At 37.7% G+C, this 72,089-nt stretch overlaps 2 protein-coding genes across 2 annotated transcripts; both read right to left on the bottom strand.

Moving 5' to 3' along the window:
• Positions 1-1,033: 1,033 nt before the first annotated feature.
• Positions 1,034-26,268, bottom strand: LOC121370336. The gene is made up of 10 exons (XM_041495486.1): positions 26,114-26,268; positions 21,268-21,434; positions 16,174-16,291; positions 15,166-15,266; positions 14,355-14,496; positions 11,605-11,699; positions 9,168-9,273; positions 4,889-4,973; positions 4,191-4,383; positions 1,034-1,419 (listed from the first exon to the last, which is right to left on the bottom strand). The coding sequence occupies exons 2-10, from the start codon at positions 21,403-21,405 to the stop codon at positions 1,294-1,296; spliced, it is 1,104 nt and encodes a 367-aa protein (XP_041351420.1). The 5' UTR covers positions 21,406-21,434; positions 26,114-26,268; the 3' UTR covers positions 1,034-1,293.
• A 7,795-nt stretch (positions 26,269-34,063) lies between these two features.
• LOC121369781 lies at positions 34,064-47,245 on the bottom strand. Its single transcript, XM_041494839.1, is given in 9 exon segments — positions 34,064-34,594; positions 35,518-35,710; positions 36,026-36,110; positions 37,320-37,425; positions 38,303-38,397; positions 39,195-39,336; positions 40,245-40,345; positions 43,182-43,299; positions 47,096-47,245. Coding segments are annotated over 9 exon segments (1,116 nt in total). The 3' UTR covers positions 34,064-34,468.
• Positions 47,246-72,089: the final 24,844 nt, after the last annotated feature.

Genomic DNA, 72,089 nt, shown 5'->3' on the forward strand with positions numbered 1-72,089 from the left:
ACATATAACCAAGTGACTTTCGTGAAGTGCAAAATGTTAGTATTCATGTTGGAGCAATACGATTTATAAACCGAAAAATATTGTTTGTTCTTAAGGTTGCAGAGAAGTAAATTGACCAATGAGCGTCGTGTTGTCCACGAAGATAGTGCTTTTAAAATACACCCCATATTTGAATAAAATAATTTATGAGTTTGAAAATAGGTAAGAAACTGGATCTTTGACAGGAATTGCACCTACATTTATGGTACACAGTTTCCATGAGTGATTTGTACATACCGAGTATGAATACATAGTCGGGGTGGAGAGATTTCCTAGCAGCCGTGAAATGGCAAAATGGGGGGTGCCTCCAAAAATAAAAGATTATTTCCAGATTTAGGTTCACATCACTCAGTTCAGACATACTTGCTGCACAAAACAAGGACTGGCCATCATCACTGTGTGTGATTCACCTTGGAAAATTATCTTTTTCTAAAAAAAATAAAATTTATGTTAATATGGTGGACAGTATGTTATGATTTACTTCGCTGCTACCATAACTGTTACTTCTCAGACGCAGGTGCGTTTTAAAAATATGAGAAATGCATTTTGTGATATTAAAAACACCAGGATGACCAAAAACACTTCGAATGTATGGAAATTGATAATCTAAACAATAAAATTTAAGTAAAGTATGATTTAAGTTATCAAAAAACGGTTATAATAGTCAAAAATATGCGTTAATGTTTAAAAACTAGGGTATGTCCCTTTAATAACGAAAAGCATATTGACAGCTTGGAATTAGGCACGTATCCATTCAGTATGCTGGGGGTGGGGGGTGGGGGGTGCACACACTCTACCTGAATTTCAAAATGAACAAAACAATATAGCAGTGTTTCACAGATAAACAGAATGCATATATTTCGTTTTTCTTCGTCGACTGGGTGTTCCTAGGTAGGGCAAGATCACCTGTATATTTTGTAATGCATGTTAGTGTAACTTGGAATTCTTTAGAAGTTGCACTTCCTTCCTAGAACAATTCATGACCCGACCTTGATTTAAAGTATTTAATTTTATTGACTTTATTTATATCTGTGGCATTATTTCCCTCAATTTTATTGAGTTCGTCAACAATGAAGTCACAAATTGTACATATGAAAGTTCATTATATCGAGAATGGAATAGAAATTGTTTTTGCACATAATTATAACTGCTGTATTTATGCAATATAGTATCATTGGTCAATGCACTTTCCAAGATGTTGCTTTTCATTGGGTTCACTAACAGCTACATGTTTGATAGTAGACAACAGTTGATTTATGCTTTGTGCAAAGTCATTCCGGCTGTTTTAAACAGCTTGTCCGTGTGTCTGTTCTGATGAACGAGCTCCCATTTCTTCATCCATGGTCCCTGGATGGTGGTGTCGAATTCATCTTCATCGACCTGTAAAAGGCAGGTGGAAATATATAACTCTACAGATGACAGTATATCTTGCTTTGCGCTTCAGGGTCTTTCAGAAAGTACGTAACACTCTTAAGGGGAGGGGGGGGGGGGGGACGTAGCTCAGTGGTACAGCGCTAGCCTGATGCGCGATCGATCAAGGATCAATTCCCGTCGGTGGGCCCATTTGGCTATTTCTTGTTCAATCCAGTGCTCCACAATTGGTGTAACAAAGGCCGTGGTATGTACTACCCTGTCTGTGGGATGGTGCATATAAAAGATCCCTTGCTGCTAATCGAAAAGAGTAGCCCATGAAGTGGCGATAGCGGGTTTGCTCTCTCAATATGTGTGCGTGGTCCTTAACCATATGTCCGACGCCATATAACCGTAAATAAAATGTGTTGAGTGCATCGTTCAATAAAACATTTCCTTTCCTTCCTCTTAAGGGGCTGGCGATCAGAGGTGCATTGCAAATCGTTATTGGAGGGTATACGTTGTTTGTTAAGAGTTACGTAATGTTTTTGTTTTTTTAAAACGTGACATCTTTATATATAAATTAAACACTCGCAGTTATGGACAATGATTTTTTTATTTTATATAAAGTATTTAATATCATAGAGACTAAATGATTTTTTTAAAATACCAACACAAAACCAAACACTCTTGGTAAAAGTACGTCATGGTGACAGTCAAAGGAGTGGGGTTAACAAAAGCATATTAATGCTAGGTCAGACTACCAACTGCCACAACAAAGTTGGCCACCTTTCTGCTCTCACGAATTCTACGACTGTCCAGTTGCTAGTCTGAGCGCATTTACAACTCGATTTTCGTCTAATACGACATCTACGACTAATTAGTTGTTAAACTGTTCGCACCCGCCATAAGTCGGGATTTGGGGAAACTACAACGCAACCATCGTGACAATTGACAGTCTGACTTTAGCATTACGTAATTTGAAAAAAGGAGTGGCCTCAGCGTTATGAAACATTGTATTTAAGAGATTTGGGTTAGGAAAATAGCACGAGTTCACATTAATGACAGTAATTTGTATTTAACATTTTACAGTAGTTAAAGGCGTTCAATCACGGATTTAGTGGGCCTTATTTCTCTAAATATGGATTATAAATGGAAATTACATTCATTTGGAATACCAAACCCAGATATTGTATGATCCAAAACATTTTAATTAAACTATGATCGAGGGAATTCCATGACACGCTTCATTTTTAAAATTTGGAAGTCTTCTTGTGAAAAGTCATAAAAATACGACAAAACAGACTCGTAATGATGAGGCTGTATATACGACAACCGTATAATATATTTTAGAATTTTATATAAACAGCCGCCGTGTATCTTGCATTTTTATAGACCCCCCCCCCCCCCCCTCCGATTAAACACCGCCCCCGCCCCACAAAAAAGTAGTAGTAGGCTAATAATAATAATAACAATAATAATAATACACTATTATTATTATTATTATTACATGCATTATAATGTTGGTAAAATCTCGTTGCGGTGGGGTGGGTGGGGGCGGTTGTTACAGAAACATTACATAAATTTAGAGGGGGACCCGGGAGTGGGCTCAGCGTTACTGGTATAAAAAATATGTATTTTGAGTTTTATTGCTCCTTGCAATTTTGCACATTTGAAATATGACTAAATACAGCAAAATTATCTTTTAGTCATATTTATTTGCAGTAAAATTAAATTTTTAAATTTTTTACGTAAGGAGCCTCAAAATTGCAATCAGAGAAAAATCATTAAGTTCGAGCCCTGTTGTTAGTTTGTGTACTGTCCGAAGTTAGTTTCTTTTTCAGATAATTTACCTCAACAGTTGATAATTTTTCATTTTTATTTTTATTTATTTATTTATTTATTTATTCATTTTTTTTTTTTTTTTTTCTTAGTACTGTAGGGGCAATATTACCTATTACGCTATTCGAAGATTCATATACCCCCCCCACCCACCCACCCACCCCCCACCCCTAACCGTATCCCCTGTTTGTACACTACTTAGTATGTATTCCTTCTATTCCAGATGGTTCGGTAATATGGATCAATCAAATATTTATTTATCGCCTATATACATTTTTGCTGTGAATATAGCCAGCCCTCGTAGGCTATATACACGGCCGTTGTATATATATAGTCACATCGTATATAAAGACCGTCTAGTTCAGAGTATTCTTTCAAAATGTAACAAGTTCTATCAAGGCAGCTGTTATGACATATTTTGCATAAAATGAATTTGACAAGGTGGAAAATGAAGGTGTTTGTGATTTTTAATAACTTATTTTCATTGTTATTATTTTCTATTTACCCTACGTCGCAGAGGACAGTAAAGCGTTCTCGTTACACGAGCTTGGTCAATCGTTTTGACACTGCGGTTATTCGGGGGATGCCCGTCACATGACTAAAAATAATACGTCACACCTCTGCTCTCCAAATAGCCGTTATTTTTCTCTGAATTATGGACCGTTGACATAATTCAATTATTTTTTTATAAAATATCAATAATAATGGGAATATACTGGTTATGTAGATGGTTTAATAAAGTATTTTTAGGTACAAATCAAATGTATATATTGTCATATAATACTTTGTTGGGTCAATATGACAGAGTGCCTAAGTTAAGTCTTATTAACTCCACTTTGTATTTATGTGTCAGCTACTTGCCGGTTAACACGTTAATTTATTAGAATATTACTGGTACTTCTAGATTATTATATTTACATAGAAACTGAGAACAATTCTGTAAATTATATACGGCCTACCTGCTCGTTTTCAGCTTTTGCTGCTTTGGCTCTGTCAACAGTGTCGAACGGCTCCCAGTCTATTTTGTGGTTTGGATCTTTTGTTGTCCTCATAAGGATGCCATCTTTGAGACCATAAAATCCGTAAGGTTTAGAAGGATCTTGCCACCGTAAGTCGATACTCCAGCGTATCTCATTGGATACATTGCTTAGACTGTAAACAGTTAATAAAGGAGAACATTTTCAATAATAAATAAATTGTTCACATAGGCGTATGCCGTATGGGCACCCATTTTTTGCAGAAGGGCAGACTGGTTTTTGCCCGAATGAAACATTTATTCTTATTAGCATTACTGTCAAACAGCCATATAGAGTTGCAAATTAATCACTATGCAGTTTTTAATATGGATTATTATTATGGGTAGAATGATAGAAATACATGCTGAAAGGTTTCAGACCTGGGGCCTAATTCACAAAGCTCTCTTAGGCTCTGCTAGACAACAAAGCATCCTCTTTGCAAGTCTTTTAGCACTGTACTGCGAGATCGCAAAGTTGCGAGAGTTTAGTGAATTAAGTCCAAGCTCATTTTGCCCGAATATCGCTATCGTAGTTTTTTCCCGAATTCGAGGATTTTTTCCAACTATTTGGAAAAACTAAATATTCATGTAACCAAACATTAAAAAGCACACACATGAGAAAACAAGAAATGCCAAATTTACCTCCGATGCGGGATCATGTTGTTAATAAGCAACATCCCTCCGTATGGAACTTCGCACAGTTTTATATCCGTTTTCAAGTTCGAGCCTGCAATATCGGAATCAGAGAAAACATAATATTCCAGTTTTCAACGTTCTTATCACAAAATTATAGTTTTAAGCATACATTATCATTGCACAATTATTCATATCTAATTCAAAGAAAAATATGAATGTACCAATGAACTAAACTTATATACTATGTAATGTAAATACATAGAAGATTATAGCTATGATGTTCATATAGTGGTACTTTGGAATAATGTCACCTGCACAAAGGTCCATTTGTTCAACAAACATAAGCTGAATACATGTTGATAAAGAGTGTGTATGTGAGTAAGGGTGGGGTATGGTAATAAAGGAAAATAATAAATATGAGAATAAATTATATTAATCAAAACTATAATAGTGGGATATAAGTTAATTTGTAGACATATATGAGATAATGTTCACCAAAAATAATTGTTAGAAAATACAAATATTGTTATTCTTCCTAAAATCTATATACAAACTAATTGCAGTTAAATAATATTTAGTTTGCTATATAAATTGTTGAACAACGGATCCTTCAAATGTCACCTTTTGTTGTCTGTAAATGGGCTATGGCCTAAAAAACGGAATAACGAATTGAATTAAAGACAAAAGATTGAACAATTTTGTAGAAACAGTCGCACGCTATATAAGAAAGATCTGTTCAATGCAGACCATCTGAGACTGCGTTCCAATAACAATTAAGTATTGACAGTAGATTTTTTAAAACTACAACTACTTGACGTCTAAGTTATTCTAAGGTTATTTAGATAGTTGGGTCAGAGTTGGTTTGTTTCAAACTACAACTACTTGACGTCTAAGTTATTCTAAGGTTATTTAGCTAGTTGGGTCAGAGTTGGTTTCTTTCAAACTACAACTACTTGACGCCTAAGTTATTCTAAGGTTATTTAGCTAGTTGGGTCAGAGTTGGTTTGTTTCAAACTACAACTACTTGACGTCTAAGTTATTCTAAGGTTATTTAGATAGTTGGGTCAGAGTTGGTTTGTTTCAAACTACAACTACTTGACGTCTAAGTTATTCTAAGGTTATTTAGATAGTTGGGTCAGAGTTGGTTTGTTTCAAACTACAACTACTTGACGCCTAAGTTATTCTAAGGTTATTTAGATAGTTGGGTCAGAGTTGGTTTGTTTCAAACTACAACTACTTGACGCCTAAGTTATTCTAAGGTTATTTAGGTAGTTGGGTCAGAGTTGGTTTGTTTAACCACACCATTATAGTACATTAATTTATCAATCATCGGCTATTTTTGTATTGTTTATTAGCCAAAAACCTCTGTTTATAGGCGTACACAATGTTTATACAGTTGAAACATGGTGGCAATAATTATAACGGTACATAATATAATAATTTAGCAGGAAAAAAAAACAGAGAACAAAAACCTTAATATGGATGGACAGAGTTGGTATTTGTTATTACTGAATATTGTAAAATACACTAAAGTAACAAAAATTGAATATTGTTTCTGGATGGACAAATTATTAGTAATGCAGACAAAAATTTAAATTAAAATAGATTTGTTGATTATACTTAATATATATCATAATATAAAATATTATAGGTATGCATTATTAAACACCAAAATTTCGAGCTTCACAAGCATTAAATAAAAATTTCCCCAAATTTCTAAATTCTTTAACATTTTGGACAGAAGGATGTTTTCAATAATAGGGTTTAATAAATTTACGTCTTAACTCTGAGTATAAACTGCAAATAAGAAGAAAATGAAATTCGTCCTCTTCATCTAATGTGTTACAACAGAGACAGATTCTATTACATCGTGGAATATTGGAATAACACCCAGATTCAAATTTTAATGAATGAGCAGACATTCTAAACTTACGGTACATATCATTCTTAATAAATGTGGTGCTATATTTTTTGTTAAATAAAACTGCAGGCAAAAGTTATCTGTCAAGTGCTTATAAATAAAGCATCTAGAAGAACCTTCAAAAAAAGATAACATGTCCTGACGAAAAAGATCTTGCAATCTCATGTTTATTATATATATATTGTTGATACTATATATACGACAATCCAAGAGAATCAAGAAGCTTTTTAACATTAGTAGCCCAGTTAGTACACGTTTCACATGTATTATACAAGTATTTGTAAACATTCGATAATATACAATTATCACTTTTCAGTAGCGTTAGCCAATATTTTAGAATGATCATATACCTTTTGTATTGTAATGGCATTCGACCTAACTCATTGTAAACAGAAATTCATTGCCTTTTTGTGAACTCCTAATAGTATTTTACAAAATTTTATATGTACTTTTTCGATGTCATGTCCTTTATGAAATCCCCACGTTTCACATCCGTAGTTTAAAATAGGTTGGATATATAGGTTGAATAATGACAACTCGGTTTCCTTGTTCAGATAAAAGTTTGATACTGATCTTTTAAGACCAAAGACTGATTTTTGTGCTTAAATTACAACTGTCTTTTGTGCAATATGAAATTTACCATTGTATCGAAAGGTTACACCAAGATAGTTAAAATCATCCACTATATCAATTAGTGCTCCTTTATAAAACTACTGTTCCGTCGCTTTTATTTTACCTCCATTTCGAAAAATCACTATTTTAGTTTTGCTCACATTTACTTGTAACTTCCAGTCCAAATAATATCTTGCTAAACTGTCCAGCATATGCTGTAAACCCTCAGCTGTTTCGGAAAATATCACTGTATCATCCGCATACATTATCAAAAACAAATTTAATAGTTCTAAATCGATTGATGAGCAGTCATCATTAATGAAATGAGAGTCAAGGTCATTAACATACATAGAAAATAGGAGGGGCGAAAGGCCCTCCCGCTGAAAGAGACCTCTGGAAACGTCAAAACTTTCTGTTGCACTAGACGAGCCTTTCACGTGGGCCTTGAAATCAGTATATAGACATTGTTAAAAGTTTTCCTGTGACACCGGCTTTAATTAACTTTCTCCATAATTTAACTCTGTCTATATTATCAAAAGCTTTGGCATAATCTATAAAACAGCAATACAATCGTTTATTGTTAGAAAATCGCATCTCTTATGCCATAGCCAGGTTTGAATCCGACTTGTACGTCTGTTACTATTGTGTTGTCTGTCCTCCACATTAAAAGTCTCCGATGTGAACAATTTTGCTAGATTACTAAGAAGAGAAATTCCCCTGTAGTTATTTGTATTCATTGGGTTTCCTTTTTTGAATATGGGTGTTATAACAGCATATTTCGATATAGAGGGATAAACTCCAGAATCTAAAATAATATTAAAAAGTTTGGTTATGATCGGACACAACTCATTCTTAAATGTTTTAAAAAAAAAACTCGTTCAAAATATTATCCATTCCAGGGCTTTTTTCATTTTTAGTCAAGTCGATGCACTTCATGACTTCAGCTTCAGTGATTACACAATCTAGCTCCTCGAATATCGTATCGCGTCGAGTTGTCTCCCCTGTATTGCACGAATCATTAACATCTGCTTCTTGTGAAAATAAATTTCAAAAATTTAATGGTTGGTCAGTTCCTCAATGTCAATATTTACAGTCGTTTGGTTTTTTCCTGTTGAAACATCTGTAAAACATTTTTGGGTTATTTTTCCTCAAATAACTTAGTTTATTACCTTCTAAATTTTTATAGAGATATTTATTCTTATTACATTTACGTTCGAAATCGGACTTCGCAACACATAATACTTGTCCACACGAATCTGTTTTGAATATTGGATGTCAAACATTTGGTAATTCTTGACTCGTAGTCATCAGAGGAAACTCGCTACATTTTTCCATTAGCAGCAAACGATCTTTTATATGTACTTTTCCACAGACAGGAAAGCGCATACTTTGACCAGTTGTAGAGCACTGGTTGGAACGAGAAAAAACCCAATCAGTTGAATGGATCCAACGAGATGGTTCGATCCTGCGACGCAAGCACCTGAGGCGAGAGCTTAAGCGACTGGGCTAGATCCCGCCCCTTTCCTATAGAATATAGTTTACAGTACTTATGCGACCTTTAAAGATGGAATCGTGGTGAAGTGGTTGATTTGTGGACGGGGAGATGGAAGAGGGGGAAAGTAATCCGCGGACTGTCGATTCTGGAATTAATCGCAATTCAGCTCTCTGCTTTGAAGCTACATCCCGCCCCATTTAATAATTTACGTGATGTGGAACGAGAGAAAAGTTTATACATGTATTAAGAATATTTACCCAATGTCTTTTCAATTTCTGCTCCGTCCAGCATGACATACCACGTGTTGCCATAACAACCAGTGTGTTTTGCAATCTTGCCTGGTCTGTGACCTTTTGCAACCACCTACATCAAAAACAAATATTATGGTTCTCTTATAAAATGATATAGCATGTCTGGACAAAATCCTGTCATGGACGGAGGAACCGGTGAAAGTCGACACTTGTGCCCATGACAGGCGTGTGCTACAACAGCTTGTTCTGAATGTGCACGTTAAAACCTATGATCTGACCTGACCTGACCTGGACAAAACCTAGTTTCTTGTTTAAAATAGCAATGTCTTTTTATGTAGAATTATCTTTAAATTCTCGGGGCATTCCATAAGCCAACATTTTGAAGTGCGAACGTGCACTCAGACGAACGTGCGTTTTTAGAATTATGAAAAATTAGGGTATTACAAAAACCTGGATGACGAGAACCACTTTAAGCGTACAAAAATTAATATTCGAAATAAAAGGTTAGCTCCCTACCTTTTATTCTTTAGAACGACCATCAAAATTGCGCCAAACTTCCTTCATTAAAATGCGCACCCATTTCCCTTTGGTTTAATCGTACGGGATATTCCAAATTACATAGCACCATACCAACCCCCGCCTGTTACCGGCTACGGTTGGACTGCTGGTGCTCCCTTGCACCTGCCAGTGCAGGCGGTCCCTCCTTCACCCACCCCAACCCTTTCCTGTCCAGGACGGAAGAACCGGCTGAGGCCGGTACTTGTGCCCAGGACAGGCGTGTACTACAACAGCTTGCTCTGAATGTACATGTTAAACAATTTCCCATTCCCATTCCCATAATAAAAGGTAAGTACTTCTAATTTAAATTATCAAAAACGGCTTTAATAGTAAAACATACGCTGTAAGGTTTAAAAACTAGGGTCTGTCACTTTAAAGCCGCACACCCTAGTTCCATCCAGCGAAAATAAATTATAATTTGGTTAATCTACAAACCTGTAACACACTTAGATCACGTTTTTATCAAATGGAGTGAAAAAGCAGGTTTTATATCGATAAATACCATGGGAATCCCCATGTCCCAATTGCTTGAAATAATTTTGAAAGTTAGTATTCTGATGTCACCGGTAGAAGCACAACAATGCCTACGTCACGACAAATTTCACAGACATGGGGTGCGTTCGTTTCACCTCTCCTGGACATGTTCCAACTGTTCTGTCCTGGTTGTATCCCCTCTCCAGATATCGTAAGACTTAGCAAAATTATTGGTTTTAAGGGTTTGTAACGTTTTGTATTGAGACACTTACTTGTCTGAACTTTATTGTTACTGAAAATGTTCACGAACTGTGAAGAAAAATCTCACAAATGAACAACAACAAATCGGATGTTGATTGCGCGAACCGTGCACGAGAAAACAAACCGAACCAAAATCATAACGGTCACGTGATATACCAACGTCTGTGACATTAAAAATAGATTGGACCTCGCTTGCTTAACGGTTTTTTCTCGACAACACGTTTTGTGAAAAAATGCAAAAAATGCATTTCGTGGTTTTACAAACATCAGGATTACCAAAAAGCACTTCAGGTGAATGGAAATGTGTATTCTAAATAATAAAATGTAAGTAAAGTGCAATTTTATTTGTGAAAAATGGGGTTTAATAGCGAAAAACAACGCCGTAATGGTTAACAAATAAACGTAACTAGGGTGTGTCCCTTTAACACATAGCTTAAAATATTACATACAAAACATTTGATCTAGATGTAGTGGGGGAACCCCACCCCCAACCCCCACCCCCCAAAAAAACCCCGCACCCCCCAAAAAAACTACAACAACAACAACAAAAAACAAAAAAACAATACTACTAATAAAATAATAATAATCCGATCTACCACGTGCTCTACCAGAAGCAGACCATTTTTTAAGCCTTATGTCCGTGGTAATTTTCAGTGTTCAGAATTAAACAGAACCTAAGGATTCATTAAAATTGTATTTCTAAAACTTAAAAGGTACTTAAAAATTAAAACCCCTGAATTATCCCAATTCTGGAGAGCGCTAAATGATCATGTCAAGTCAAGATAAAGTTTTGAACTTGTATAGAGATTGGGGCAACCAAGAACTCACTGGGCGTACACATTATTACCACTCTAAGCAAACAATCGTCATGGCGCGTTCAGAAGGGCGAGCGCTTGCAGTCATAATTATAGTACATCACATCCATTTAACAATATGGACAAAAGCAAGGCTAGCCCGCCCTCTTGATCATGTTTCAGATGGACTTTACACCAATTAGAGGACCATATATCTTGACTATATAAAAGGTATATAAAAACTAAAAGTGTGTAATTATAAATACGTGTATGTCTGCAATACCAACTTATACCCGTTGTAAGTATAAAATAACTAAGTTTATAAGTACGTGTTACGTAAGGAAGACGAAAATTACCTCCATGCATCCATTTTTCTCATTGGCGTCGAGGAACGGGATCCACGCTGTAGGCTGCAGTACTTTGTACGAGTCGTTATCCAGATACCCACAATCTGGAGCAATAACGAAATACGATAGAAACATTCAGCCATTTGCACACTGACCTGACTGTAAACTAAATCTAAATATTAACAGTTCTAGCGTTAATACTTTAATTAGGAACATTCGGCCATTTACCATATGACCTGACTGTAAACTAAATCTGAATATTATCAGTTCTAGCGTTAATACTTTAATTGCAAACATTCGGTCATTTATACATAAACAGTTAACATGTGGCTACATATTAACTGTATTTGGTACCAGCTTTATAAAATCTGTAACAATCACATTGTGTGTTCTCTGCTCGTGGTGACAAACTAAGAATTGTGTCTAGAGCATTGACTAAATCATTTCACTTCGATTTCAGTTTAAGGTGTTACAACAATCAATCTTTCAAAACAAGTGACATGTGTTATATACGATATTAAAGGAGTGCTCGCCCAATAACCTGTTAAATGGCCGAACCAAACATGTTTTTGAAAATAAATGCATTGAAAATTGTTCCGAAGAGTACTTTATTCCACTAGCGTAGCGAGGGGGGGGGGGGGGGGGGGGGGTGCACGAGGGCAATGCACCCCCCAATCGAACCTTTTTTTCTACTGTATTAAATTGTATAAAATCACACATGAATGTCTGGATAGCTCAAAACGCATCGTGGTTACTCTGCAAATTTGCGGGCGATTCAGTGCCATAGGTTCGATTCCCAGCAATGGCATGGGACAATTTGTGAGTCCAGATAGGGTTTAATTATCCCCTGCGCCAGAGCGTTAATATCTTTGTGTGTAACAGTCAACCTAGACATACATCCAATATATAGATATTCGTATATTAATACATACATACATACATACATAGTATGGGTTGCCGCCCCCCCCCCCCCCCCCCCCCCCCCCCCCAAAGTGCTTTATTCAAACAGCTACAAAGTCGCCACATCTCGCTGTTTATCAATATTTTGGTAAATAAATGAATTATGGCTACGTATGTATAAATCAGAAGAAAAAAAATAATTCGTTCAGTTTTTCATGACGATAACTGCTTAAAATGTTGGCAAAACTGGCTAAAGATGTTCGAAGCTATCTTAGCGCTACGAAATCGTAAAACCACTGTAGGCCCTGCGTATTATATCGACCGTTACTTGATAACAGTTATGTCATTCAGATTGAAAAAACCAAACCCTGCGTACGTTCGTTAGCTAGAGAGGAACGCACATGTATATGCAATGTATGTTTCAAGTCATGTAATCCATGTGATTTTGACTTTAATAGGTAAACTGCCGTGTGACGTTACATTTAAACGAATGCAAGTGTGAAATGACCAGTGCAAATTTAGAAATGTATTTCAGGTGCTACCGTAATGTACGGATGTCCAACAGAAACTATGGTGTATTTAATGCGGACTGTATAATAATGTCTTGTAATACTTCCACAAAAAGACTAGGAAAGAAAGAAAGAAATGTTTTATTTAATGACGAACTCAACACATTTTATTCACGGTTATATGGCGTCAAACATATGGTTAAGGACCACACAGATATTGAGAGAGGAAACCCGCTGTCGCCACTTCATGGGCTACTCTTTTCGATTAGCAGCAAGGGATCTTTTATATGCACCATCCCACAAACATGGTAGTACATACCACGGCCTTTGATATACCCAACGAGAAATAGCCCAATGGGTCCACCGACGGGGATCGATCCCAGACCAACCGCGCATTGAGCGAACGCTTTGCCACTGAGCTACGTCCCGCCCAAATTTAAATGAATGCAAGTGTGAAATGCCAATTAAGAAATAAATGTATTTCAGATACTACTGTAATGTACGGGAGTCCAACAGAAACTATAATGGTACTATATTCATTGCGAACAGTATACTAATTTCTTGCAATACGTCCACTTAAAGACCTAGGGTCTCGTTCTTAGCATTAAGATCACCTTTAGTGAATAACTACCTTATGCACTTCAGGCAACCTTAACATTAAGATCACCTTTAGTGAATAACTACCTTATGCACTTCAGGCAATCTTAGCACTAAGATCACCTTTAGTGAATAACTACCTTATGCACTTCATGCGATCTTAGCGCTAAGATCGCTTCATGGAACGGGGCTATGGGTTACTGTTTACCCCACCAAGCCTCGGTGGTGTCGTAGTTAAGCCATCGGACATACGGTTGGTAGGTACTGGGTTCACAGTCCGATATCGGCTCCCATCCAGAGCCAGTTTTAACGACTCAATGGGTAGGTGTAAGACCACTACACCCTCTTTTCTGTCACTAACCACTAACAACTAACCCACTGTCCTGGACAGACAACCCAACTAGCTGGGTTGTGTGCCCAGAACAACGTTCTTGAACCTTAATTGAATACATGTATAAGCACGAACATGGGCGTACATAGGATTTTGAAAAGGGGGGTTCCAATACATAGGATTTTGAAAAGGGGACTTCCAAAATAGATTGCAGAGATATTGGGCATATATTTCTATGTTGAGTAAATATAATAATGTCAGATATCAATGTCAGATATATTAAATTATAAAAAAATCGATTTCGGGGGGGGGGGGGGGGGGGGGGGGGGGGGGGGGGTTCGGTCGAACCCATCGACCCCCCCCCCCCCCCCCCCCCCCCATGTACGCCCATGACGAACATAAGTTGAGTGAATATTGTTTACCTTGGTGCCATGGGACTGTAGTCGCTTCATTCTGCGGTGTTTTGGTGCGCAGGTTCCAAACAGGATGTCCGGCAATTTCCGGACCAATCAATTGCTCCACAGCATTGAGAAGCCGTTCATTGGACCAAAGGTCACGGAAAGCCTACGAGAAGCAGACGACATGTTTGATCTTAAAACTTGGTTTGTACACGGTACAGCGTTTTGCAGCAGAAAATAAAAGATAGTTATCAGACACTAAAATAATAAAGTGCATGTGGTATCCAAGACCTAATGGAACAGTAGGTAACCTGATTAGAGTTTTAATTGTAATTTTAAACCTAGTGAATAGATTTTTCTAGAATTCATGGGACCAGTTTTCTTTTTGAAATTTTCTTCAGAAATTGCCTACGATCATTAATTTTTTTTCTAGAATAGTCCTAAGCAGAGATGAGAAATCTTGTTTCTTCTTTTTGTTTTGTCAAACGCAATATGGAATTGTTTGCATATTATTAAATTAGTCATATAAAACGGGCGAATAGGGAATTTAGGATGTTTCAGGTCAAAGAAAAATAAAGGGTATAGTTTACGAAAGGCTAATTGGCTGCTTTTTGAATATGGCTAAAAATTTGATACGCGAGTGTCAGACAGTTGGTGATTAGTTTCTCAACTTAAGGGGTGGAGGATGAGCGCAAATTCCCCCGTCCCGTCCGAAAACTGCTATCTTATACGATATGCATAAAATAACTCATAAGAACCAGAAATCTAAAAGATCGGCAACAGCAATTAGTAAATGATGTTAGATGGTAGAAGAATGAGTGGAACATGAATGTACCTGTGGAAGTCTACCAGTCTTGTGAAGTATAACATTGGCCCCTGGAAACTCCTCCTCTATTTTAGTAAGCCTGCTGAATAAGCTCTCTTCTTTGTAGAGATCTACACAGAGAACATACATACATTACGTCTTGTAAATACAATACTTTTTAAATATTTCTGATAGTCTTTTAATAGTTTCAAAGCCTTTCATAGCTCCATGGGAGTGGTTTGTCTACGTTTGTTGTTGTATTGTTGTATTATTACCAGTGGCGGATCCACAAAATCCATTGGGGGAATGACATGAGGCGGAATGCCAAGGGAACTTTGGGGGAGGTTTGGACGGGGATCGTAAAAAATTTTTTAATTAATATATTATAAAATTATAACTGTCGCAAAATTTAGGGGGGGGGGGGGAGAGACGGCGCCTGCCCCGCCTCTGATCCGCCTCTGATTACTTTTAATTTCTTGTTTTTATTTTAATCTGTATACCAAATAAGACGTAAATAAAAACTGTGTCTGTCTTGTCTGTCTTGTTTTTATTTTAATCTGTACACAAGCTGTGACATAAATAAAGAATTTGTCTGTATTGTCTGTCTACCACAGACGCTGCCGTAGACTGGAACTTAATTTTCTTGATTTTGTTCCACAATGTCCATGAACAAATACGTTTTCCTGCCATTGCATTTCCGACCAATTAGTATAGTTATCAGTTTAAAACTTACGTTTAAACATTATGCAACGATAGTGGGCAGAGATCTCTCTCTGTGTCGCTCTGTCTCTGTCTGTCTGTCTCTCTCTCTCTCTCTCTCTCTCTCTCTCTCTCTCTCTCTCTCTCTCTCTCTCTCTCTCTCTCTCACACACACACATGCAAAATACCAAAATACCCTTTTCACTATAAAAGTATAATTGTTTTCTCTAGCTACAGAAGACCTTTTTAGGAGATGCTGAACATAACACCCTACGTTGGAAATGTAACTTCTAATTTCAAGTATAATGAACATGAAAACATCATAGTATGGTATTTTACTTTTTATTTTTCCCGCCTTGTAAAGTTGCTGAGCCAAGTCGTCAACCAACCCCTCAATAGCAACCCGACAAGCGTCCAGTTCTTCCTTCTTGAAGAAGTTTTCAACAATAGCGTATCCCTGAAAACAAGTATTTTTAAAAATCTGAGTAAATCAATTAATCTAGAATAAAGAGAAAAAGGACTTTATGCTTAGTCGATAACACATCAGAACATGGTCTTAACGTTATTTATCTGATCGAACACTACGTATAGTGTCCCCCAAGGTTTCCTTGTTTGTCCTTTCCTATTTTAAATATATACTCTTCAAAAAAAGAAACGCAAAAGGGTACAAATGGGTTATAACTTATAATGGGTTTCCTACCGGTTCATGCTTTGTGAATATAAGGTCATTGCATGTCCCAAACACATTCCCACGGTAACATTCGATAAAACGCAGCTACTGTACAATAAAGTTCCAAAATGTGAATATTCGCAAAAACGCAGCCACGTGCAAACCATGTCACTACTGCACGTGCGTTGTCTGCACGTGCAACATGAACACCGACAGTATAAAAGTGCAGGGTGTTCGCTTGCCTGGCCTCTGTATCTGGCCGACAGTTGACAATCCAGGACATGCCACGTCTCAGTGAACCGCAGAGAAACAATGCCATCGGCCGACTAGACGCAGGCGAATCCAGAACGGCCGTTGCCAGGGCATTCCATGTGTCCCCAAGCACCATCTCCAGACTGTGGGACCGTTACCAGCAACATGGATCAACACGTGACCTCCCTAGATCCGGTCGACCACGGGTCACTACCCCCGGGCAGGACCGCTACATCCGGGTACGCCACCTTCGGGAACGATTGACTACTGCCACCTCCACAGCCGCAGCAATACCAGGTTTGCGCAGGATATCCGACCAGACCGTACGGAACCGCCTACGTGAGGTAGGAATTCGTGCCAGACGTCCAGTTCGAGGTGTCATCTTAACACCACAACACCGTCGACTCCGACTGCAGTGGTGCCAGATTCATCGACAATGGCCTCAACTGCGATGGAGACAGGTGTGGTTCAGTGACGAGTCCCGATTTCTGCTCCGACGTCATGATGGAAGATGTCGCGTGTATAGGCGTCGTGGTGAACGTTATGCGGCAAACTGCGTGCAGGAAGTGGACAGATTCGGCGGGGGTAGTGTCATGGTGTGGGCAGCCATCTCACACACTGGCAGAACTGACCTGGTCCACGTGCAGGGCAACCTGAATGCACAGGGCTACATTGACCAGATCCTCCGGCCACACATCGTTCCAGTTATGGCCAACGCCAACGCAGTGTTCCAAAATGACAACGCCAGGCCTCACACAGCACGTCTCACAATGGCTTTCCTACAGAACAATAACATTAATGTCCTTCCTTGGCCATCGATATCACCGGATTTGAACCCAATTGAGCATCTATGGGACGAGTTGGACCGACGCCTCCGACAGCGACAACCACAGCCCCAGACCCTGCCCGAGCTGGCAGCAGCCTTGCAGGCCGAGTGGGCCACCATCCCCCGGGACGTCATCCGTACTCTGGTTGCTTCAATGGGCAGGCGGTGCCAGGCAGTTGTCAACACACGCGGAGGCCACACCCGGTATTGACTCCAGATGACCTTGACCTTGGTGGTGTGTCCTATCACTTACTCACAATGGACTAGAGTGAATTGTGAACAATCCTGCAACATGTGGTAATTATCGGACTCACCATTCAATAATTAAATCAATTCTCCAAATGTTACGACAATGTGGTTTTGCGTTTCTTCTTTTGAAGAGTATATATCAATGTTACTGATACGTCGTTATCAATATTATAAACTCTGATTTGATTTATGGCATATGAACAGATGGGTTATAAGTTGGATTGTGTAGTTATAAAAGAAATTGTAAAACTAACATCACAAACAATTCAAACGTAACAAGAAAAATATGCAGAGGATGAAGTTCATAATAAACTGGGCTTTACATGCCAGACATTTACATAAAACGTATTGCTGTTAACGCAAGTAAAATGATAAATTGACTTATATTTGTATAACACCCAATGGCTGGAATAGCATTAAACATTCATTCCTAGTTGTTTAGAAGGTCATTAGCATTTTTTTTTTACATATCTTTTATTCTTCTGATTTTCGTCTAAGCTGGTATATCCTTTAACAAGAACATTCTCTTGAAAACAATTCATTGGATGCTCTTCGAACAATATTCGTGGAACATCGTTTACTATACAGGGGAAATGGTTTTAAACATTTATTAGGAAGTACAAAAGGCCACAAAATGTGTGTGATTTATAGACTTCGAACTAATCTATTGTTGACTTTCTCGACCTTAAAATTACGTCGTTCTACTACCGAGATAAATTTATATCATACTCTATATAAATCTATAGCACATATCATAAGCATACCTATGACTCTGGAATAAAACTATTTGGTAATGCTTACATGTAATCTTAGAGAAAAACCGCTACATTTTTCTATTAGCAGGACAGCACATACCACGACCGTTGATGTTCTAGTTGTGGGGAACTGGGGGGGGGGGGGTGAACCTGTCAGAGAATAGGTCCACTGAGGGGGTTTGATCCTGCGACACAAGAACCTCAGCCGATCGCTCTACCGACTGAACTAGACCCCACCTCTGTTATAAAACGGATTCAAAATCCAAATTAAAATATGCTGACCGGTTTCCCTCTAATTAAAAAATGTTCAGTTTACAGATTAGACCCGTGTGTAAGATTAGATCAATGATTTGCGTATTTTCCTTCATCCGTAGTTGAATCTTCTAGAATAAAGTTAAAGTTTCTTTTGTTTAACGATACCACTAGAGCACATTGCTTTATTAATCATTGGTTATTGGATGTCAAACATTTTTTGTAATTTCTACATAACGTCAGAGAGAAAACCTGCTTCATATTTTCATTAGTAGCAAGGGATCTTTATATGCACCATCCAACAGACAGGATAGCACATACCACGGCCTTTGGTATACTAGTTGTGGTGCACTGGCTGGAACGAAAAATACCCCCAATGGGTCCGCCGACAGGGATCGACCCTAGACCAACCGCGCAACAGGCGAGCGTTTTACCACTGGGCTACGTCCCGCCCCCCTTCTGGAATAAAGCCAGGTTGGAAATTTTAAAAATAACATTCTAATTAATTTCCAATGCTAAATGATGTGAAAGCAATAGTGCGGCGGCTGTATTGAAATACTTGCTAAACCCCATTGAACGGAACAGTACCGGGTATTTTTAACAGGTTAGTCAAGGTAGTCAACCCATATTTCAACTCGGCGAGTTCAAACCAGTGTCAATAGATAGGCACACACAAAGCTTCAAACAACTACGTGTTAGCTGCACATTAATGTATTTAACTACAAGGTCTCAACGGCCTTTCTCGGTTGTTATAATATATACATTTAACAGGTTTGGTGGGTTACTCGGGTGGTGTTACATAAAGCTACAGAAGTCACTCGAGATTAGAGGTCACCTTCGGAACGCCCCTCGTCGGCTAACATAATGAAAGAAAGAAAGAAAGAAATATTTTATATAACGACACACTCAACACATTTTATTTACGGTTATATGGCGTCAAACATATGGTTAAGGACCACACAGACCATGGCCTTTGTTGAACCAGTTATGGATCACTGGTCGGTGCAAGTGGTTTACACCTACCCATTGAGCCTTGTGGAGCACTCACTCAGGGTTTGGAGTCGGTATCTGTATTAAAAAATCCCATGCCTCGACTGGGATCCGAACCCAGTACCTACCAGCCTGTAGACCGATGGCCTAACCACGACGCCATCGAGGCCGGTAGTTTTTTCTTTAAGACTATATATCAGAATGGGGGCGGGATTTAGCTCAGTCGGTTGAATGCTCGCTTGAGGTCCTTGCGTTGCAGGATCGAACCACTTCGGTGGATCCATTCAACTGATTGTTTTCTTTAAAGACACCTCTAGAGCACATTGATTAATTAATCATCGGCAATTGGATGTCAAACATTTGGTAATTCTGACTTCAGAGAAAACCCGCTACATTTTCCCTAAATCAGCAAGGGGTCTTTTATATGCACTTTCCCACAGACCACGGCCTTTGACCACTTGTGGTGAACTGGTTGGAACGAGAAAAAACAATCAGCTGAATGGATCCACCGAAGTGGTTCGATCCTGCGACGCAAGCACCTCAAGCGAGTACTCAACCGACTGAGGTAAATTCCGCCCCCGCCTAATGTTAGCTGAACAGACACAGAAAATGTAGTCAGCTGTATTAACGAAGACCTGGGTCAGGTTAAAGGTAGCAGTATACCAAATAGCATCTGACCGGGTCAAAGTTCGAAGGTCATCCAACTTTTAATAGCTCAATTAAAATTACCAGTCCTGTCATTGGTGATAAATAAATGTGCCAGGAATTGTTGTCATAAAATGTATATAGTTACATCTGGCCAGTAAGTTCGTGTAATTTAACATTTCTTACATATTTAACAGACAAGTAAATATTTTGTAAATATCTATTTAATGAGAGCCAAAACAAGTAAATGCTAAATTAGGTAGAGTATCATTAAATAGGTATTTACAAAATATTTACTTGTCAGTTTAATATGAATGAAATAATTGACGAAAATAATTTTTATTCTATTTCCGGCTCTACTTTTTTTCTTCTTTTTTTTTAGTATCGACGTGCCAGCTACTATATAGTATGCTTGAAACGTTCACACGGCGTGATATATAGCCACCAAGAGAAGATACGCGACCTTTGTAACACTCTCGTTATCTAGATGATCGGCCTCGGTGGTGTCGTGGTTAAGCCATCGGACATAAGGCTGGTGGGTACAGGGTTCGTAGCCCGGTACCGGCTCCCACCCAGAGCTAGTTTTAACGACTCAGTGGGTAAGACCACTACACCCTCTTCTCGCTTACTACCCACTAACAACTAACGCACTGTCCTGGACGGACATCCCAGATAGCTGAGGTATGTGCCCAGGACAGCGTGTTTGAACCTTAATTGGATATAAGCACTAAAATAAGCTGAAATGAAATAATGTATCTAGATGGCATAACCAGTTAAATCTTACATCACCATACCTCTTCAAAGAATTGCTTGACCACACTCTCGGGTAACTGGCCGGGTTTCTTTTCTTTCGGTTGAGGAGGCATAACTGTGAAGATCTCGGGGTGCGCTTCATCCGAATCTCCGGAGTAACGGACAAGTGTCGCAGCCATCTTGTTTTACAGGAAATTATGTGTATGTTCTGAAAGTGAAATGCGATGTACATAAAATATAAATGTACAGTATTCGAACCACTCTTTATCAGCTGATAGTTTCGGAAACATACCTGTTGTTAGTATTTGTTGCGGGTGGCACGTAGCCCAGTGGTGAAATGTCCGCTTGATACGCGGTCGGCCTGGGATCGATCACCGTCGGTGGGCTCATTGGGCCCATTGGGCTATTTTTCGTTCCAGCTAGTGCACCACGACTGGTATATCATGTCTGTGGGATAGTGCATATAAAAGATTTCTTGCTACTAATGGAAAAATGTAGCGGGTTTCCTTTCTAAGACTATATGTATTAATTACCAAATGTTTGACATCCAATAGCCGATGATTAATAAATCAATGTACTCTAGTGGTGTCATTAAACAAAACACTTTTTTTTAGTATTTGATTTGCATTAAAGCTGCAGTCTCGGGTTTATTTTTATTATTTAACCATTCAGAACAGACCATCAACATTAACATCAACACCAACATTTAACATCAACACTAACATCAACATCGATTTCGTTTGGCTATACTCTTTATACATGTACGCCACACGAAATTTTAAAATGATTATTGTCCATTCTATTACCTAGTAGCGGGCTGTTATTCCATGGGTTTGTATTGCAAGGTAACACCAAACTTAGACAGGCCTCTGAGAACTGAAAATCTGCTTGACCCATTTATCGGTTACGCAGAAATAAATCCAGGTAACCTATTTCCTGTTTGCGTAACCCAATATATCCAAGTAAATGGAGTTCCAAATTTTGCGCGAACAAAAAATAGGTTTTGCGAATTAGATTTGCGCGATCAACGCGCGAACAAAACGATAGCTCTTTAAATTTTAATTTTAGTTATTTTAAACAATATTGGCAATATTTGGGCCAAGACAAAATTACATTATAACTGGGCTGCCGACAACACCTTTTATGGCAAGTCCCAATAGCTACATAGAGAATAATCATGAGTGGCCGTTAGATATCATTTATCTCACAACGAGGTTTTTTAAAATGTATCTAACGAGCGAAAGCGAGTTTGATACGTTTTTAAACGACGAGTTGTGAGATAAATGGTATCTATCGGACACGAATGTATTATTCTATTCTTACATATCCTCAAAAATCAGGTTTTAAGCAAATTTTTAAACCTTTATCGACTAAAATATATTTACAACCCTTTGCACTTGTAGCCGACTTACGCGTCACAGACACGTGATTGCCCGGTTAACTATACTTCACAGTGTAATCGATTTCCACCGTGCTGTTTTTTATTGGACGTATGACATTGGTGACCTGGTCATCACCTAGAATCAGCCAGTCGTATGTCTTGAAATTGTTAACACACATACATGTGTTAACATCTATGTGTTATAAAAAAAATAACACATTGTTTTTTCACCAACGGGTGTGTAAGAAAATACATTTCATTTCAAGTTATTTTCGTGCTTATATCCAATTAAGGTTTAAGCACGCTGTCCTGAGCACACACTTGAGCTATCTGGGCTGTCTGTCCAGGACAGAGGGTTAGTTGTTAGTGGCAAGTGAAAGAGACGAGGGTGAAGTGGTCTTACACCTACCCGCTCTGGGTAGGAGCCGGTACCGGGCTGTGAACCCAGTACCTACCAGGCTTATGTCCGATGGCTTAACTACGACACCACCGAGGCCGGTAGCTACAATACAAATGGGGTCCCAACAGCATCATTATTTCTGGCGAGATACTAACAATCAACTTCAACACAACACTTATATCATAATTTAAAGCAGCTGTTTGACTTTGACTTTGGCAAGACAGGCCACCTATTTTTTATTAAATGGTTTACGGATTTTTTTTCCACAAAATATATATAGGTGGTCGAAATAAAAATAAAAATAAAAGTTTTGGATCCATTTTTTTATTATTTTTTTCTGACCAATTTTTTTCTGTCGGAGGAAAAAAAGAGAAATTTTTCAAATCCAGATTATTCATCATGAACACACACAAACACATATATGTTGCAAATGGATTTTGTGGTTGCATGTACTTTCTCATTCACTACCATTCTGCTTCCCGGGTTGTTTAATACACCACTCTTGCATGTAGCATTGGTTTGAATATATTTTGTCCTTTTAAATACACAGGTATGATACTACAAGTCATGGAAAAAACCTAAAGTACTTCATAATAATTTGAGAATATTATATTATAAAAGAAATTTACAAAAGTTCATGCAAGATTTTGGATGGAAATTTGTTTTTATTAATAGTTTCAAATCTTGTCACACAAGTATCATGCCCGATATATTTAAGATACAACAAAATGTCTTTATATCAGCGTAGTCTTAATAGGTATGAAGTGCACTCATTTAATAGTTCGCATGTTCTTTTCTTTCAGTTTCTTTGTATCAAAGAATGCCTTTTAACAGGGCTGAGAACAGTCAAGTACAGGAAGGGAAAGATATTATCCATTTTGATAACATAAATACACATGCCCCAAAACTCATCAGATATTTGCTTTTCATACAAAATCCAGAACATTTTAGACCAAATAAAAAATGGGAAATTAAACAGGAGGAAAATTAAATATTCTTCCTGTTTATTAGTATATTATTAAAACATTGATAATATTAAATACCATCAATGTTTAATAACAGTACTAGGACATAATTTGAACTTAAAATTAAGTTCTGCTTTTATGTAAGAGGCATCATGGATGGATTGGACTAGGTTTAATAGTGTTAACAGGTATTGGAATAGAAAACTGTTTCACTTTTTTCAATAGTATTGCAGATATGAAAGAAGCAAGTGTCTTTTCAGTGAACAGAACATACTGTACATCTACTAAGAAAAGCTGAAATTATTATATTTTAACTACAAAACTTCTTAAATTTGTGTGAAAACTAAATATTGCTGAATGTATATCTGAATAAACATTGACAATGTTTATATTAAAGAGACCATGATATCACTGTGTTATTGTTTTTATCTCTTTTTTTCGACCACCACTCATACTAGTGATAAAAAAATAGAAACTTAAACCATAGAAACTTGTGTAACATTTCACACCAGTGTCAGACTTCTCAAAATCTACTCGGAGAATATATTGCCCGACTTCTCAAAATCTTTGAAATAAATGCTCAGATAATATATATTAAATTGTATTTCCTTTGAACAGTCACAGAATTAAGAGTTCCTGGTCTTCTGGGTCAAAATAGGCAGTTTTTTCATGCTATTAAGTAAGACATATTTGTACTGGAGAAACTTGTGTAACATTTCAAATGAGTGTCTGACTTCTCAAACTCCACTCATATAATATATTGTCCAACTTCTTAAAATCTTTGAAATAATGCTCGAAGAATATATATTAAATTGTATTTCTTTCAGTCACAGAATTAAGAGTTCCTGGTCTTCTGGGTCAAAATAGCCATTATTTCCATGCTATTAAAGACATACTTGTAACAGTTGCCTGGTATGCTAGACTTGCATATAACAAGTACTGAGAAGAAAGACACAAGGAAGTATTAACACACGTAACTTTCTTTTGGCTCTCTTCCCAACTTTTATTGCATTTCTGCATACAATTTGCTTACCTGCCACCAGGCAATTGTTGCAAATAGGTCTCACAATACTGTATTATACATAGATGCTTATTGATTTATACTTTTGATATGTATTTATGATGTTGAATTAGTTAATACAGACATACTACGATAAACTGTTCAATTCTGCTACTTGAAATTCTGATTTCCACATATAGCCGCTTTCCGCAAGTATCAATAACAACAACAACAAGATGGTGGCCATGCACCTGTGCACCCGCACAGTACACGGCAAAGTCAAAACGCAACGTACTTCTGAATAAATAATTTAACAAAGACAGAATATGATTTGACAAGTATAATTTTGGGAAAAATACCCTTGAATTACTTCTTTTTTTTGGTCAGAACAGCGGTAAAAAAAATAAAAATGTAGGTTTGCATTTCTATTTTTCCAGCGGGACTTTTTAATGAACTTCGGCGGATCCGTAAACCTATTAATCAAAAACGACTGGCCTTATCTTCAATCAGGTTTTTCTTTTGCCCTTGTCCCTGAGAAAACAGGAAACGTTTTATTTAACGACGCACTCAACACATTTTATTTACGGTTATGGCGTCGATGGGAAAACAGAGGCCAAAAGGTTTTAACTGTTACTATTTGTTTTGTTCGTGTGTTTTATAAAACCTTGTCATTAAATGTTTCTTTAATAATCATCAGCTATTGGATGTCAAACTATATGGCCATGGTATGTGCTGTCCTGTCTGTGGGAGAGTGCCTATAAAAGATTCATTGTTACCAATGGAAAAATGTAGCAGGTTTCTTTTCCAAGACTATATGTCAAAATTACCAAATGTTTGACATCCAATAGCCGATGACTCATAAATCAATGTGCTCTAGTGATTCCGTTATACGAAACGAACTTTATAGTAAAAGGTGTATGTGTGTGTATATATATATATATATGGTGAGCTGAGCTTCTAACTTTTTTTTTTAATCTAAAGAAGCGATATGGTGCCTTTAACAAAGACTACATTACCCAGAACTTAATTATAGCTGGAACAGACGTCCGAGTAGAATAATCAATTCTTTTTAAAATACGCTAGAATCAAAAAGATTGAACGACAACAGGAGATGACTACTAGTAACAGTGTAGATACTTACACACGATATGTGTTCCGTCCTACTACGCCTACTAGGGGGTGTTTTCTGGTCAAACGATTACGATAATGGATCCTTTGTAAAGATTGACCTACTTGCGATATAATGTCTGCCAAGTCGCACAATAATGTCGGTATGCTAGCTAACATGTCATAGTAACCTACGTTAAAGGGACATTCCTGAGTTTGATGCATTGTAAGATGTTTCTGACTAATAAAATATTTCTACGATTAAACTTACATATTAAATATATTTTCTGGTTTAGAATATCAGTGTCTGTATATTCAATGTGTTTCTGGTCGTCTTAATATTTGTATTTTTTAGGAAATAAAATGAAAATTAACCTAGTGCAAATATTATAACGATCAGAAACACGTTTAATATACAGCCACTAATATTTTAAACAAGAAAATATATTTAATATGTCAGTTTAATCGTAGAAATACGTTATTAGTCGATAATATCTTAAAACATTGCAGCAAACTCAGGAATGTCCCTTTAAGGCAGTTGATGCAGTGTCAGTCTGTGCTACTTGCTGGATAGATCCTGTTCATGTTTATTCATTATTGTTCATGTCTGTATAATTCATATATGGTCATATGTATATATATAGACACACACACACACACACACACACACACACACACACACACACACACACACACATTGTCAATATTATTGAATTGCATGTCAGGCGTTCAGGATGAAAGCGAATTGTTCTCTTCTCAGACCGGCCTCGGTGGCGTCGTGATTAGGCCATTGGTCTAGGCTGGTAGGTACGGGGTTCGGATCCCAGTCGAGGCATGGGATTTTTAATCCAGATACCGACTCCAAACCCTGAGTGAGTACTCCGCAAGGCTCAATGGGTAGGTGTAAACCACTTACACTGACCAGTGATCCATAACTGGTTCAACAAAGGTCGTGGTTTATGCTATCCTGCCTGTGGGAAGCACAAGTAAAAGATCCCTTGCTGCCTGTCGTAAAAAGAGTAGCCTATGTGGCGACAGCGGGTTTCCTCTAAAAAAACAGTGTCAGAATGACCATATGTTTGACGTCCAGTAGCCGATAATAAGATAAAAAAATCAATGTGCTCTAGTGGCGCCGTTAAATAAAACAAACTTTACTTTTGTTCTCTTCTCAAGGCTACTGCCGACGTGACGCGTGTCACATGAGCTATCTACAGGTCGAAAGAGCTACTCGATTCAGCTATATGTCCTTGAAACCAACTGACCTAAACTGTAGCTTGTCAATCAAATAGCTTTATCATCAAGAGGTAAAACGTACACTATGATTAAAGAAAACCTTAGATTAGAAAAATATCTTATTATATTATCACAAACATTCTGGGCTATATTACTCAAATTTAGAACATCTAACCACTACTTACCAATCGAAATAGGTCGCTGGAACAACACCCATTAGAAGATCGAACGTGCACATTATGTAACAATAATGACATTGGAGACGAATTTCACTGTTTATTCACATGCACTTATTTCACTAACTCCCGTAAACATTTGCTTAAGTTGTATTATTATAATAAACCAAGTACGTTGAAATTTAAACAACTAATGACGAATAGCAAAATAAGTGTTCTCAAGAAATTATGTAAATTAATAAAAGACATTTTTGATAAATGCAGTAAACCCTAAAAGAACACTGGCCTAAACTTATTTACAATGTCTACCACTACCCAAGTATACATATATATATATATATATATATATATATATATATGTGTGTGTGTGTGTGTGTGTGTGTGTGTGTGTGTGTGTGTGTGTGTGTGTGCCCGTCTGATTAGCACATTTTGGTGGTAATTACAATAATGTGACATTACATTACTTTATTTTAATTGTATTTTATTATTGCCTTTATTATTATATTGTATTTGTATTATACTATTGTCTCTATTACTGTATTGCATTTGTATCAATACCATTGTACTATTGTCTCCTGTAAACCCTATCTTGTCACTACAGTTTATATATCATGTTCCTCATATGCCGTTGTGTAACTGCCCGAGCGTAATAAAGTTCGGTTCTGTAGAATATGACCACGACTCAACGCTTAGAGTTAACCACGGCTTGACGGTTAACCATGGCGCTACTGTTAACCAATTCAATTGATTTATTTTCCAAAGCAATTGCCTGTAGGCATAAAGATAATTTTACATAATAAATGTACATAAATCGAAAAAAATATTTTCACAATTCTACGGTTAATCACGGCTTTACGGTTACTCATAGTTCGACGGTTAACCATGGCACTACGGTTAACCAATTCAATTCAATTGATTTATTTCCCAAAGCAATTGCCTATAGGCATAAACATAATTTACATAATAAATTTACATAATTACAAAACAAAATCACAGTTCTACTGTTAATCACGGCTTTACGTTTGAACCATAGTTCGACGGTTAACCACGGCGCTTCGGTTAACCACAATTATACGGTTAATCACGGCTTTACGGTTAACCATAGTTCGACGGTTAACCATGGCGCTACGGTTAACCACAATTCTACGGTTAATCACGGTTTTACGTTTAACCATAGGTCGACGGTTAACCACGGCGCTTCAGTTAATCACAATTCTACGGTTAATCACAGCTTTACGGTTAACCAAAGTTCGACGGTTAAATACGGCGCTTCGGTTAACCACAATTCTACGGTTAAAGGGACATTCCTGAGTTTGCTGCACTTTTGAAGATGTTATCGACTAACAGATACTTTTTAACGATTGTAATTACATATCAAATATATTTTTCTGCATAAACTATTAGTGGCTGTATATTAAACGTGTTTCTGATCGTTCTAATATTTGTACTAGCTTACATTTCATCTTTTTGTCTAAAATATTATTTTTTTCGTACGTACGAAATTATTTGAAGACAAAATCCAGTTTAGGCTTCTTACAAATATTAAGACGACCAAAAACGCATTGAATAAACAGACACTGATATTCTAAACAAGAAAATATATTTAATATGCCAGTTTAATCGTAGAAATATTTTATGAGTCGAAAACATCTTACAATGCAGCAAACTCAGGAATGTCCCTTTAATCACGGCTTTACGGTTAACCATAGTTCGACGGTTAACCACGGCGCTTCGGTTAACCACAATTCTACGGTTAATCACGGCTTTATGTTTAACCATAGTTCGACGGTTAACCACGGCGCTTCGGTTAGCCACACTTCTACGGTTAATCACGGCTTTACGTTTAACCATAGTTCGACGGTTAACCACGGCGCTTCGGTTAACCACAATTCTACGATTAATCACGGCTTTACGGTTAACCATAGTTCGACGGTTAACCACGGCGCTTCGGTTAACCACAATTCTACGATTAATCACGGCTTTACGGTTAACCATAGTTCGACGGTTAACCACGGCGCTTCGGTTAACCACAATTCTACGGTTAATCACGGCTTTACGTTTAACCATAGTTCGACGGTTAACCACGGCGCTTCGGTTAACCACAATTCTACGGTTAATCACGGCTTTACGGTTAACCATATTTCGATGATCATTCATTGTTCGACGGTTAACCAACCACGGTTCTGCGGTTAATCGCGGACCTACAGTTAGGCACGTATTTGTTATTCTTTGGCTAGCTATGGAGCCACATTTAACCATGACTCTACGATTAATCACAGATTTGTGATTTTACGGTTAGTGACGGATATATCTGTAACTCCACCGCGACACACGGAACTACGGCTATCCACGGTTTTACAGCTGTTGAGAATCAACGGCTAACTACGGACCTGCTACTCTGTGCTAACCATGGAACTACGCCACCAACGGATCTACGGCTGTCTACTGCTGTAGGCCTACAGCTGTTCCGACGCTACAGCTATCCACTGTGAATGAATGAATAAATGTTTAACGACACCCCAGCACGAAAAATACATCGGCTATTGGGTGTCAAACTATGCAAAGGCAAACAAATAAGGTGGTGATCAACACCAATATAAAAAGTCAAGATTTAAATAGAAACAGTGTAAAGAACTGTGCAAAAATACATATATCACAGATAGATACTGACTTTTACTCTAAATTTCAATTTGTACTGTATTGGCCATTCTCAAAGAGAATGATACACCCCTGCACCACGGTGAGGTTACAGTACGCGCAGGGGCTATCCACTGTGGTGCAGCTTTTGCGATTCTAGGTTATCTACGGACCTACTACACTAACCGTGGAAATAACTATGGCTATCCACGGACCTACGACCATAGCGAACGTTCTTCGTGGTTTACTTGTCTTCTAGACGGTCTGTGGTGATTGTTCGGAATTATTTCTTGATGTCAAGAAGATGAATGTTAGAGATAAGAAGCTGTCACCGTCTGAGAGTTCAAAATTCCACCTTTTGTCCCGTGGAAGGACAAAATTAAATAATTTTAAAGGGACAATCCTGAGTTTGTAGCCAAATAAAAATGTTTTTGGCAAACACAATATTTGTTAATTATTAAAAAAATGTCTTATCTTCACATCGTAATGTTTTGGGGGCGAGAAGTAGCCCAGTGGTAAAGCGTTCGATTAATGCGCGGTCAATCTAGGATCTATCCCCGTCGGTGGACCCATTGGGCTATTTTTCGTTCCAGCCAGTGCTCCACAACTGGTGTAACAAAGGCCGTGGTATGTACTATCCTGTCTGTGGGATGGTGCATATAAAAGATATCTTGCTGCTAATCGAAAAGAGTAGCCAATGAAGTGGAGACAGCGGGTTTCCTCTCTCAATATATGTGTGGTCCTTAACCATATATCTGACGCCATATAACCGTAAATAAAATGTGTTGAGTGCGTCGTTAAATAAAACATTTCCTTCCTTCATAATGTTTTGTTGTATCTTAGTATCGATTTTTGTCTAAAATAATTTTGTAAGTACGAATTTATTATTTGTTCCAATGGCCAAACGAAATTTTAAATAATTCGGCCAAAGGTTATTCAGAGTTTGCTGCATTGTAAGATGTTTCAGACTAATAAAATATTTCTACGATTAAACTTACATTTTAAATATATTTTCTTGTTTAGAATATCAGTGTTTGTATATTCAATGCGCTTTCTGGTCGTCTTAATGTTTGTAAGAAGCCCAAACTGGATTTTGTCTTCAAATAATTTCATACGTACAAAAAAAAAATCGCTTTTAGGGAAAAAAATTAAATTTAACCTAGTACAAATATTAGAACGATCAGAAACACTTTTAATATACAGCCACTAATATTTTATGCAGAAAAATATATTTGATATGTAATTATAGTCGTCAAAAAGTCTCTGTTAGTCGTTAACATCTTAAAAATTGCAGCAAACTCAGGAATGTCCTTTAAAACATGTTTATGTACGATAGTGTTTTAAGAACAGGAAAAGGCAAGATGAGTTTTTACTTTGTTGGAGGAACAAACGGAAGTCTTTCTAGAGCTAACGAATCAGAATAATTCCTTTAAGTTTGGTGTTTTAAAACACTAAACCGCTGACGAAAGTCGATATAATTAATCATACACAGCGTGATACAATCAACCAATCATTTATTTCCACATATGAATCGTACAAACATGAACAATAATATCACACAGCAAGAAAAGAAAACGAAACATGTTACATGTTAACATAATTATAATTGATATACTGGTAAAAAAATTTAACAAGTAACAATGTCATGAGGTAGGATAAAATAAAGTTTGTTTTGTTTAACGACACCACTAGAGCACATTGATTTATTAATCATCAACTATTGGATGTCAAACATATTATCGTTTTGACAGTCATAGAGAGGAAACATTTTTTTCATTAGTAGCAAGGGATCTTTTATATGCACCATCCCACAGACAGGATTGCACATACCACAGCCTTTGATATATCAGTCGTGGTGCACTGACTGGAACGAGACTTATCTCAATGAGCCCACTGACGGGGATCGATCCTAGACCGACCGCGCATCAGGCGTGCACTTTATCACTGGGCTACGTCCCGCTCCTCGTGAGGTAGGAGGTCTAGAAACTGAAAGTAGAAGATGCCTTTGTTCATCTCGTAGCAATGCTGTCCTATGATAATGGCAGAGAAGTAAAATGACTAGAAATAATAGTTTTTCGGAATATTTTGCAGAGCCACCAACACGTGACATGTGACATCGGTGACATTCTTGCTAGGGCCGAAAACTCAGGATTGTCCCTTTAAATTTCATTGGCTGTTAGAATGTTCACTCAAATCCCTGTGTATGTTTTAGGGGGAGTGGTGGTGGTGGTGGTGGTGGTGGGGGGGGGGGGGTTATTTAGTGAGAGAAAACGCTTTTCTTCAGTTTCGGAGTACAAATACTAGTAATCAAGATGTTTAAACGTCTGTAGTCTGTTGGTCTGTCTCTCTGTCTATCTGTCTGGAAATCGTTTCCGGCTATAAGCATTGTTGTTAGTCACACGTTTGAATCACGTGATGTTAATTTAACTAATGCAAATTTTACAACGAAAGTATAACTACATCTTGAAATCAGGCGAAGATCCAATGGACGGGGACGTAACCTAGTGGTAAAGTGCTCGCCTGATGCGCGGTCAGTCTAGGATCAATCCCTGTCGGTAGGCCCATCGGGCTATTTCTCGTTCCAGCCAGTGCACCACGACTGTTATATCAAAGGCCGTGGTATTTTCTATCCTGGGTGTGGGATGATGCATATAAAAGATCCCTTGCTACTAATGGACAAAATATGGCGGGTTTCCCTTCTAAGACTATATGTAAGAAGTACCAAATGGTTGACATCCAGTAACCAATGATCAATAAATCAATGTGCTCTAGTGGTGTCGTTAAACAAAACAAACTTTAACTTTAACAATGGGCGGGGTGCTGGGGGTGCTCACCTCTACCTGAACTTCGAAAGAAAGAAATGTTTTATTTAACGACACACTCAACACATTTTATTTACGGTTATATAGCGTCAGACATATGGTTAAGAACCACGCAGATATTGAGAGAGGAAACCCGCTGTCGCCACTTCATGGGCTACTCTTTTCGATTAGCAGCAAGGGTTCTTTTATATACACCATCTCACAGACAGGGTAGTACATACCACGGCCTTTGATATGTCAGTCGTGGTGCACTGGCTGGAACGAGAAATAGCCCAATGGGCCCACCAACGGGGATCGATCCCAGACTGACCGCGCATCGAGCGAGCGCTTTACCACTGGGCTACGTCTCGCCCCTACCTGAACTTCGAGGCGTTCCGAAAGTGCAACGTTTAACAATAATGTAATATATTCATTTCCTTTTTATTCGTTGGGTATTTCTGGGTAAGGCAAGACTGCCTATATATTTTTTTCATTTGTTATTTACTTTCATTTAAAATATACACAAGAGAATGTGCCCTTCTGCGTCGGAAGATGTCAGCAGCAAGGGGGGGGGGGGGGGGGACTGAAAGAAATCATCCATCGGCAATGCGGTTTCAGTTTTGAGGTGTGCTATAATAATTTCGAAAATTCCAACTCTCTGAAACTTGAACTATTTCGTCGTCGCCTTCAAGTTCGAGTTATCGAAGTTTCACTGTGTATATATATATATATATATATATATATATATATATATATATATATATATATATATATATATATATATATATAATAACTAGCCATCCTTGAATTGATATAAATCGATGCAAAAAGTATCCGAATCAACCAACATATATATGTAAGTTTTCATGTTATGTTGACCCCCAGTAAAACATTGGGGGGTCCGAGGGGACATGTTGGGCACACTATCAAAAATCGGTTAGGACTATCGAATTCCGTGGAAAATATCCATTTGAAACTATCTTCAAACATAAAGTGAACACTTTCCAAAACGAAACCAAATCAGAGGCGGACTACTGGGCAAGTGGAAAACACTACGTGGATTTCGCAGAGGGGCGTCATATTTAATAGCGACCTACGCGTTTCCAGTAGTTTGTTGGCAAGGTTGTCCACCTAGGTTGTGATCCTAGATATATATAGATATGATTTTAGGTGGCAAACCTTTTACAGCACGCTGGGTTCATTTTTCGAAAAACAAAGGGTTTTCCCCCATGGGTATGATTACTGTAAGTACCCTTTTTGGAAGTTGCACCTCCTTTCTAAAGAAAATCTCCATCCGACCCTGATGCAAAATATTAATTTTTGTAATACTACGATTAAAACGGATTTGTACCTTTAATTTTACTTATGTCTATGATATTATTTTGAGCTGTAAATTGCACATTTGAAATATCGTACATACTATTTATAACAGTTTTATTTATAGATAATAAAGTAGGCCCTATCACACTGATTAATTCACTGACAAAGTTGTTGCTTGATTTTTTGACAGCGTCATCTATGTGGTAGCAGCAAATGTCAGATTTATTCTTTGTGTGAAGTCGTTCCAGCTGTTTTATACAGCTTGTCCGTGTGTCTGTTCTGATGTACGAGCTCCCATTTCTTCATCCATGGTCCCTGGATGGTGGTGTCGAATTCATCTTCATGGATCTGTAAAAGTCAGATGTAAACTCTACAGAAATCATCCAGGTGTAAGGATTCCATTACGCTTCGGGACCGTTCAACAATTACGTAACGCTCTATTTGGGATGGAGATCATGAGATACATGGTTATTTACGGAAAGGAAAGGACGGAAGGAAATGTTTTTATTTTATAACGCACTCAACAGATTTTATTTACGGTTATATGGCGTCGGACATATGGTTGAGGACCATACAGATACTGAGAGAGGAAACCCGCTGTCGCCACTTCATGGGCTACTCTTTTCGATTAGCAGTAAGGGGTCTTTTATATGCACCATCCCATAGACAGGATAGCACATACCACGGCCTTTGATGTACCAGTCGTGGTGCACTGCCTGGAACGAGAAATAGCCCATTGGGCCCACCGACGGGGATCGATCCCAGACCGACCGCGCATCAAGCGAACGCTTTACCACTGGGCTACGTCCCGTCCCTCGGTTATTTCCGGAGGACGGGATGCAGTGTTTGTCAAGAAATAACGTTTTCAAAACAATGTGTCATTTTTATTTATAAATTAAACACATGAAGGCATGAACAATTTTCTATCACAAATGCTTTTTAAAAATATTTATAGTAGGCCCCTACATATTAATACAAAACGAACGAAATAACATTACGTCACAGTTACATTGAAGGGGGGGGGGGGATAGGTGTTGACAAGAGCGTTACGTAATACAAGTAATTGTTGAACGTACCTTTAATTAATAGCCAAATGGCAGATTTTGTTTTTCATTATTGTAACTTTTAACAACAGTTATGATTTGTTGATGTTAGCTATATTTATATGGCAATTGTTTGACCGAATAGCTAGTTAATGTATTTGAATATTACTATTAAAATATCAAGTGCCTAGAAAATGAGAAGAGTTCTATAAATTATATACGACCTACCTGCTCATTTTCGGATTTTGCTATTTGGTGTCTGTCAACAGAGTCGAACGAATCCCAGTCTATTTTGTGGTTTGGATCTTTTGTTGTCCTCATAAGGATGCCATCTTTGAGACCATAAAATCCGTAAGGTTTAGAAGGATCTTGCCACCGTAAGTCGATACTCCAGCGTATCTCATTGGATACATTGTTTAGACTGTAAAATGTTTATACAGAAAAATGTTTTTAATAATAAATCTGGGGCTTTCTATGGCTATATCTACAAAGTGAAGAAGATGCAATAGAGAAATGCATTCTATAACCAAAATTCCAAAAGCAATTAGATAACTAAAAAATAGGTTTTCTTCCTATCTTGAAAATATTTAATAAATTGCACCATCATACTGGTAGAGACAGCTTTCAATGATAACAAAATATTCTCAACTATTAAGACACAACAACTAATCTTAACACTGTTTTTGGAAGAACCATATAATAGAACGAATGCTAAAAAAAATAATCCCGAATTTACCTCCGATGCGGAATCATGTTGTTAATAAGTAACATTCTACCATAAGTAACTTCACACAATTTGACGTCCGTTTTTAAGTTAGAACCTGCAACAGTTGGAAGCAGAGAAAACATGGCATTCGAGTTTGCACTGTTTGATAGTTTTGAACGAACGTCATTATTATGTAGATATTATTCATATGCCGTAAATAAAATAAAGAAAATATATTTTAACGACACTTCGACATATTTTATAAACTATAGCTATTTGGTGTCTAACATAATATGGGATCGATCTCTCTATAGACAGATAGATAGATAGATAAATAGATTAGATAGACAGATAGATATATCGATAGATAGATAGATAGATAGATAGATAGATAGAAATATAGGATAGATATATATGATAGGATAGGATAAATTAGATAGGATAGATAGATAGACAGATAGACAGATAGATATATAGATAGATAGATAGATAGATAGATAGATAGATAGATAGAGAGACAGACAGACAGATACATAGATAGATAGATAGATAGATAGATAGATAGATAGATAGATAGATAGATAGATAGATAGATAGATAGATAGACAGATTAGATAGGATAGCTTAAATAGGATAGCTTAGATAGGATAAATAGATAGAAAGACAGACAGAAATATAGGATAGATATATAGGATAAGATAGGATAGGATAGATTAGATAGGATAAATAGATAGATAGATAGACAGACAGACTGACAAGACAGAGATACAGATATACAGATATATAGATACTAGTAGATAGATAGATAGATAGATAGATAGATAGATAGATAGATAGATAGAGAGGTAGGTAGATAGATAGATATACAGACAGACTGACAAGACAGAGATACAGATAGACAGATATATAGATACTAGTAGATAGATAGATAGATAGATAGAGAGGTAGGTAGATAGATAGATATACAGACAGACTGACAAGATAGAGAGACAGATAGACAGATATATAAATACTAGTAGATAGATAGATAGATAGATAGATAGAGAGGTAGGTAGATAGAGTGGGATGGAGACTGTTGTCATCACAAATGCTACTTTTCTGGTAAAGTAGCAAGGATCTTTTATATGTACTTTCCTATCTACAAAACAGTACACACCACGGCACTTAAGATACCAGTCACGTGGAACTGACTGGGATGGGCGATCGACTCGCAACTAATCTAACTCGCAACAACATTCCACTCCTTGAAAAGGGGGTGATAATTACGTTTTAGAATAACGTACTTGAGATGGGTTAGGCACATGTTTAAAATATAAATGTTTACCCAATGCTTTTTCCATTTCGGCTTCATCCAGCGTAACATACCACGTGTCCCCGGAACAACACGTGTGTCTTGCAATCTTGCCTGGTCTGTGACCTCTTGCAGCCACCTATATTACATATCAAACATAACATACGCCGTATTTCTTAAACAACCCGTATGTCTTGCAATCTTGCCTGGTCTGTGACCTGTTACATTCAATGTACTCTGTCCTCTTAAAACATGGTATGAAATTTCTGAATAAAACTTAGTTTCAAGAGAGAGGACACGAGGAACCTGCAATTTGTTTACTATTTCCATTTCACAAATGCCAAACTTTTATTGGACTGCTCATTTCAGAAGTTAATCCATGTAACCTTTAGCCCTGGTCCTATCAATATTAAAATTTTTCTGGGTTCGCCCTTGCCTTTTTAAGTATTTTGATACAGATAGAATATGACATACCAATATATCTGACGGACCGTTACGATTCACAGTTGGTACGCTAGTGAAGGTGTTTTGAGCTTCAATGCATTTACGTTCATAGTAAAGTTGTGTAATTATAAAGATGTGTATGTCTGCAATACCAAACTACACCCCAGACCTTTCTCCCAAAATGTGTTTTAGGTGCTTACATTTTCACTAGTTTAACACAAGTACAAGTGTCACCTTTGTTGTCTGTGACAATTAGCAATTGACTGTTGTCAAACGAAAAGGTGTTGATGGCCTTGCCCCTAATTAGGTATCATCTATTAGAAATGTGAAGACCTGTGTCTGGTTAAGTTTTAAAAGTTGTTGCAACCAATAGCTAATTGTCACACATGGTCAATTAAAGTGTAGAGGCAATTGATTTAAAGTGCTTATATATGGCATCAAAACGCTTACTTATAGACCTAAGGCTTAGTGGTCCCCTACACTATATGTACATGGGGAAACCCCTGAACCCGTTGTAAGTGTAAAACAACTAAGTTTATACGTACGTGCCACGTAATGAAGACAAAACTTACCTCCATGCATCCATTTTCCTCATTGACGTCTAGAAAAGGAATCCACGCTGTAGGTATCAGTACTTTGTATGAGTCGTTGTCTAGATACCCACAATCTGGAGCCATAACGATATTAAACCAATAAAACATTTTTAGAACTATTCAACCATATGTAAACTGACTGTAGCCTAATAGCTGAAACGTTCTGGATTAAATCTAAAGATTTACATTTATATACGAACTGTAAATGTTTTTCAATATAACTGACCAACCACCAAACACAAAATAAGATGGGGCGTCAGCTGTATCATAAGCTGTTAAAGGCAGGGGTAATTAATAGCTCCACAAAGATTACTTGAAAATAAATACATTTAACTTTTTCAGAAGTGTACGTTAATAGCTAGATAGTCATCAATATTTTGATATATAAACGAATTATGGCTACGTAGATATAAAAAAAAAGACTTCGTTCATGTTTTGATAACGGTAATACTTTAAAACGTGAAAAAAAAAATCTGTATACTGTAGCGAGCGTTAGCGGAAAGCGAATGAACTGTGTATATTTCAAGTCATATAATCCATGTGACTCTGGAGAATTTTATTGGCAAAAGACTAAATGTCGTAGCCACTTTGTATAAAAAAAATTTAGCAATTGGCTAACTTGGCAATGGACAATGTGAGCCCTGATTCAAATGTGAAATGTACAATACAAATTTAGAAATGTATTTCATATGCTTCTGTTAAACTATTAGTATATTTAGTGCAGACGCTATATGCCTGTAAAATTTACAACTAAATAATCCCATTTTCTAGTAGAAAACAAATATTTTAAGAGGGGATCTTGAGAGTGTGTCACTTCAAGATCTCAAAGATACTAGAGTTTAGTGAGTTAGGCCCCAGTTTTATTGTTTACCTTGGTGCCATGGCACTGTTTTCGCTTCGTTGTTGGGCGTTTTTGATCGGAGGGTCCAAACAGGACTTGCGGCAATGTCTGGACCAATAAGCTGCTCCACGGCATTAAGAAGGCGTTCATTGAACCAAAGGTCACGGAAAGCCTACGAGAAGCGGGCGATATATTTTTAAAAACAACTAACTTTCTATGTAGTTCAGCATTTAACTTCATACACAGAAATAACAAAGTACACGTAACCAAGACTTGACGGAATAGTAGGCGACCGTCTATTCTGTGAGTTTAAGCTGAAACATTTAGCCTAGAGTAAAACAATTCATAGAATTCATGGGACCATTTTTCTTTATGAGTTTGCTTACCTTCATGCGATTATTTATGGAAAAGTTCTAACTCAATGATGTGTCACGTGCTAGTAAAATAAAATTTTAAAAACTATTTTTAGTCAAACCGAATATGAAATTGTTTATATGTTATAGGAATGTGTCCTATTAAACGGGTGGTCGGGTAGTGGGGAACAAAGAAAAATAAGAAGGTATACTAGTATACTAGTAGCTTGAAGTAGGTTACCGTTAACTGTTTCTATTCTGTATATAGCTGACAATTTGATGAGTGAGTGTTAGATAAAGTAACAGGTGGTATTTAGTTTCTCAAATTGTGTGTGTGTGTGTCTCTCTCTCTCTCTCTCTCTCTCTCTCTCTCTCTCTCTCTCTCTCTCTCTCTCTCTCTCTCTCTCTGTGTGTGTGTGTGTGTGTGTGAAGATATGTGTGTATGTATGTGCGTGCGAGTGTGTGGGTCACAATGTGTGTGTGTGGAGATGTGTACGTGTGGACATGTCTCTCTCTCTCTCTGTTTGTGTGTGTGTGTGTGTGTGCGCGCGCGCGTACGTGTGTGTGTATGTGGAGGGGTTTCATCCTATCCGTAAACTGACATCCTATACGCCTATGCAAACAACAATAACTCACATGAACCAAAAGTACTTAAAGGGATCATGATCAGCAATTAATTGTAGAAGTAATGGTAAGAGATAGACGAATGAGTTACACGTGAACACACCTGTGGAAGTCTACCAGTCTTGAGAAGTATAACATTAGCTCCTGGAAACTCCTCCTCTAGTTTTATAAGCCTGCTGAATAAGCCCTCTTCTTTGTAGAGATCTGGATTTAAAGAAAATGGGGTACAGACTAGAATTTCTATACATATATTGACTTTATTCACTCATATCCATAACAAATCTCCACATACACACAACCGCCTCTCCCAGTTTGTATTTACATTGTAGCTACACGTGTAGTACAGCAACAGTTATCAGTGTATAATTACAAGGTTTTTTGTGTTTTTTAATTTCTATAGATATAAACATAATATAGGGTTTTACCTAACGGGGGAGAGAGGAGCAGATGATAGTCAACCCTCCTTTGTAAAATACCAATCTAATTAAAATTAGCTCCACTATTACATGTGGATCTAACAGCAGCCCGTTGGAGCTCATGTCCAGTTGACCTTTCATTCGACCAATCAAAACCTTACTTGCAAAATCATGCCAGTGATTTGAGTGCGAGTGCGAATAATTTTTACATGCTCATATACCACTAGAGTTTCGAGCATGTCCGTCCCGGGGCCTGTCTCTGGATAGCCAGGGGCTTCTCCCGGGACAGAAAATATTAAGCGGACAATTTTGAAATTTACATCCAAAAATTAAATAGTGGGCCTTTAAAATTTTGATGCGCATCTCTAATATAATTAATAAAGAAAATTCTACTGATTAAATTTGGTCGCTAGATTAGATCGGGTGGTCAAAAAGAAATTAGATAAGATCGGTGGCCTGACTCGGGATGGAGAGGGGGGGGGGGGGGTAGAGGGAGAGAGTTGAAAATGGGCAGAATTTTGAAAATAGCAATTAGTAAAAAAGTTAATAGAATTTAAAAAAAAAAAAAAAAAAAAAAAAAAGTTACAAGCCAAAAATAAAAAGAATTGACTGCTCGGTCGAATATTTATATAATTTGGAGCATTTTAGGACAGTCCAAAAATAAATAACAGAAAGAAGAGAGGATCGGACTATTTAATAATATTGAAAAAAGAAAGTAATTTCAACATAAACTTTTGAACGAAGGTCTAAAAGTTTAAAGTCTGATCTATATGTCCACGTGAGTGGCCTCGTTAAGGCCGTTAAGGTGCACAGCTTGTAGGGACGAGATGGGTTGCATCCCATCAAGAAAACCCCTAGACTGACAGTCAATAGACGTTGAAGGTGTAGTGCTGTGCTGAAATACAGATCTTGAGAAGCCGGATCCGTCTGAACGAGAGAGAGAATCAGACTAGGATATAGTCCAGTCGTCATGGGTTGGTATAGTGGTGCAGACGGGCCCGACTCCGGAGGATACGAGATGGTATCACAATAAAACAAAGTAAAGTCTAGAAAAGAGTAGTAGGGGCCGACCCCGCTTCCTATTTCTTCTTAGAGTGGGGCGGTCAATCTTCCAGTGCTGCTAGGACAGGCTCTGACATGTAGAGACTAAACGCGAACAACCGTGGCGTTCTGCAGAATGGCCGTCATACGAGTCACGAAAAAAACAAGTCAACATAGTCCGACGGAGAAATGACGTGGAGGCAAGGAATCTCGCTAAAAAAGAATCCAACCTGGTGGTGCAGACTATCGAAACGAGAAGCGTTCCAGTGTTCAATCAGTTCCAATGGCCGCATACATCCCAGTAGAAAACTTCACTTCGCTGATAAAAACAACAAAAGTGAAGGATCCCAAAGTCGAGCCGCGAAAGCACGCGTAGTGTGCACGAACACGTCTTACCGCGACGAGCTCCAGACTGGGAATGTGTGATTTGAAAAGAATTTGAAAACATTCGGGGTTATGCCGAGGGTATACGAAATGATTCGGGTGATGGTATAGCCATAAAATCTGTTTATACTAGTATACAATCTAGAGTTTAATGTTAAAATACACCAACAAGTTCGCCTATTGCTTAAATAGTCTCGACCGATATTTTTAGAATTTATATGCTCCCGAATAACGTTATAAAAGGCGAAGTGTAATTGGTCGATATTTAAATAGTTATTTATAGATGAAATGTCACCTGGACATGGGAGCCCTGGTCTACTGGTGAGACCAGTAGAGCTAATTTTAATCAGATTGGTAAAATACGAGAGTTCTTTTTCAATTTAAAAGTACCGTTTTCTCCATTTCATTTCATTTCAACTTATTCTCGTGCTAATATGCAATTAAAAGAAAGAAATGTTTTATTTAACGACGCACTCAACACATTTTATTTACGGTTATATGGCGTCAGACATATGGTTAAGGACCACATAGATTCTAAGAGGAAACCCGCTGTCGCCACTACATGGGCTACTCTTCCGATTGGCAGCAAGGGATCTTTTATTTGCGCTTCCCACAGGCAGGATAGAATATGCAATTAAGCTATTTGGGTTGTCGGTCCAGGACAGTGAGGTGGTTATTAGTTGTTAGTGGTTAGTGAGAGAGAAGAGGATCTAGTGGTCTTACACCTACCCATTGAGTCGTTAAAACTCGCTCTGGGTGGGAGCCGGTACCGGGTTGCGAACCCAGTACCTACCAGCCTTATGTCCGATGGCTTAACCACTTTTTCTCCAGCTGACAAAAACCTTATATTCAGTTCTCTAATTATGTTTACTGCCTCCGCCACCCCCTTCTAAGGACGAGCACCCGATAGTGGATCATGGAAACAATCATCACTTTGTATAACATCCTTTCGAGTTTGCCTTGTGCAGAGATACGATTTTGATATCGGAATACGGTTTTGTCGTTCAGATTTATTTTTGGCTACATATAGTTCTCTAATAGTACAATTGTCAAATTAAGTTGGCCGTATACGTTTTACAGATTAATAACGTTGTTTTGACAGATGCCGAACATAACAGCCTACGTTGAATACGAATCCCCCTAATTTGAAGTATAACCAACAAATGTAAAGATGCAGCAAACATCATATGGAATTTTACTTTTTATTTTCCCCGCCTTGTAAAGTTTTTGAGCCACTTCCTCAACCAACTCCTCAATAGCAGCCCGACAAGCGCCCAGCTCTTCTTTCTTGAAGAAATTTTCAACAACAGCGTAACCCTGAAAGTAGTGTTTAAAACTTTGATTCACTCTGTAATGAATCTGGAACAAAAGAAGAAAATGAATGTGTGTGTGCTTAATAACATCTCAGCACGTGGTTTTAAAGTTATTTTTAGATCGAAAACAACATAAAGGACTACAGTATCAGTCTTTTTCTTACAAAATCGTGTCCTTCAATGTTCCATTAATCGTCCTATCCTATTTGTTATATAAAATTCAAGCATGTTATTAGACAATGTGCTGGTATCAGAAGTTGAAGATCACACACACTTGGACCTTAAATGCCAGAACTCCATATAAAACGCATTGCTATTAAGACCTGAAACATGATACATTATCTCATTCTTATAATTGTATGACAACCAATAGCTTTGAGTTGTTACAGTCATTGATTCATTCATATACATGTACATGTACATTGATTCACTGATTCATTTCCATTCGTTCATTTCCATTAAGATACCCCAATAGTTGATCGTTATTTTTGTGCTAGGGTGTCGTTAAACATCAATTCATTCATTCATGCATTCCATTAAGATAGGTTGATTAAAGGGTCACTCCAAGAGGGTTCGCCTGAGGCGCATGCGTCATAGGATCGATTCACCTCAGTGGACCCATTCTATGATTGTTTTTTCCCATCCCAACCAGTACACCACTAGTGGTATACCAAAGGTCGTGGTATGTGTTGTATGTGGAGGAAATGCAAATAAAAGATCCCTTGCTATTAATGGAAAATGCAGCGGGTTTCCTCTCTAAAACTAAATTTCAGAAATACCAAATGTTTGACATCAAAATAGTCGACGATTAATAACTCAATGTGCTATAGTGGTGTCGTTAAACAAAACAAACCTTAACTTTAACTTTAAAAGGTCACTGCAGATAATATACAGATCAATTATTCTTCCGATTTGCATAGATCTACCTTAATATTCGTAGGTCATTGACAAGTGCTGGGTAAGGGTATTTTAATAGGTCAACCAAACAATACTTTAGCTCGGTTGTTATGTGTCAAGTTTGCTCAAATCTTCAAAGTTAAGCTAATATATTCTACTACAGCGTCTTAACGGCGTTTCTCGGTTGTTTGTTATATATTTTTAAGAGGTTTGGGGTTTCCCGGGTATTTTACAACAATCTATACAAGTCGTTCATGATTAAAGGTCGCCTTGGGTACGCTCCTCTTTAAGTCATATTAGTTACCGTAACACATTTTACTAATTTAAAATGGAAAACGGTAGTTAAGGTACGGGTAGGTTGAAAACGGACACAAAACGGAGTCGATTCACATCAGTGTGCTTCCGACTGCCCTGCTAGATTGGACTACGTAATTCTACCAACGGTTTTTCGCTAAACCTTTGCAAACTATTTTGACTGGCTCACCAACTGTTCATTCGGTTTAATATACTGAGAGGCATAAATAACGCAATATGAATTTTAATTACGATTTATTAAGTACACAGTGGATATGGCAATTTCAAATTTATGTATGTTAAATAATGTCTATGTGGCTCCATAACACAGCTGTTGCAGCTTTCCTCAGAATATAGAGTAGCGTCAATCATCTGGTGAATTTGAGACGACAGTCAATAACGTGTGTCCACCATGTGATCTGACCAACGCTTGTAATCTTCTGGACATGGATTCGCACAAATGTCGCATCCGTGCCTGTAGTATGGCTGCCCAGTTATGCTGTAAAGCTCGAGTCAACTCAACAACATTTTGAGGTTAGTTCACTTGTCTATGAACTCGACGCCCAAGTTCATCCCACATTGTCTCATTTGGATTCATATTGGGTGATAATGTAGACCAATCCATCACATTGATGTTATCGTTACGAAGAAACGCCTGGGTGAGTGGCAGTGTCGGGTCTGGCGTTATCCTGTTGAAGACACATAAGTCGTCCGATTCCACCATGTTGTTGCAATAAGGGCAAAAGCACCGGCCTTAGGATATTGTCGATGTAGCAAAGTTTGTTTTATTTAACGACGCCACTAGAGCACATTGATTTTTTATCATATCATCGGCTATTGGACGTCAAACATATGGTCATTCTGACACTGTTTTTAAGAGGAAACCCGCTGTCGCCACATAGGCTACTCTTTTACGACAGCAGCAAGGGATCTTTTATTTGCGCTTCCCACAGGCAGTATAGCACAAACCATGGCCTTTGTTGAACCAGTTATGGATCACTGGTTGGTGAAAGTGGTTTACACCTACCCATTGAGCCTTGCGGAGCACTCACTCAGAGTTTGGAGTCGGTATTTGGATTAAAAATCCCATGCCTCGACTGGGATCCGAACCCAGTACCTACCAGCCTGTAGACCGATGGCCTAACCACGACGCCACCGAGGCCGGTTTGTCGATGTAGCGTGCAGCATTAAAGGTAGAGTAAACTCAAACAAGAGATTTCTGTGTTGGAAAAATGCATACCCGGACCACCACCACATACTGACACTTTAACAAATGAAAAATGCGTAATTTTAGAGTTAATAAAAAAACATGATTATTCATGCTAACTGGGGGCAGCCATTTTGTTTCGTTTTTGTGACGTCCGGTGGTATAGCTTGGGGCGAAGTGACGTCAGCTCCGTCCATCTGCTCTATGCTCTAATTTACGACACGGCGCTTCGCTTTCATCAACCTGACTTGTAACACAACATAAATGCCTTGATAATATAATAAACTATTTAACTAAATATATTTCAATTTGCATAAATAGAACGAAATTGAGTTATAGTATTTTTCTTTTTTAAAATATCCAAAGAAAAAAATGCATATTATCAAGCCTATTGGTATGCTACATTCGAGCAAAAACGACCACTCACGATACACAAGTGATATTATTTGTTTTCTTTGGGACTATGTAATTGGTTAGTTTTGTGATTTTAGATGGGAAAGTCTACTTAATCAAGGGTTTTACAGAATTACTTACAGTAATAAAGCAAGACGGCTGATCGATTACGATTAGAGGGATGTCCGTGCGGTTAATACACAATACCCTGTGATCTTAATAAAAGAGGCACTTCTTTTTAGTGTGTCTAGACACAGTGTCTGGGGACCGTTTAAATATACACCTGCCAATCAGGAACCACAGGTACAGGCCACGGAAAGAAAAGACCAATTAACTAAGAAAAACTCTGATTATTATTTCAGTACGCAGGTTAATTTATGTACAAACCATAATACAGTTATTTCAACACTTTGACAATGGTGGTTTATTTTGTATTAAAAGTAATATATAATTGTTGCTGGCTTACGTCGGAAACCAATCAAATTCTTCTTGAGCGGTCGCTCTGGTGAACATGACACTGATTATTTAATGACGGGGAATGTCCATACTTCGACTCTCACGAATAGAAGACAATATTTATTTATTTATTTTGTCATGATTTTCATGCTTATATCCAATTAAGGCTTAACAATGCATCCTGTTCTGGGTGCTTACTGTTATCTGATTTTGTCTGTCTAAGACACTGAGTTAATATGTTAGTTGTTAATGAGAGAGAACTTACTCTGGTTAAAAGCTGCTATTGGAATGCGAATCCAGTACCAACCAGTCTTAAGTTCGGTGGCTTAAACCACTGCACCAGCGAAGCCGGTCGATGTTAATAACCATACGCGGCGAGATATACAGCCATCAGCGTGTTTCGAAACCCCTGTGGATTATGAGCATGTTAATCTTGTTATCCACCCACCCACCTACCTACCTACCTACCTACCTAACTAGAGCCATCAAGTGGAGACACGGGACATGGGTGACATTCTGGTTACACGACCAGATTAATCTAGCATCACCATACCCCTTCAAAGAATTGCTTGACCACACTCTCGGGTAACTGGCCGGGTTTCTTTTCTTTCGGTTGAGGAGGCATAACTGTGAAGATCTAGGGATGCGCTTCGTCCGATTCTCCGGGATAGCGGACAGGTAGTTTGACTTCTGTTGCAGCCATATTGCTTTACGAAAAATCGTCTATTGTGTGCTTTTCTCTGCAAGTACATTTGTAGACGATACTGTAATTATATATATATATATATATATATATATATATATATATATATATATATATATATATATATATATATATATATATATATATATATATATATATATGGCGTTTGCGAATATAGTCCAAACTGAAACAGTGGGGCCTTTAGTTATAAATCTGATTATCTTCTTTTTTTTCGTTTCAGATTATTTTCATGCTTATATCCAATTAAGGTTCAAGCATCATTATTTATATCTATGTCCCCCTGTCAAAACTAGATGTTCTACTTGCACCACGGTTATAGAACTGTTGGTATCGAAACCTTACCTGAATGAGGTTGCCAGTTATGCTTCAGCTGAGGTCTCAGAAGTATTTTTATTATTGAACTATTTGGAACAGACCATCAACATTAATTATCTTACCATCGCACGCCATTCTTCAATTTAGTTTGGGTATACAGTCTATTTACGTCACACGACTTTTTAATCTCTTTTGTGAAGCTATTCCATATTTTTATTGTTTGTGATGAATTGACGGACTTGACAGCTGTGGTTGCAGTATTCATGAGTCATGACGGGTGCCACCGGCGGGGCAGGATATGCTCAGCTTTCACGAACACCTGATATCATCACTTTTTGACAGTGATTTATGAGTGCATGTCGTCACAGCTATATTTATTCCAATGAACTGTCCTGTTAGTTTTGGTTTAGTAAGTGAATTGAGAGATGCAGGAAGGATGCATTGCCTAGCGTAGGATCTCCTCGGGAGTGGCTGTCCTCCTGTAGACAAGACACTAGATATTCATGGATATTAATTTACCAAATGTACATTCGACTCTGCATTGTGCAGAGATACGGCTTTGTTGTCGTTCAGATTTCATCATTGAAATCAGACATTATTGACATTTTATTGTTCAGATTATCTATTTCCATACATCCAAGTATTTCTGCGACTTTAATATCGGGCAGCGATCTGCTATTTCACTGATTTGTGCTACAAGACGTCAAACGGCTATTGGACGTCAAACATATGGTCATTCTGACACTGTTTTTTTTAGAGGAAACCCGCTGTCGCCACATAGGCTACTCTTTTACGATAGGCAGCAAGAGATATTTTATTTGCGCTTCCCACAGGCAGGATAGCACAAACCATGGCCTTTGTTGAACCAGTTATGGATCACTGGTCGGTGCAAGTGGTTTACACCTACCCATTGAGCCTTGCGGAGCACTCACTCAGGGTTTGGAGTCGATATCTGGATTAAAACCGAACCCAGTACCTACCAGCCTGTAGACCGATGGCCTAACCACGACGCTACCGAGGCCGGTTGCTACAAGATAATGCAAACATGAACCTGGCGACATACTTATATCTGTCTGTGTCTATCTGTCTGTCTGTCTGTCTGACTGTATATTGTATGAAGACAGTTGACGATAATCGGTGACAGCTATATCTGACAATATTTTGTATTACACATTGTAAGTGTGAACCTATCTTTGCATACTAATTATGTCATAATATTGAGAGGCGAGTTTCTAACTTTAAAACAATAAAAAAGTTTTTATTGAAAATGCGAGTTGGTGCCTTTAATGAAACCGACATTTCCCTAACCGAAACGCGATGGTGCAAAACGCCAATATAGATGAGAGAGTGTACTAGAAATTCAATTTTAAACAAAACAGAAAATTAAGTAAAATATTAATAAATACGTACATAAAATGTGCTTTGTTTCACTGCGCCTATTATAGGTGTCTTGCGTTTAATTATTACGATATAACATATTTTGTTATGTACTTTATATGTCTTCGCACAGCACAGTGCCGCATAGGGCAAATTCCACACAGTGCCACATAGCAAAAACACAGCTACAGACGTTTTCTCGTGTTTTCGTCATGAAAGTATTTTGTTAACGAGACTGAGTTTGCCATTGTAACATGTTCTGGAATAACAAAGCCTTTTCTTATTAATATATAAACGTATTTTAAAAATAAAATAAAGATTGCGCTACTAAGACCACTGGTGTAGGAAACGGGGGTGGGGGGGGGGGGGGGGGGGGGCAAGGGGGCCCCTCACTTTTCATATATTTTGTTTTATATTTGCTTTATAATAGTATAAAAGTGTGTAAATGTAAAAGTGTGCCCCACCCCCTATTTAATGGTCTAACAAAGTATTACACGAACAACAATAATTTGATTTGTTCCTAAATGTACTTTATTCAACCATTTTCATAACCACCATACTCCATTTATTAATGACATTTTGTAAAAATAATTGAATTATGGCAATGGTCCATAATTCAAAAACTAACATTGCCGAGAGGGATGACATGGATTTTATTCCATCATGGTTCAGTTATGGTGATGTGATAGCTAGATTTGGTTTCCAACGATTAATGTAATTTTTATTTATTATCCATTTTTAGAGAAATAAGGTCCTTAAATCCGTGACAGTATGCCTTTCAGGCCAGCTTATTTTGTCCGACTATATATAGTTTTAAGGGCGGGATGTAGCCCACAACTGGTATATCAAAGGCTGTGGTATGTACTATCCTGTCTGTTGGATGGTGCATATAAAAGATCCCTTGCTGCTTATCAAAAAAAGTAGCCCATGAAGTGGCGACAGCGGGTTTCTTCTCTCATTATCTGGTCCTTAACCATATGTCTGACACCATATAACCTTAAATAAAATGTGTTGAGTGCGTCGTTAAATAAAACATTTCCTTCCTTCCTATATATCGTTTTTACCCGAATTTGACCATTTGCTCCAGCACTGGCTGGTACGCTTATGGTGTGGGGGTGGGGGGATAAGATGGAAATGTCAAAAAAAAAGGATTGTGGATATTCTCGAAGAAGTAAGGAAGTGAGTTTGACCCTAGAAGAAGACTTGGGGCCAGTCGACTGTTCTGTTTAGTACTCACATTAGGTGTTGAGTAGCTTCTGGATGGACTAGCATTTGTTATCATTATGTTTCGAATCATGCAACATTTTAAAACTAATCAAAATATCAACATGGAATTTTTACCACTAATACATTACATAATAAACTGGTTCTGTGCAAATATCAACGTGCTGCATTCCATACCTTTTTCGCTGTTTAAATTAAAAAGTGGGACGAATTTATTGTGTTTTGGGTTTGTTTGTTTTGTGTTTTGTTGGTTGTTGATTGTTTGGTGGGTTTTTTGTTTGGTTGTTTTTTTTTGGTGTTTTGGGGTTGTTGTTTTTGTGGGGGGGGGGGGGGGGGGGGGGGGGTTGGGGGTTGGGGGGGGGGGGGGTGTGTGTGTTGTTGTTTGGTTGTTTTTGTTTTTTGATGATGTTGTTGTTTGTTTCGGGTGGGTTTTTTAAATTAAGGAAAAAAATAAAATGACTTCACTAATAAAAGAACAAAATACATTTACAAAATGACAGAAGAATGTTTATATATATATATATATATATATATATATATATATATATATATATATACATTTTTATATATATATATATATATATTATATATATATTTAAAAAAAAGATTTTGATTTACACTTTAACAAACAATAAAGTATGCAAATATAGCATTTATAGCTCATACATTGTTTTACCGTAGGTGTTGTGCATATGGCACACTAAATTAACCAGTTAGCGAATACGTCATTACTCACCTCCAAGAGTTCAGGAAGGGAGAGCACTTTTACTCGAGGCTCCTGCTGACGTGATGCGAGTCACAAATCATCGGTAATCATGTTTACAAATCAGTTACAGGTGCAAAGAATGACCCAAATCGGATATGTATGGCCTTGAAGCCAACTGACCTAAAACGTAGTTTATTTATCAAATTACACACTCGCGTTCGGTATGATAAATTATCTGCTCAGGGCTACTATACGCCATGACTAGCACGAGTGTCTTCTGACCCCAAAAACGTATACTGCTTAAAATAGCGATTTTAAAACTTTATCATAGCGGTCATAAGCGTAAAATAGCGATCTTAAGTTTAAAATAGATATTTTTTTGTTTTGTGGTTGTTGTTTTTGTGTGGTTTTTTGTGTGTTTTTTTTTTTTTTTTTTTTTGTTTTTTTTGTGTTTTGTTTTTTTGTGTGGGTTTTTTTGTGGGTTTTTTTTTTTGGGGGGGGGGGTAAATATATAGGTTTAACATCACCATTCACTTCTGCATCATTTCAATAAAATAAAAATGTCAGAATGTATTCTGTGTGCTTGAACCTTAAAGGGACATACCGTAGTTTTTAAACACTAATTACGCATATTTTTCACTATTATAGCCGTTTTTGATAACTGAAATCAAACTTTACTTAGAATTTATGGTTTAGGTTAACAATTTCCGTACATTCGCAGTGTTTTTGTTCATCCTGGTGTTTTTAATATCACAAAATGCATTTCTCATATTTTTTTTTTAAAACGCACGTGCGTCTGACAAGTAACAGTTATGAAGTCTAGTTTTAGTCTATTTTTAAAGGGTATTTCACCATTTCAAAGTCACAGACTCATGTTTCACTCAATTGTAACTTTATCCAAATGTGTTACAGGTTAGTAGATTAACTAAACTAAGTGTTAATTTTCACGGGTTGAAACTGGCTTCTGTCCCTTTAAAGGGACTGTCTTGAGTTTGCAGCCATTGTAAGATGTTTGCGATAACAGAACCTTGTTGGCGACTACTATTTCATACTAAATACCAGTGTCTGTATATCGAATGTGTTTGCGGTCGTATACTAATGTTTGTAGCATTCAGTTTTTACTTTAATTCGTGATATATATTTTTTCGTACGTAGGCTACGAAATTATTGGGAGGTAAAATTCGGTTTGGGCTACTAGAAGCATTAGAACAACAACAAACACCGTGTAAATACAGACATTGATATTTTAAATAAGAAAATGTATTTAATTTGTATATTACGTCATCGAAAAGGCTTTATTGATCGAAAACATTTTACAATGGTTGTAAACTCAGGACTGTCCCTTTAATTGTATGGAAGCACGATAATAAGTATAAATGAAATAAATGCATAGACAATATCCCTTGCTACTAACGAACAACTTTAGTGGGTTTCCTCTCTAAGACAATATGTCAGAACAACTAAATATTTGACATCCAATAGCCGATGATTAATAAATCAATGTGCTCTAGTGGTGTCGTTAAACAAAACAAACTTCATGTTTTCCGGCCGACGACTTAACCACGACACCACCGAGGCCGGTTATAACATTTATTCATTCATTCATTCATTTATAGAGACTTTGTCAGGGCATTCACCACCGCCCATTGACACATCGACGGAGAGGGAACTGGGAACTGGGAAACTCTATTAACGTGCCCCTATCCACAAGGGTTCAGGCACGCCCGCCCCGGATTCAGCCTCCGACTTCGCCAGTGACCGACTCCGGGGCGGGAGGGGAGGGGGATGGGGGTATGGAGGAGAAATGTAGGGGGTAATTTTTAATGATGTGGTATAACCACTTACAAAAAATTAAAAAGAAATTAAAACAATTTGGGGTCTACCATTATCTTATGTCTTCTGTTATATATTAATTATAATAGCACCAGAAAACCTAGATCATTCTATTCTTTTATTTTATAGTTAGTAGGTGCATAATAAATAAATAAAAATTGATCGGGCGGTTCAAAAAGAACAAAAATATTATATATTTAGTTTAATCAATTATTTTAATTATTAATTATTAAATTAGCCCTGGAGGATCGAGGATTCGCAAAGGGGGGAACCCCGCGCCACCGTCAGTCCGACGCTCCAACAGGCGGATGGCCCATTCCGGTCAGTCCGGATTTCCACGGGGGGGGCGTTCCGGGGGGGGGGGGGAGGCCTCCTAACAGGCTTCCCTATCGGCCCAAACCACCAACGCCCTATCGCACCCAAAAAGCACCCTACCACGGCGTCCCCCCCCCCCCCCCCCCCCCCCCCCCCCCCCCCCCCAGGTTATCCATGCGACACAGGTGGGCCATACTTAGAATGAAATGAATGTTATATGATGATGAATGTGAAGAAAGCCCGCGAGCCGCCGTCCGGGGTGGTGGAGAAACGTATACGTTGAAGTTGTTGTTGTAGCATATCATATTGTGTTGAGGTTGATCCGATTATTAGTGAAAGGTGTCCTCGCTGTTCTCCCCAAGCATTCGTGAGCTCTATACGGATGACAAACGTCATTGCTATATAAACCTCGATGTCACCCAAGAAACCACTCAATCGTTAAGTGGGTGGCGCCGAGTACCGGTCAAGGTGTATTTTTTTTTAATTGTATATATACAATAATGACCGATCAAATTAATACCGTTTAAAACCTGTTTAATTAAAAATAAGAGCATGTAAATTAAAATAATACTAAGTTAAAAATGCTAAGAGGAAAATTAACCACTAATTAATGCATTTATTATAACAATTAATTAAAAATATAATAAATATACCATATATAATTAAAAACTAAAACAGATACACACCCCAGCCATAAATTCCGCCTGTGGCGGGCGGCACAGACACTGCCAGGTGTATGCGCCGCTAAGCCACGGCGAAAAAACATACATTCACGCAACCGTTTTCACACTAGGTTCAGAAACTTGGTTTTGGCCGGCTAAACGCACGGACCGAATAGAAGACATGTAATTGGAGACCGAGCTCTGATTGGTAAGAACTAGATCCCCCTCAGCCAATAGCCCCGACGGAGAGGTACTTGCCCAGAGAACACCCGAGATTATATAGGGCAAACAATAGTGGGTATAGTGTAGAGAACAGAGGAAACTGAGTATAGGCCAGGACAAAGGAAAGTTCTGACGCGGACCAGTTGTTATGTTATGTGAAATGCACTTAACTTTAGGTTACACACCACCATTACTTGCTCCATGCAGTTCAATGCAATTTCTATGTTAGAACATATTCTGTGAAAAATACAACTCTATCAAGAGGGTCGTGTGACTACTAATTTTAGAAAGTGCTCTCAGTGACAAGTACTGTGTAAAAATATATAATGGGTCGACCATGAAATTGTTCAGTTAACAGCCCCAATGGCGGAGCCCCGCCTCGTGTTGCTGTTATACAAGTGGCAGTATACGACTTGCACAATTAAATTGTTATCAGTTAGTACTACATATAACAAGTAACTTCAAACCAATGGGTTATTTTAATGCTACAGAGGTAAACCTACGTGTGATCATCAAAGAACGATTTCTAAAAGCATATTAGAATTTTGTAGTATTTTCTTTATGAGGAACTATTTCTTAAACAGGACTATATTAAGCTGCTACAAGAAGTAACAACACGCCAAATGGTTGTGTGTTGCCTTAGTATTTACGAGAATAATTGCTGTTGGCTGATAGTATATGATTAGCGGTATACGTATTCGGCCGTTTCCGTAAACTAACGCCCATTAAAAAACTCAGTCTATTGAAGGGATGCTTTGGCAAGGCTTTTGGACTGGTATGCAGATTCAACGATATTTAATACACATTCCAGTTAGTCGGGCAGAATAAGGGTTATACCTTGAACTAGGGTACATACGATGTTTTATGATGGTTTTATGCCATTTAGGGTCTCCTGATTCAGAAACTGCATGATGACACTTTGTCATCATTGAGCAATTTTTTTGACGGTCATTTTAAAAGCACCACCCCATGCTAAAAAAATTACTGTTTTTCTGTTCGGTCCATTGCATTATGTTATAATGTTTTATTTGTACAAGGTTATTAGAAGACCCATACCTATTTGGATACCTTTTACAAACACTGAAGAATAATACAAAACAACAACAACACAATAGCAACATTTCAGGGGCGTTTGCTGACGGCTATCTTGGTTTTCAAAATGGCCGCCATTTAAACATTTGTTTTTTACAATATTACCACACTCAGGCAACTAAAACAATTGTTTTAAGTTATATACAGGTAGGTGGGAATGCCTTCACTACATAAGCAAGACTATTTGTAATCTGTATTGGTAAAAATAAAAATGGTAACATTTTGGGTGGAGGATTTTCACAGAAGAAAGTTAAAAATAACAGATTAAAAATAAAAAAATCCCAATTTATCCTAATTTACACCTTGCAAAGGAACATGATATTTTGGCATAATTTCTGAAATTAAATATTGATTTTATTTTAACTAATGTCTATAATATACTTTGAATATTTCCGTGCATTTGTGCCAGACTAATATTCTATACTTATATTAAAGGGATTGGACTATCCTCAGTTTGTAGCCGTATCAACGTTTTCGTCAAATAAGATATGAATGTATTATTAAAATTAAAATTTATGTTTTTCTTGCTTAGAATATTCCATGTATTTCTGGACATTGTAATGTTTTGTATCTCAATATCGATTTTTGTCTAAAATAATGTTGAAGGTAAAATATAATATTTTTCAACAGCCAAATGAATTTTAAAACATTGCGACCAAAGGTCATTCCGAATATATTTATTAGTATAAAGCTTTATATGTAAAACATTTTAAGGTAAGATAGCCGATGTTTAATAAATTAATCTGCTCCAGTGGTGTGGTTAAACAAAAGAACTTTATATAAAAATATTCTCCCGCACGAAGCTTTACTTCCATACCACCATAAAACATCGTATGTACCCTAGTTCAAGGTTAGGTCAAATTTTGGCATCTGGCAACCCGACTAAGTAGGGAATATTCCAGTTTATTACAAGCACAACAGCTTGATGTAGAATTGAAGTCAATCAACAGAATTTTCTCGCATTGGTTTTCTTAGATAGTTTGGAAACACAGTGATCACTGATGTAGTTGTTAAACATTATGTGCCGAATTCCGAAGGCCCGTGTTAGACATACACGTGTTTAACTACATACGTTTACAATGGCTAAACATTTGAGTTTATTAAAAAAAAAAAAAAAAAATACAGGCTTCGTAAATTCGGCCCATTATTAACATCTCTTTTCTAAATTAAGCAAACGGGTTTTTTTTAAATAATTTAATTAACATTTTAGTTAAAGAACAACGAAAAACGTTCAGGGTTAAAATTCCTTTCTAAACCTGTGCTTCGTCATAAAGTAAGAGTAAACATTAGGAGTGTAAATCAATATTACAACATTTTGAATAATACTCTGTTTAAATACTGTCTGAGTAAAACCTTATGGGTTGACCTCAGCTGGCGACGTTTAGAATTTGAAACACGGCCAGAAATAACCTAACACTGACCACTATTGAGTGATTACAGGGAATGCGTGGCCTTTGGGGAATATCTAGCCACTGGCCGTCACCGAAGTCCAACAGCGCATTCTTAGATATCTCAAGGTTCATATTCGTCAATATTTACAATTTCTTTGTAAAAATAAAAAAAATTAAAAAATTATCTTTCAAAACCTTTGTGTAATTGTAAATAATAGCAGAAAATCATTTATAGCATTCATTTGGTCAAAAAAAGTAGTAATAATAATAAAACAAAAATTAAAGAAAAAACAAACAAGATAGCAATAAAACAAAATAAAGCAACAACAAAACAAACATATAAAAAAAAACTGCAACAGTTTTGGAAGTAAAGCTTCGTGCGGGAGAATATTTTTATATAAAGTTCTTTTGTTTAACCACACCACTGGAGCAGATTAATTTATTAAACATCGGCTATTGGATGTTAAAGATTTGATAATGCTGATGTTAGCAGCAAGGGATCTTTTATATCATCTTTTCCACAGACAGGGCAGCACATATGACGGTATTTGATATACCAGTCACACGGCACTGCTTGAGATGATCGATCCCCGTCGGTGGGCACATTGGGCTATTTCTTGTTCCATCCAGTGCACAACGACTGGTATATCAAAGGTCGTGGTATGTGCTATTCTGTCTGTGGGAAAGTGCATATAAAAATCCCTTGCTACTAATAGAAATATGTCGCGGGTTTCCTTTCAAAGCCTATATGTTAAAATTACTAAATGTTTGACATCCAATAGCCAATGATTAACAATGTTATCTTGTGGTGTCGTTAAACAAAACACACTTCTTCTGGTTGGGATGGGAAAAACCTCAACTAGATAATGGGTCCATCAAGGGATTCGATGCTACGACCCAAGCGATCTACCGACTGAGTTAGATCTCACCCTTTTGGAATAAAACAAAAATAGCCCATGTATAGTTAAAGTTGGCAGACAGCAGACCGTTCACCATATTCTGGTGGAGTGTAATCATCTTGGACCGACGAGAAAAAAATATATTTGGTAAACAAAATGTGATGGAATCATTTCGATTCCACCCTGAACTTATCTTGAAGCTTTTATGAGATACGGCCCGTGCTTATAAAACTTTTTTAAGTCCAGACGCAATCTCAAATGACGTCACACGCATACAGTCTGTATGGCGTTGTTATGACATCAGTGTCTCAGAATCTATTAGAGTCTCGAGTCTAGACTCTAAACGTTTTATAAGCACCAGACCTGATCTTTATTTGAAATTTTAATATAATGTGATACTTATAATTTAGCACATCTCTTTACACTGTGTTTTTAAACTTGAGTTTAGAATTGTTTTGTATTGATGTTGATCATCAATTCATTTTTATATTTACCATCGTGTGACACCCAATATCCTATCTATGTTTGTGCTGGGGTGTCGTTAAGCATTCATTAATTCATTCAAACAGCGGTTGTTACTACTATTACTTTACGTTATTAGAAACATTTGAATAATTTAATTTTGGTTAGAAGGAAAGCAATGCATACGTATTTATCGACATTTCAGCAACTGTTCTTTAAAAAATAAATAATATCAACAACAAACAAACACAACTAAACAAACACAGATCTTAAGTAAATGGCATACAGGAAGAAAATGCTTGTTGGTACAGCTTATTACTCAAATATTATCTAAAAGGTGTGATTTTATAATATTCTGGTTTAGCAGGAAGTTATAGCAGACACAAATATACATAACTAATTAGAAGAGATTTAATAAACATGTCTGTTATTGGGTCACCTAATTTGACACTTGTCAAAAACACACGGGCGTTCCAGCTTCCTATGCTTGTATAAGCAAACTAATAAAAACACAACCTATGTGCGACATGAATGGTTTGAAACGTTGACGCTAATTGCAACATAATCAGGTCTCCCTGTTTGAACCTAGAAACATCCAGATCCGCAAACACACTCGGCGAATTCGAGACACGTTGCAAAATAATCCTCAAATATTTTGTATGCAAATTGATAAAAAGTTCTCTCATACCAAAAAAAACAATGATCACCATTCTTCTGTCCCTGGTGGCATTCCTCTAACCACGGATCGGGGTCCGATTTGTTGTTGACCAGCCAGCGCTAATCCAACAGCGGCAGAAAGGAACGCGTTGACAGAGCAAATGGAAAGCGCAAATTTTCCGATATTTGTTCCTTCCGCGAGGCGGACCCAATTTTGTTTCCTGAAAGCAAGTTCCCGGTTACAGCGGCACACGATTGGGAACAATAGGTCTACCTGTCTCGTGCGGCAATCAGGTAAATATCGGCAGCGTTTGAAGAGGAGGAGAAACGTAAGATTATCACAGTTTAGTGTACAAGATCAGAAGGACAAGGTGTTGCCATCATGGAGTTTGGAAAGTCTTACTACCTGAGTGTTTCCCCGTAGTGTATTCTCTACTGGATATTACAACAGGTGGGTTCACATTAAGTTGAATATGGACTGGATTTTATTGCGTCAAAGCTTAACTGAAAATTTATATGTTATCTTCTTTTCTTTTCTTTTTTTTCTTTTTATTAAATCCAAAATGTGGGAACTGGAAAGTCTTAGTACCTGTTTTGCAGTAATGTCTTTTTATGATGTAAGAATGGTTCAAATTAAGTTGAATATGAGCTAGATTCCATTGAGTCAAAGCTAACTGAAGACGTATGCGTTTAGTTCTTTATTAAATCCAACATGGGGAACATGTGGAAAGTGTTACTACCTGTTTTTGCAGTAATGTAGTTTCTGGATGTAGAAATGGTTCAAATCAAGTTGAATATGAACTGGATTATGTTGAATCAAAACTTAACTGAACATTTATGTTTTGGTGGGGGGGGGGGGGGGGGGGGGGGGGGGGGGGGTTCTTTTCTTTACAAAGCTCGTTAAATCTAAAATGGGTAAAATGATAAACTTTTACTACCTGTTTTGCAATGGTGTATTTTCTGGAATTACACCAGCTGGGTTCATACTAGGTTGAATATGAATTATAAACTATTGAGTCAATGTTTAATTATAGATTGTCTTTTATTCACAAAACTCAGTAAATATAAAATGGAATAAATTGAAACTGTTTCTATCTGTTTTGCCGTAGTGCATTTTCTGAAAATAGCAACAGTTGGTTTAAAATTAAGTTGAATATGAATTAGAATCTGTAGAATCAAAGGTATGTTGATGAGACGGGATTATTGTCCAAAACTCTTTGAATAAAAGTTTTTGAAAAAATATGGGGTCGAATTTAGGAAGCCTGTTTTTCTTAAACATAGGTGTTTAAGCATTGTAAATATATGTTATGACATGCGAGTAAGAAAACAACAATAGCATATAATAGAATAGAATAGATGTTTATCGACACCCCAGCACTAAAAATATATCGGCTATTGGGTGTCAAAAAACCCACAAAACATGCTTTGTAAATTTGGCCCATAAAGTCTAACCACCTAAGTGGTTTGCCATAGTGTATTTTCTGAATGTAGGAACTCGTGAGTTCAACATCCGCTGAATAAGAAGAGTCAAAATGAGTGGTTTTAAGTACAAAATCGGGAGATGGTAATAACAATATAAAATTGTTTTATTTACTGCTGGTGGTTATCCCAAAATGAATTAAATCCTCTTATTTGTTTGTTATAAACCTTGACATATACATGAAGTTATACTAGTAATTACTTGAATTATTAAACTGGGGGGGGGGGGGGGGGGGGTGTCTACAAAATTAAGCTCTCGTGGACTTAACAAGTGGGGGGGGGGGGGGGGGGGGGGGGGGGGGGGGGGGGGGGGGGGGGGGGGGGGGGTGGGGGGGGGTTGTAAAAATACTTGAATTATTAATTGCAATTTAATGGTATGTTGAATATGTTTTAAGTTTTTTTCTGAATGTAACTAGATGTAAGTTCATATGTTAATTAAGGAGAGAACCATATGGAGTTTTTAGATTTGCGGGTGTTATTTTAAAATAACTTCTAAACAAAGAAAGAAATATTTTATTTAACGACGCACTCAACACATTTTATTTACGGTTATATGGCGCCACACATACGGTTAAGAACCACACAGATATTGAGAGAGGAAACCCGCTATCGCCATTTCATGGGCTACTCTTTTCGATTAGCAGCAAGGGATCTTTTATATGCACCATCCCACACAGAGAAGTACATACCACGGCCTTTGATATACCAGTCGTGGTGCGGTGGCTGGAACGAGAAATAGCCCAATGGGCCCACCGACGGGGATCGATCCTACACCGATCGCGCATCGTAATTTCTAAACAGGTTCTTAATTATCCGTTAAAGTTTAGTAGTAAAGTACATTTGTTGTAATAATTTTTACAATAGGTATGTAGAACAAATTATAGAAAACAAAACTGAAGCATAAACACATAATAACTAATTTGTTTTTACATCGGTTATTTAGGAGGTAACTATATGGAGTTTTTAGATTTGCGGGTCTTATTATCGACTACAGTTTAATTGTAAATTGAATGTGTGTTATGGATTTTAATGAAAAATAGATATTTGGAACCTAGAGACACGAGTAATCGATTGCCAATGAAATTTGTATTTATTATGTAATACGTATATGTTTGGTTCTACTAGTATTGTGGGTTTTTTTTTTTTTGCTAATGTCGGTTCCAAATCAAATGTAACAGTTGAACTGCCCGTTGTAATTTAGGGAATAGTATGTAATAGTGTTGACAGGGTTTGACAAATCCACTAACAATCTCTTCCGGTTAGTGAATTTCTGGTTTGGGCTAGTGGTAATTATTAACTGTATTACTATAATACATAGGGCACTAGCCAAAGTTTCTGTGAGAGCTAGTGACTTCCTCAAAAATGTGTCGAGTGTTGACATAAAGTGCTCCTACTGGCAGTAGCTTGGGGAGATGGGAAGGGGGCGATTACCTATTAGCTCATTTGGTAGATCGCTGGATTCTTAAACAGGAAGTTCCTGGTTCCATTTCTTCATAGCCAGAGGAGTGATGTTGTTTTAATGTTGTATAGAGAATAAAATCAATGTGCTCTAGTGGTGGCGTGGTAGAGAATACTTCATGAGTGGCCGTTAGATACCATTTATCTTACGACTTGTTTTAAAACGTATCTAATTTTCATTTCATTTCAACTTATTTTCGTACTTATATCCTATTAAGGTTCAAGCACGCTGTCATGGGCACACACCTCAGCTATCTGGGCTGTCTGTCCATGACAGTGGGATAGTTGTTAGTGATTAGTGAGAGAGAAGACGGTGTAGTGGTCTTACACCTACTCAATTAGTCGTGAAAACTCGCTCTGGGTGGGAGCCGGTACCGGGCTGCGAACCCTGTACCTACCAGCCTTATGTCCGATGGCTTAACCACTACACCACCGAGGCAGGTAACGTATCTAATGACCGAAAGTGAGTTGTAAGATAAATCGTATCTATGAGTGTAATATGCTATTTCTTACATATCCTAAACAGATTTATTAATCCTTCTCATTGAACAGACAATCGTTTGTTTTATTCACCAATTGCAACCAGTGCTGTACGACAGGTATATCAAAAACAGTAATATCCGTTATCGTTTCTGTGAGAAGACATCTTTATGATAATCGATAATAACAATAGTCGTGTGGTGGCAGTGGGTTTCTTCTCTGATTTTCCAAGTTAGTTTGAAAACTTAAGATCACCGGAATTTTATTCGCATATTCCAAAATTACAAACTGAAAAACCCCCAACTTTTTTAGTGCAAAATAGTTTCTTTAAAATACAATTATAAGTCAGTTATGATAAGATAACTCAATGGTTACGCAAATATAATTCACGCAACCTAACAATAAAGATAGTAATCACGTGAATCGACTTCCGGTTACCTAAGATTTTAGAAATATTGTCGCCTGAACTGAAATAATTTGTTTTCAAAATCTAAGGTACCTTAGCATTGATGCCAATATCATTTGGATGTTTTTGTATATTTCCAACCAAAGGACCGGAAATAGCTCAGTCGCTTGGATCGAAAGATCGAATCCCCTTGGTGGACGTACTCTCTGATTGTTTTTCCCCTGCCCCAACCATTGTCCCATGACTGGAATATCAAAGGCAGTGGTATGTGATGACTTGTGTTTAAAAGTGCATAATGGGAAAATGTAGCGGGTTTCCGCTATTTATCACAATGACCAAATGTTTGATATCCTGAACGACAAAACCCTAATACATGATCAGGGCCGTATCTCTGCACAATGCAGAGTCGAATGGTAATTTGGTAAAACAGTGGTTGATTCACGAATCTCTATCTAGTACCTCATCTATAGAAGGACAGCCACTCCCGAGATCCGTTACTGGAGATTGCATCCTTCTTGTACCGCCACAAAGAGGACTGCCACTCACAAACTAGTTTATTAAAGCAAAACCAGTACATGACAGAGCTCATTAGAATAAGTGCAGCTGTATGCACTCATAAATCACTGTCATAACAGTGATGATATCAGGTGTTCGCGAAAGAGGAGCATATCCTTCCCCACCGGTGGTACCCGTCATGAAAGATTAACTTCGGCAAGCATATCAAATAATCTTTCAGATCTTCTCATGTCGTATTTTATTGTTGTAGGGTTGTTGCATTTTCATATTGCTTAATATAATATTAATATTAATGTTTGTTTAATATTAATTGCTTCATATACTCAAAAGAATTTAAGGGTCAAAAATTTATAACCAAATAAGTTTCAGAGTGTATTAGATTGATGATGTAAACTACACCAATTTTTTTTATTTATTGTTCCATATTTACAAAAAAACACAAATAAACGTCACTGTATACAAGAAAGTCACATGACATGCTGTCAAAGTTGAAGGTTGTCAAACATGGATTTTACACATTAGAACATTCGTTTAATAGTGTGTGAATCCACCCCTGGCGCGAATACACTCGACACATCGTTGCCTCATGCTGTTGATCAGACGTCTGAAGAACTCTTGGGGAATGGCCTGCCACTCTACCATAAGAAGTTGACCCAGATCATGAAGGTTGGCCGGAGGGGCATGGTTATCCCGAATTCTCCTGCCTAATTCGTCCCAGGCGTCTCTATTGGGGCCAAGTCAGGCGAATATGCTGGCCAATCCATCCTGGCGATACCTTGTTGTCTGAGAAAGTCCGTTACCACCCTGGCGCGGTGGGGTCTGGCATTGTCATCCTGCAGAACTGCCCCGCCGCCAATCTGCTGAAGGCCTGGGAGAACCAACGGCCGGATAATATCATTCAGATAGCGGATTCCATTCAGATTGCCATCCACCACATAGAGGGGGGTCCTGTGGTGGATAGAGATGCCGCCCCACACCATGACGCTGCCACCACCGAACCGGTGACGTTGTCTAACGTTAACGTCAGCGAAGCGCTCCCCAGGACGTCTGTAGACACGAACCCGACCGTCGTTGAACTGGAGACTAAACCTGGACTCATCAGTGAACATCACTCGACCCCACTGAACACGTTGCCACCGCAGATGAAGCGTGCACCAGTGACGTCTGGCCGTTCTGTGACGTGGTAGGAGTGGTGGTCGAACAGCCTGTCGACGGCAGCGTAGATTATTGGCTCTCAGACGATTGCGTATGGTTTGATCAGACACTCGAGTTCCAGTCGCAGTCCGCAGATTGTCACGTAATCGGCGTGCAGTGGTTGTGCGTTGACGTAGAGCCATATTGGTGATATAGCGGTCCTCTCTATTTGTAGTGCTTCGGGGTCTTCCCGAACGTGGACGATTTCGAACAGAATTCGTTGCTTGGTACCGTTGTCACAGTCGGCCAACGACACTCTGACTGACACCAAGTCTCAGAGCAACATTTCTTTGCGTATTGCCATCCTGAAGCCAAGCAATAGCCCTTCCTCGATCTTCGATAGTCAGTTGAAGTCGTACCATTGTCGAATTTGGAGTGTGCACCGTACACGAACGCAAGCTCCAATTATACGGAAATTCAGCATTGGGAACATGGAATACACGTGCAAAGCGTGCAAATGAAGCGCTTTGTGAAAAAGCAAGTTATGGGCACTTAGCAGACCTTTCGCTTTCGCCCTAATTTACGTGCAAATGTAAGCATGTTTTCGCCATTAGAACTAGTCGACAGTGTCAATGACAGTGGATTTTAATTCATTTATGGGTTGCTTAGACCCACTTTCGTCAAAATGGAACAATACCATCCGTGACATTATGGTCTAGCTAATATAATTGACATTCAGAAAATAATGTCGAAAATATCGTCTGACCCTTAAATTCTTTTGAGTAGTATATATATAATGAGAGATATTAACAACACTAAAATAAAAATTGGTATCGACTACAGCGTCTTCTTAGGCAGATCCAAACATGTTACAAATAATCTGTAAAAATGTCTAACTAAAAAAACCCAAAATATTGTAATTTGTTATAAGATAGATCCAAGTATACTCCATATCAACTTTTAGCATCTCATGTTCAGAATTTTAATTAAATTTAACGTTGAAACCCTGTACTAAAAGTATTCACCCCTGCGCGTGCTGTAACCTCACCGTCGTGCAGGGGTGTAACATTCTCTTTGAGAATGGCCAATACAGCACAAATTGAAATTTTTAATAAAAGTCAGTATCTATCTGTGATATTTGTGTTTTTGCACGGTTTTTTACACGGTGTTTTTGTTTAAATCTTGATTTTTTTTTATATTGATGTTGATCATCACCTTATTTTTTTGCACTACCATAGTTTGACACCCAATAGCCAATGTATTTTTCGTGCTGGGGTGTCGTTAAACATTCATTCATTCATTCATCCATTCTAAAAGTATTCATTGTTATATTTTGAATCAGTATTTTCCAAGCTTACACCGGGCGGGGTCTAGCTCAGTCGGTAGAGCGCTCGCCTGGGGTGCTTCATTCATAGGATTCAAACCACATCGGTGAAGCCATTATCTGATAGGGATTTTGAAAGGTCATGGTATGTGCTGTCCTACGTCTAGAAAAGTTTATCCCTTGCTACTAATGGGAAAAAATGTAGCACTGGGTTACCTCTTACCTCTAAGACATATATTATATACTATGGCAGAACTACCACGTGTTTGACATCCATTAGCCGATGATTAATAAATCGATGTGCTCTAAACAAAACAAATTTTAACTTTTATTCTAGCTTGCTGAGTTCGTTTACATTGTCACTAGTTAACAGCTGCATTCATTTTAAAATGGATGGATTCTATAATATTGTTAATGTGTAAGAGTTTGTAATCACTGACAATAGGACAAGGTAATATTCAATGAAACTTATCAGTCTCACCTAAACAACAACAAAAACGAGTCACAGTCTATCTGATCTATGCTACACCAACGTCCAGCTATGCTGTGACGATAATCTATTCATTCATTTATTCATTCCATTTCATTTCATTTCATTTATTCATTCATTCATTCATTCATTCATTCATTCATTTCATTTTATTTTCATGCTTATACATGCCCATAGGAACCAGGGTGGGTGGTGATGGGCCTGAGTCTCCTATTTGAGGAAAAAAGGTACGGGGTGGGGTTTGTTTTGTACTACTCTGTACAAGTAAATATTGAAATATGGCTTGTGCTCCATCCCACTAAAGACAATATCCCCTCCACTAGAGACTATACCCCCTCTAGATATCGTTCCACCGGCCCTGCTTATGTCCAATTACCGTTCGAGCACGCTAACCTAGTTATACACATCAGCTATGTCAGCTCTCTGTCCATGATAGTGGGCTCATTGGTAGAGATTAGCCGGTACCTAGCGAATCCAGTACCTACCAGTCTTAGTCCGATAATTTAACCATTAAACCACTGAGGCCGGTATAATTTAATCTTTCTAATGCATATTTTTAATATATAAAACTGAAATAGGTTTCATTTAAAGCTTTAATGTTTTTTTATGACCAAAAACCGCTCCTCTTACTTACAAACACTAATCTTTATAATAATAAAATCGATTTTTGATACGTCTGATTTCCGTGCCCAAACTGCACCCGTATCGCGCCTAAAAGTACGCACATGAAAAATTATCCTAAAGGGTGTATACCAGCAAATCAAATTCCATAGACAAGACTAGTAGTAACATATGTAGATAAAACTTCTACCTGCAGCGTATCAATCGAAATATACACGACGGATATAAATATTACCACCCCTCACCCTTAACGTGAATCAGAAAAAAATGGGGTCAAGCAGCTCATTTCAGAGATAACGGGCAGCGTCTATGACTACCCTAGTTGAAACTATATTTTTTTTTTACAACCAACACACTCACATTTATCACCAAACAGGACATGTGGTATTAAATGCTCTATCAAAAGTGGGTGCACTTCGAACTTTGACCCAGCCGGAAGTTATTTAGTTTAGCACTACCTTAACGTAGTCGTTAATCAAAACTGTAGTTGACCTTAGACTGTGTTATCTAAATAAACGCAGCTCGTAATAAAATAAAGTAGTTCATAGTAATGACGATATAAATCGTCCTTGACATACATGCCAGATGTTGAATTGAATAATGCGTGCACATAGACGCGGACACGGGGGAGGTGCTGGAATGCGCACAACCCACCTCCGCCCTCACCCCAATGAATTTTGAAGTGCCTCTATAGCAGATTAATTCAATGTGTTTTGGGGAGAAGACTGCCATATATAATATATATAATGCATGTTAGTTTACTTTTTCACTATTTTGTATTTTTAAACGCTCTCAGTGTACCGAAGATTCTCCATATAAAGTTGCATATTGCCCTCCCTAGTTAAATACTGCATCCACCCCTTCTCGTTTGCTACAGGCCATGTTTTTCAAAAAGCAAGGGGCAGAATGCAGCTCAGTGGTGAAGCTCTCGTATGATATGCGATCAATCTAGGATCGATCCCCGTCGGTGGGCCCATTGAGCTATTTCTCGTTCCAGCCAGTGCTCCACCATTGGTATAACAAAATCCTAGGAATGTACTACTATGTCTGTCGGATGGCACAAATAAACAATCCATTGATGGTAATCGCACCGGCCTCGGTGGTGTCATGGTTAAGCCATCGGACATAAGGCTGGTAGGTACTGGGTTCGCAGCCCGGTACCGGCTCCCACCCAGAGCGAGTTTTAACGACTCAGTGGGTAGGTGTAAGACCACTATACACTCTTTTTTTCTCTCACTAACAACTAACCCACTTTCCTGGACAGACAGCCCAGGTGTGAGCCCAGGACAGCGTACTTGAACCTAAGTTAAAAATGGCGCCTTCTAGTAATTACAGAGGACAACTATTCACTGTCCCAAACAGTAGGTGTAACCCTGATCCTGAACTGTTTGAATTTTAATTAAAGTCGGAGACTCTAGGTTCAACCCATGAAACTGGACACTACATTAATTGTGGTTATCTACAAACCTGTTACATAAAGTTACAATAGAAGAAAACAATAGTATGTGTAGGTATGTATGTATGTATGTATATATTATATATATATATATATATATATATATATATATATATATATATATATATATATAATAAGTAGGGGATATTCCATTTCAAATATCAATAAATATAGAATGAAATGAGATATAAAACTCAAAATTGCGCACACTGTGCGTTAATGTTCCCACTCAAAGACCATGAAGAAACGCACCGATTTTTCATCGCAAAGCACGATACCAGACGTTGCACGTGCGAAGGGTGTGATTTGAAATTAAACAGTTTGTGTGTACGTTGTGTGCACACTGTGACAATATTCTTTCTTGGATGTTACTGAAACACTAAATAATAACCTTGCTGTCACATTCTTTACAACATTGTGTAACTTTTCAACAATGTGACGTCTCCAGCGTCCGGAACGTCTCAGGGCTGTTGGCACCACCCAGCGAATTGTGGCCCGTAGACTTAATGTGTCACAATCAGTCATTAGCCGATTGTGGGCCCGATATCGACACTCCTGGAATGTGGATGATCGTCCCCGTTCAGGACGGGCAAGGGCCACAACTCCGGTTCAGTACCGCTTCATTAGGACTTACACGTTGACGATTGACACTAGACTTCCATGATCGACGACAGCGTGTCTGGAGATGTCCCAATGAACGCTACGCCAACATCAACGTTCGTCCTCATGACCGATTTGGAGGAGGGTCCGTTATGGTGTGGGGTGGCATAACCATGATTGCCAGAACTCAGCTGCATATTATCCATGGGAGGGTCACTGGGGAGTACTACCGTGACAACATCCTTGCATTGATTGTTGTGCCCTTCGCACGTCAGGCTGGACGCCATTTTGTTTTTCAGGATGACAACGCCCGTACTCACTGGAGTCTACAGGTCCCTGCGTATCTGCAGCAAAAGAACATCACTACACTACCGTGGCCAGCCCTAAGCCCATTGAGCATAATTGGGACATCATCGGACGACGTCTCCGAGAACGTCAACGTCAGTCGACTGACTTGGCTGAATTAGGCGCCGCTCTCCAAGAGGAATGGGACATGATCCCCCAAAATGTTATTGGACGTTGAATCAGGAGCATGTCACGTCGGATTCGTGTGTGCTTAGCGAACCGCGGGGGTTTTACCCGTTACTAGTGCAAATATTGAAAACGTATCCTCCGGACCTACATCACTATCCTGGCTATAATCTTTAATGTTAATCCCTTGTCACACCAGTGCTTGAGTTTTACCATTAATTAATATTGTAATAAAAATTAATACATCTCTGTTATATTGTGTTATATTTGAATATCCCCTACTTATTTTGAACATTATATATATATATATATATATATATATATATATATATGAACATTGGTAGCTCGTGGTATAATAATAATGAATTATCACTTGCGTTTATACATATATATATTTCTATAGTGTTAACAGTATTACACTGGCTAGGTTTCTACCTCAGACATATCCCTAGTTTATAGCATATGTTTTAGTTTGTGAAATCCTCATTTTAATTCATGTTGTGATGCTAGTCAGGCTACTACGTCACACAGATCCCAGGCATGGTGCTTATAAAACTTTTAGAGTTTAGACTCGAGACTCTAATAGTCTGAGACTTGAACGTCATGGCAACGCCATACAAATTGAATGCGTGTAACGTCATTAGAGATTGAGTCTGGACTCTAAAAGTTTCATAAGCATGGGCCCTGATCAGTAGCTTATATTTCCGTCTGCATTACCTATGGGCCTTTTTCGATGATAGGCTTTGTCTTTCATGGGGTGGGGTGGGGGGTGGGGGGGGGTACACATGTATATATTTTATGAAGTTTTTGTTTATCACATAATACAGCAAGTTTTTATACTTGTTTTATTGTAAACCTTTTAGTTATTTAAAAAAGTCAGTTACAAGACAAAATGGTCTAGACATTTACAACAAAATTTTGGATTTCTTATTTATTTTATTATCAAAAACCAAGCTTCTGCTGCAGTCCGTTCGGGGTAGTAGTAGTAGTAGTGTAATAAAAAGTATTAGCATGATTGCATGTTTAATATAAATGGGTATTCTAAACAATAAAATCTAAGCAATGCCTGATTTTAATTATTAAAAAAACCCGACTCTGACAGTGACAAATACGCCGTAGTGTTTAAAAACTAGGGTCTGTCAATGCCTTTTATTATTTTTATTTCTTTACACTATCCATTTTTCATCACTCTCTTCTGAACTGTAAAATAGAAGAGAGGAAAAGCTCGAAATTTGTGATATGCACGTACACAAACATCCCAAAACAATGTGCTCGATATTTAAGCTTTCCTACCACAAAAAACAAACCAAAAACATTTTCCCGTTCATTCTTTACAAAAGCAATGCGGTGCATTTATTTAATGTCCTTTTAATAGATGTGTTAGGATAGCTGTTAGCTAAAGCACTTCCTATGTAGACTCTGCGGCACTTACCAACAATTTGCATCTGCTTATGTCAAGTATGACAATCCTGTACATGTATGTACAGGCTAGCGGAAGTTGTCACGGGGCAAACGTTTTGTTTGATCGTCACTCTTGAACGACACATTAATCTATACAGAAATAACGAGTGCGAACCTCATTGCCTTGTGGACAGAATATTTTAACCAAATGTTAAACAGCGGTTGTTTGTGAAACAGCAGGTGAAATAAAACATACATACATACTTGAGCGTACGAACATACATAAATACAAATATATAAACATACATATATACATGTACGTACGAACATACATAGATACATACATACATCAATACATACATATATATATATATATATATATATATATATATATATATATATATATATATATATATATATATACATATATATATATATACATACATATACATATACATATACATACATACATGCATACATACATGCATGCATACATACATGCATACATACATACATGCATACGCACGCACGTGGGCGCACACACACACACAAACACAAACACAAACATACATATACATATATACATACACACATACATACATACATACATACATACATACATACATCGACCATGTAGATTGTAGGCCCCATGCATATGGTTGAGTTAAAGAACTTCCTTTTTATGGAAGTTTCGATAGCTCAGAGCGTATCGTGGTTTAGTCTTGCAATTTGCGGGCGAATCGGTGCCACAGGTTCGAGTCCCACCAACGGCATGGGACAATTTGTGAGGCCAGAAAGGATTTACTTATCCCCTGCGCCAGTGCATTAATATCTATGTATGTAACAGTCAACCTCGACATACATACAATATATAGATATTCATACATCAATACATACATACATTATTTTTTAAGAATATCTCTTTGGCCAAATGGTTATCGTTGTAGTCTGTGAATTGCGGGAGAAGTAATTCAATAGGTTCGAGTCGCATCAATGGCGTGAGGCCAGAAATGATTTTTATCCCCGGTGCCAGTGGGTTGATATCTGTATCTAGAGATACGAATTCAGTACCCACCAGTTTTAACACTAATGGGGTTTTGTTTGTGTTCAATAGTTATATTTTGAACCAAATTAATTAAGAGCCAGTTTTCCGCATTTTCCTTATATATGTTACAAGATACATTTGTTTTCAGTTTCACAAAGCATACATTGCTGCCATTGCTGGTCACAACGCTTAGAAATCGTATGCTATCAAAACTTGCTGACATATAATATAACACTAGCAAAAACTGACCAAAAGGTTTGCTATGCCGTAATTAATTGTGGTGAGTATAAGATACGAGTGGAAAGGAAAGGAACATTTCTCAAACAATTCTTTGATCTTGCATATGGTTATTTTAACAGTTGACAAGGACCAGTAAACCTTTTGGTTAATTTTTGCTAGTATTATAATATATTAACAAGCTTCAATCACAAATCATTTCTAATGTGGTTTGAGTAAGTTTTCATTAATGTTAACAAAATCAAAAACAATTCAAGCTTTGTATGTTTTATAAATCGAAAAAACTAATGTATTTTGTATTACAAAGAAAAATGCCGAAACTATTTACTGGCCATTGGTTACTTTTGTTGAGTATATTCAGAGACGGATCTAAGCGGGGCCCCAGGGGCTCAACCCCCTCCCCTCCTAAATTTTGCGACAGTTATAATTTTTATTATATATTAATTTTCTTTCTTTTTTACGATACCCTCCAAACCTCCCCCAAAGTTCCTTGGCATTCCGCCTTATGTTATTGTCCCCCCCCCTCCCCCCTACACACACACACACACCA

The sequence above is a fragment of the Gigantopelta aegis genome, chromosome 4, assembly GCF_016097555.1.
Source record: "Gigantopelta aegis isolate Gae_Host chromosome 4, Gae_host_genome, whole genome shotgun sequence".
Lineage (NCBI taxonomy): Eukaryota > Metazoa > Mollusca > Gastropoda > Neomphalida > Peltospiridae > Gigantopelta > Gigantopelta aegis.

Bases quoted from the DNA above. Each gene is read 5' to 3' on its own strand.
- LOC121370336 (XM_041495486.1), bottom strand. From the start codon at position 21,405: ATGGCTGCGACACTTGTCCGTTACTCCGGAGATTCGGATGAAGCGCAC. The intron at 16,292-21,267 runs GTATGGTGATGT...ACTTGTTTTCAG, and splicing joins TCAAGCAATTCTTTGAAGAG to GGATACGCTATTGTTGAAAA. The intron at 15,267-16,173 runs GTAAAATACCAT...TTCTCTGTGTAG, and splicing joins CAAGGCGGGAAAAATAAAAA to ATCTCTACAAAGAAGAGAGC.